Source organism: Mus caroli, unplaced genomic scaffold, assembly GCF_978045245.1.
Source record: "Mus caroli unplaced genomic scaffold, Mus_caroli_1 scaffold_14, whole genome shotgun sequence".
Taxonomy (NCBI): Eukaryota; Metazoa; Chordata; class Mammalia; order Rodentia; family Muridae; genus Mus; species Mus caroli.
Genome location: NW_028227269.1, coordinates 22,444,364 through 22,515,370, shown reverse-complemented (window position 1 = coordinate 22,515,370; position 71,007 = coordinate 22,444,364). Strand labels below are relative to the sequence as shown.

Sequence of the window (71,007 nt, the reverse complement as noted above, 5' to 3'; positions counted from 1 at the left end):
GCTTGGTTCCTGTCCTGACTTCCCTCGATGATGGATTATGGATGAGGAAGTGTAAGGCCAACAAACGGTTCCCTCCCCAACTTGCTTTTGGTCACGGTGCTTCATCCTAGCAATAGGAACCGCAACTGGGACAGGCAGTATTCATCTAACCCAGTGCTGGTTCTAGTAACCAAGAGCCCTTTTATCCACTGGCATCAGTGCCCTTTGCCCTCCAGAATATTCCCCAAACACCTATCTGATGGCATCCAACCCCCAGCTACGGGCCTGCCATTCTCTCTACGCCAGGAGGTCTCTGGGTCCTACTGGTGTCTGCATCCTTGGGGCCCAGCCTGGATGCTAGGCACTAGTGATGGAGAGAGTTAATCATCTAATCTGAGCAGGCACTCTGCCTCCGCTGTTCTCCACATCCACTAGGTACTCAGCAGGTCCCGCTGACCTCATTCGTCAGTGTTGCTGTCTCTTTCCTCCAAGGCTCTGGTCAAAGAAACAAAATAGAACGTCATTGTAAAGGTGCCTCATATTGGCCTGTCAGCCTCCAAGCAAAGAGGAAACACGTGCTCCCGGTCCCAGGCCTTAGGCTACACTCAGCTCAGAGGAAGCAGAGCCACTTAGGACCAGATGCGAGTACTTCCCTTCAGCCCCTTGAGCATCTCTCCAGCTGTACCCACATCAAGTAGCTCGTTCTGAGCTTTTTGTCAAAGGAAAAAATAAATGGATCCTTCTACCCGAGAGGCCAAACCTTTTAAGTTCAGACTCCATTTTAGAGAACCTGACTGGGGCTGGCAAGATGTCTCAGAAGAGCACTGACTGCTCTTCCAAAGGCCCTGAATTCAAATCTCACCAACCACATGGTGGCTCAAAACTACCCGTAATGAGATCCGATGCCCTCTTCTGGTGGGTCTGAAGTCAGCTACAGTGTACTTATAAAATAAATCTTTGGGCCAGAGCAAGCAGGGACTGAGAGAGCGGAGGTCCTAAGAAAATTCAACTCCCAACAACCACATGAAGGCTCACAACCATCTGTACAGCTACAATGTATTCACATACATAAATCTTTTTTAAAATTATTTAAAAAGAGAGAGAGAGGACCTGATCTAAATTTAAACTCAGGCAAACTAACAGGCCAATACCTAGCATTAGTTTCCAAGTTACTCCCCCACAAAACCTGAGCCTAGCTCCAGTCTCTAGACTAACCCCCAACAAGACCAGCATCTCTAGGTTATTTCCCCAACCAACCTGCGCTCCCAGGTTACAAGCCTGCCCTCTGCGTAACGACCACCAATGTAGAGGGAAGCAGAAATTAAGTTTACGATATGACTCCCAACATCAGCCAATTATGTTAAAGGCCATGGTACCTTTCCAATTACATGGTTAAGCACCATCCCCACCCCTACTTGTAGCTTTCTATAAAGCCTCATCCTGATATATATTTGGGATTCCCTACCACCAAAACCAACCTGTGTAGCTGGGGAGTCCAAGCTAGCTCAAATAAAAAGGCCCTACTGTGATTGCATCAGCTGTTTGCTTTTGGGGGGAATCACTAACATTTCCCTGGCACTATACCACCAGTGGCCTGGCTGGACACCCTGCCATCCTGGCTGTCTGTCAGAGCTGGGCAACAGAGGAAAGGGAAGGCACCACCTGCAGTATGCCACATGTCAGGGGACCGGCTCAACTGTCAGGAGATCAGCCTTTGGGGTGGCTTCCTCTTGGCTAAGCCCCTTTCCAGAAGCACGGGGACGGCAGCCATCCTGACTGGCCATGCCTCTGGAGGCTCCCAGACCCACCACCTGGACTCCATTCTCAGGATCTTGCATTCCAGCTGTAGAAGGAACTGTGGACAGGAAAACAAGTTTGTTCCTCCTTGATACAGTGCCCTACCCCATTCTTACCTCTCACATCCTCTCTCCTGGCCCTCCCCCTCCCCCAATTGATTTTTATCAATTCTTTGAGAATCTGTCGCCATCCTCTCTTAAAATAGGATCTCAGAGCCGGGCGTGGTGGTGCACGCCTTTAATCCCAGCACTCCGGAGGCAGAGGCAGACAGATTTCTGAGTTCAAGGCCAGCCTGGTCTACAGAGTGAGTTCCAGGACAGCCAGAGAGAAACCCTGTCTCGAAAAAACCAAAAAAAAAAAAAAAAAAAAAAGGATCTCAGGAAACCTGCTATGGAGACAGGGATGACATTGAACTTCTGAGCTTCCTGCCCCCTAAGATTACGAGTATGCACTACCACATCTGGCCTGGCAGCACCAGGGAATCAAATCAAACCCAGACTTTATGCAAGCACTTTATCAACTGATCCACAGCCTAGCATCCCCCCTTCTCTCTCCCAGCACCGTGGGGCCCCAAGACAGAAGGAAGGATGTAACTTATTCTTTGATCAACTAAAGCCCACCTCCCACTCCGTGGCCCTCAGTGGTGGTTCTCTCCATGGTCAGCAGTTAGGATGATTGCTGACCTCTGGAGCACACACTATGTGCAGCCTTTGTCAAGATGCATTTCTGCACACGTGTCATCTAGAAGCAACTACACAGCAACACGTGGTGGGTGCGCCTCAGATTAGAGGGAAGAACGGGTGTGTTTAATTTAGTAGACTCTATTACAGCCTTCAGCACAGTGCCTTGACCAAGGTAAAACTTCATGAGGTGGCTCTAAAGGAACAAGCCAGTGAAGGCTGCAGTGGGGCCTAGGGCTCACACTCTGTTCCTGTTTGTGGATCCAGTGTAACCCTAATAGGCTCATGCAATGAAGGTTTGGCTCCAGTTGGGGGTGCTAGTGAGAGGTTCCTGGTTCATGAGGGCAAAGGATTGAGCAACCTTCTGATACTGAATGGCCTGTTAGGAGCTAGGGTGTAACTGAAGGACGTAGGTCACCAGGGCATGCCTTTGAAGGGTACATCTTGTCTCCTGTACCCTTCCCCTGCTCTCTGCCTCCATGAGGTGAGCATCTCTGCCCCCTGTACCATGCCCTCAACACCATGATGTCCTGCCTCCATCATGGGTCCAGAAGCAATGGAACTCGCCCATCAGAGACTGAAACCCCCAAAAGACCGTCTTCTTTTGTTTTTGCCAGACATTTATTTTATCACGGTAACAAAGCTCACTGACGCTCTCCCAAATTCCCTCTCCCACACTCAGGCAAATATGGGATCTGAACAGTGCGGTGCGCTGTGCAGAGTCCACTAGAACCACGGCTGATCTCACCTTCTCCGTCCCATCCACCTCCCAGGAGACAGGAGCCCCTTACAGTCCAGACTTCCACTAGAGACCACCAGAGGGAGCTGTTGGCCTGCAGGATCAAAGGGACAGCATTGCCTGGGAGAGGTAGATGGCCAGTCCCCTCTCTGCAGTCTAAAGGACAGAGAAACTGGATCTGAAAAATAATGGGGGTTGAGGGGGTAGCTGTTACAGACTTGGAGTTCAAGGTAATGACATGGTATTCGTTATACAGAAGACACCAGAACTCATTTGCACATTTGTGTTTTAAAGGAAGCTTACTTGTTTTAAGATGGGTGGGGGTGAGGGGGTGGGGAGGGTCTTACTATGCAGACCAGGCTGACCTTAAACTTACAGAGATAGGCTTGCCTCTGGAGTGCACCACCAAACACAGCTCATAGTCAGCTTCAAAGGCAGCACTACTGGGACTTTCTCTCATAGATGTGGGTGTGAACAGAGAATGGATACGGGAATAAAGGAAAAGAAGTCCCTGACTCCCAAGTACTGGGATCACAAGCGTGTGCCACCACGCCTCATTTATGCAGTGCCACCAACTGAACTCAGGGCTCTGTGCATGCTAGGCAAGCCCTCTGCCAACTGCCACATTCCCAAGCTGCAAAGAGACACTTACCCTGCATCACTGGCAGTTTTGCTGAGTAGCAAAAACCACACCCGTCTGAGCAGATCGTGATGACACTTCCTGCCTTGCAACTGGCTGGGACCGGGATTAGAGGGCACCTTTCCTGAAGCCACCAGGCTGTGAGTCACTGAACCTCTCCTCAAGCCATCCTTCCTTCACCCGCTTCCTCCCCTGGCCACAGCACCCTATGCCTTTGGCCAGTACCTCTGCTAACTCCCATCAAGGATGGCCTGCACACTGCAGACTCCAAATGGCTTTGGCACTCTGATCAGCTTTGCTTACAAGTCCCATTGATGTGTTCAAAACTAGCAAGTAGGGATGGAGAGCAGGCTCCATGGTTAGGAATACTGGCTTCTCATCTATAAGACTCAGGTTCATTTCCCAGAACCCATGTGACAGATTACAACTGTAATTCCAGTTTCATAAGATCCAGTCCCTTCTTTGGACCTCTGTGGATACCAGCCATGCATGTATTGCATAGACACATATCCAGGCAAAACATTCATGCACATAAAATGAAACAGAGCTTAGTCTAGGAGGCAAGAGAATGGCTCTCCCTTGTGAGGTTGCAGGGTCCAGAGCAAGGCGAGGGGTGGCCATCCTGGACTCCTACAGTATGGAGGATTCACCCCCAGGGAAGCATAGAAGGGCTGTGCCACCTCCCTGCCATCAGTTGTAACGCCTTACCCACTCCTTTTCTCAGACAGGGGTCTCAGCCAAATTAATCTCTGACTGCGGTGCTTAGCATGCCAGAGACACAGGAGAACAGGTGTTCACAGAACTCCAGACTAACGTCCCTGAGATGCAGGTGTTAAATGGATGCCTATTCCCAAGTCATCACTGGACCACCCATGCCACTAGGTACTCAGTCTCCATATGTGAACTAGAGGCCAGGCTGGCAAATCAGATGGAAGGCAGAGCTCACTCCCAACTGCCCCCTGCTTCACCCAGCATCCTGAGACACGCAGCAACAAGAGCAAGACCCCTGTCAACCGCTGCATCCCCACTTTGTAGCTCAAGCTCAGTGGTGTTGCTTTTGACTGCAGGGACTTGGAGAGACCTGATTGCCCTATTGCCATAGCAACCAGAGCTTGCTGTCAAGGCAGCTACTATTCAGGCTTCCATTTGGATTCCAAAGCAGTGATGAATGATGGCTCCGACACCACCCAAGTTCAAATGAACCATCCCTGTAGTTGTCCCTGAGAAGGGGCTAGATGGAGAGCAGGTACAAACAACCGGAAGTAGACTATGATCATTTCAGGGGCTAGAAGACACTAGCTGCTTCAAGGAGCTGGCCTACTGACTTTGTAAGTTCACAGAAGCTCTCCATGCAGCAGTCTGCCAGCCAGTCAATGGTGGTGGCTTAGCCAGGATGTGGGGCTCAGCCAGAGCCAGGACCCTGGTCTCAGGCTAAGAAAGAGCATCAACAAAGCACAGACCTCCCAGTAAAACCACCTAAGATTCCAACAAAGATTAGCTCTAGACTGACAAGTCCCTGGGCTCTGTGAATCTCAGGGTACCTGAGATCACACAGGAATCACAGAACCTACTCCATGCCACAGAGCAGCCATTACATTACAGGGTGGCCAGAGCACCATAGCCCTCAACAAAGGACAGATCTAAAACATGTGCCATGTGACTTTAGGCAAGTCACCTGTCAGGACTCCTCCCAGTGCACACATTATCCAGGGCTCCAGGATTAGCTAGCTAAGCAGTAGACCGTACCATCACTTGATAAGTGTATACTGTACCTCTTGGAGGCAGTCAACCATGTAGATTCCAGAAAGTGGACTCGGATCATCAGGCTGGGCAGCAGGCACCTTCACCTGCTGAGCCCTGACCGCAGCCAGCCCCTGCACAGCCTATGGGCAAGCATTACAGGTCACCCATGTCTGTATCCCTCCAATTCATCCCACGTGGTTCACAAATGTTTCTAGAGCTGAGTGAAACAGAAGATACGGGAAAAACTGCTTGTTCAAATAGATTGTGTTTCTTGCCTACCGGTTTCATTCTGGTGTAAGCTTATTTTCATTTTAAGTTTTCAAGATGTATTTACATAAGTATTCCTAAGTGGATTAAAAGTATCTTTCAATGGATTTCTGGCTTTCTCCTATTCCTCTGCTCCTGTGGAAGGTACAGAACAAAGTGTGGATGGGCTCAGTACGGAATCATGAGAGCCTGAAGTCAGATCGTCAGCACCCCAGCAGAAAGCTGAGCATGGTGTTAAACATCTGAAATCCTATACATACGCACCTGTAATATCACCACTTGAAAGTTAGAGCCAGGAGGATCATAAGTTCAAGGCCACCCTCAGCTACATAGTGAGTTCAAGGCCAGTCTAGGCTACTCTGTCTCAACAAGCAAACACGCACACACAGTACTCCTATAAAACTTATCAATCAAGCAAACAACAACAAACAAAAAAACCCAAGCCCACTGGACTGTCAACTAAAGCAGGTACTGACAACATGAAAACAAATGACACAGGGCCATGTTTCAATAAAACTTTATTTACAAAACAGCAGGCCCCAATTTTGGCTTGCCAGCTGTAAACTGCTAACCCTTGAGCCCCAGTCCATGTTCAGGTTTAAAGGTTCCTGTCCTCAGCAGAACACACTCAGGTGGGCTGCTTCAACAAGCACCCACAGATTAGGTAGCTTACCCAACAATCACTTGGATCTGTCGCGGTTCTGAAGGCTGAGCTGCCTGCAGATCTGGACTGTGAGACCTGGTCATCACAGAGCCTTCCTGCGCAGACTGATCCACAGAAGAAAGCACACCCCTGGGCATCTTCCCTCATGCCCTCTGGCTCCCCTGCCATGCCCAATAACACCCCAAACCCAAAGGCCCCGTCTCTTCACATCATGCACTGATGGTAGGTCTCACTTTGAATTGGGGTGAACATAAACACCCAATCCATAAAATCCAAGAGTATTTACGATGAAGATATGCCCTTCAAAAGGTGATGCCAGAGTCAGCCGGTTGGCCCAGCAGATAGAAGTGCCTGCCACACAAGCCAGATGCCTTGAGTTCAATCCCTGGAACCCACATAAAGGGAGGGGGAGAGAACTGACTTCATAAAGTAATCTGACCTTTACAGGTATACCTTCTGCAACCACACACATAAATCATACACACAGTAATAATAATGTTACAAACAAAGGGTCTTTATATATAACCTTTATATATTATATAAATATAAAATAAAGGTTTTTATCTTTGTGATTATTTAAACATTGTATTTATAACATTAACATAGATATATCAAATTATAAATTAAAAAAACTGGGGCTGGAGAGATGGCTCAGTGGTTAAGAGTAATGATTGCTCTCCCGAAGGTCCTGAGTTCAAATCCCAGCAACCACATGGTAACTCACAACCATCTGTAATGAGATCTGACTCCCTCTTCTGGTGTGTCTGAAGACAGCTACAGTGTACTTACATATAATAATAAATAAATATTTGTGCTGGAGTGAGGGGGGCCTGAGCAAGCAGAGGTCCTGAGTTCAACTCCTGGCAACCACATGATGGCTCACAACCATCTGTACAACTACAGTGTACTCACATACATAAATCTTTTTTAAAAAAAAGTTTAAAAAAAAAAACTTGGACTAGGCATTAGGGTGCAGGCCTATAATCCCAGCACATGTTTAAGCTAAGACAGGCGGATTTCAAGTTCAAGGCCAACCTGGGCTATGTAGTAAAATCTTGCCTCACTTGCTGCACACCAAAAAATCCAAACTAGCTGTGCCAGACTGAGAAGTGAACAAAGTTACAGATCCAGAGGGCAGCTCTGAGCGGAAGTGAAGCCCAGGACTGTTTGGAGCAGGCTCGCCTCTCCTATATCCTCAGCCTCATAGCTGTTCTGCCGTTGATGCCCTTTGGTCCCTGCCATACACTCTTCTTAGCTGTGCGGGGCCCTGATGGAGAGAGATTTTGATTTCCTCTATAGCTGGAAAGGACAGGAGACTACAGGAGCCAGCATCAGAGAACATCCTGCTAACAGACAGTCGGCAAGAAATGGTCACTTCTAAGGAAATGGAGGGAGAAACAGTGCTTCTCTTATCGCTCAGAGAAATTGTGTTACTGTCACTATTATTAATTTTCACCAAAATATTATGACAATGTCTCAAATTTTCCTTTCTAAGAATGTTTTAGATTAAGCCTGTGTATAAAGCTTGCCCATGTTTCAAGTGCCCAGTGAGAGTGTGTGGGGTAGGGAGGAGCTCGCAACAGCAAAACCTCCGTTCCTCGGCGTCTCCATAAACCAGAGGGAGATAATATACCTTTAACAAGCCAGCCTCTGTAAAAGGGGGGCAGGCCAGCAGCCTCTTGGGAAGTGTCAGCTAGATGGAGCATCCTTGCTAGATGGAGCATCCTTGCTAGATGGAGCATCCTTGCTAGATGGAGCATCCTTGCGTGGTGGTTATTAGTATTTTTCCTATTGCTGTGATAAAATACCACGGCCAAGACAACCTAAGGAAGAAAGGTTGGATTTTAGCTCACAGCTCAAGATGATAGCCCGTCATGGTGGGGACTCAGCAGCAGGAGCAGGTCATATTGCATCCACAATTGATAAGCAGAGGTGAAGAATGCCCTGGTGCTCAGCCGGCATTCTCCACTGATTTCCCTACCCAGGGAGTGGCCCGAAACTGTACTGGTAGTTTAGCTAAACTGCTCTGTGCTCCTAAGAGCTATCTGGGTTGGGAATGAAAGACACACACACACACACACACACACACACACACACACACACACACACCACACACACAAGTTAATTTTAAATATGCCTTGACTGGCTCAGAGGATGGGCAGTTCTAACCCTCCCCAAGGCTAGCACACATCTCCCTTCTGTAATCCTGGTTTAACGCCCTCTAATTCTTTATTTTTGTTGCCCTGGCTCCTTCTGGGCGGCTCTCTAGTCTTTGCTGCCCAAGACGCTTCTGGGCAGCCGTTCAGGGGGCCACATTCCTTCTCACCTACATTTCAGATGATTTTCCCTCTGCAGCTCTAAATCTGAATGTAAATCTCCCTCCGAATCAGGGTGATTCTCCTTTCTCGCTCCCAGGCCCTAGCCCAGGCAAATCTAAAGGTCCCACCTCAGTCTACCTGCCCAGCCATTGGCTGTTGGCTCTTTATTGATCCATCAAAAGCCAGTTGTGGACAAGGACCTTCAACATTTGGACACACAGATTCCCAGTTTGGGGGGCTGGATTAATTCAAAGCATTAGAACCAATCCCAAACGTGTAACTAAGATGCGTCTTACTGAATCGCTTAAAGTAAGGGCCAAGAGCACTCATCTTCCAGGTGGTTCTGGGAGGTTGACAACACCTACCATCATACTACATCATGGTGGAGGAAAGGGGCATTGCCAGGGATAGGAGGTACTGTCAGCCTGGTGCTTGTATGGAGCTGATCAGCATTAATGAGTAACCTCAGAGGAGGCTGGGAGTTCAACATGACTTAATAGTTAATGAGTTACAAGTCAAAGCACCAAGACTCTTTTAATACTTAAGCCAGGCTTTAACTGGAGACCTCTACTCCTCCGAGCTGATTAGCAGAGCAGGCCATTGTCAGATCTCTAACAAGAAGCAGGAATCTTACGTCGCTGCAGCACTCTGAGGCTGCGTGGCTGGCTGTGTGTAGAAGGGAGCCTTCTGACAAGTCAGTTTCCACAGTTGCTTTCCACAGTATGGTGTTTGAGCATTGCACGGGACACTCCCATCATTGTCCCATGCCCTGAGCCAGTGGCATCACCAGGACTCACTTCCGGGATAAACATTACCTATTATGAATGGTCAAATTGACCTAGGCCTACTCTCTCCCTCACTGCCCCTTGGCTGCCCTCGATGACTTCCACAGTTGATCACTCTAGTGGTGCCTAGAGCCTGCACAGCATCCAAATCTCCCACTGCATGGTGGGTGATGGGAAGGTGAGCAATAGGTCTGCAAGAAGGGACAAAAAGGGAAGTGACAACCATGGAGGCGACCACATGTGGCTAGCACACATCCTATCCAGAGAGCCTTTCCTTCCTTCCTTCCTTCCTTCCTTCCTTCCTTCCTTCCTTCCTTCCTTCCTTCATCCCTCCCTCCCTCCCTTTCTCCTCCCTCCCTCCCTCTCTCTCTCTCTCTCTCTCTCTTTCCTTCTTTCCCTTTCTTTCTTCCTTTTTATGGTTAATGAATCAAATTTGTATATCAATAAAGTCACAGTTTATAAGACACCAATTCAATAATTTCAGAGCCAATTGATAATGATAAAAGCTCTATCCCAATTATTCTAACCTTATGATATCATAACTACCCGTGGCTGGTAAAAGGGGTACCATCCCTTTTTTCGCATCCACCACCATCTCTTTCTCCCAGAGAGCCTTTTCAATGGCTGAGTCCACACACCCAGGAGAGGGGATAGCCCTCCCACGTGAGGGACCAGATATTAGCTCATGGTCAAGCCTAGACTCCTGAGTCCAGCAGCCCAGCTTCTTGCCTGTTTCTCCAGCCAAATACTGCTCATGAGCAATTCCTGTCTATCCCCTCCCCTCCCACCCAAGCCCATTCTCTTCTTTCCCACTCTGCATCATACCACCCTGAGCTCTTAAGGGATGCTGTGCTCCCGGGAGCATCCTAGAGAGAGAATCTCACATCTATAGCAGCATAAAGTACATAAGTGTGAACAGGAGGGGCAGAGATGACACCCATGCCATACTTAAAGACCATCGACTGGTCCTCTGGCCCCATGTCTCCAGCTCCTACATATATGGAAGGCTTCGGCTCCTCTGTTCCTGTCATCTGGCTGCTCTCAGATATCAGCTTTCCACCTTTGAGGGTGTGCTGAGATGGGTCATTTGAGATGATCCTTCCCTATCCCTCACAACTCTGTTGTCTTCATTTCAATAGGGTCTCAAGTATCAAGCTAAGCAGATGCTTTACCAAACACCCCTGCCATACCCTGTGGCTTGAACTGGAAGTCCTGAGGATCTAAGCCTCTCACATAATTCAGTAGGCATTAAAAGAAGAAACCCAGGGGTGAGGACTGGGGATATATAGCTCAGCCTGGGAGAGGGCTTGCCTATGCTTCAAGCCCAAGGCTTGATCCCCAACACCACATGAATACAGCGTGGAGGTACATGCCTGTAGTCCCAGCACTTGGGGGGCAGAGGAAGGCCAGGGTCATCTTAGGGTACACAGTGAGTTCAAGGCCAGTCTAGACTGCATGAAATCTTGTCTCAAAAAAAAATTACACTGTCTCACTGCCTGCTGAATATAATACTTTCTGTTTATGATGCTGGGGATGGAACCAGACCTCACATGAGTTCTGACCCACATGTACTGTTTTGCTGTGTGTCTACTCTATTCATCATTCCCATGATGTATGCTTGTGATGTGCCGTCAGTAAGGGAAGCTCTGGGCAGGCAGCATATAGCTGAGGTCCTTGAGGGATGGGAACTTGAGCAGAACTTTGAAAGGTGGACAGGTTTGTTTTGTCCATTGCAAGGAAAGGACAAGGATAGGACCAGCTTATTCTTCAGATGCCAGACAGACTATTCACCCATCCACTGGTCCCTCCAGAATATATCATCAATGGTAGCTCTCTTCTAAAGCTATTGGATTTTGTTTTGCTGTGTGTGTGTGTGTGTGTGTGTGTGTGCACTCTAGGACCAAATGCAAGCCTTGAGCATACTAAGCAAGAAGCTATAAGTGAACTAGACCCCAAACCTGGTGGTTCTCCTGCCTCAGCCTCTCAAGTGCTGGGACCACAGGCACACCATCACACCCAATAAATCAGTTTATGGAAAGGATATACTGGGCTGGAAATTATGTTCTGTCCTAACAAGGTTCTCTGTTGCTATGATTAAACCCATGACCAAAAGCAAGTTGGAAGAGAGAAGGGTTTATCTTGCTTACACATGCCATCACTGAAAAATGTCAGGGCAGGAACTGGGAGGCAGGAGCTGAAGCAGAGACCGTGGAGGAACCCTGCTTATTGGTGTGCTTCCCATGGCTTGCTCAGTTTATTTTCTTATTGTTTTAGTTTAAATTTTATTGCTATGAAGAGATACCATCACCATGGCAACTCTTATAAAGGAAATACTTACTAGGGGCTGGCTTACAGTTTCAGAGGTTTAGTGCATCATCATCACTGTGGGGAGCATGGTGGTGCTGCAGGCAGACGTGGTGCTGGAGGAGCTGAGAGTTCTACATCTTGATCCAAAGGCAGCAGAAGGAGACTGTGCTCCACACTGTGTAGAGCTTGAGCATAAGAGACCTCAAGCCCTCCCCCACAGTGACACACTTCCTCCAAGGCCACACCCACTCCAACAAGGCCACACCTCCTAATAGTGCCACATTCAAACACATGTGTCTACGGAGGCCATACCTATTCAAACCACCACCTTTATACCTCCTAGGCCCACACGATTATTAATTAATAAAATGCCCACACAGAATTGCCTACAGGCAAATCTGATGGAGGTGTTTCCATAACTGAGGTTTCTTCTCAGACAAATCAATTTATGTCAAACTGACAATAAACTTACCAGTACAGGTTCTTGTTTTCAGAGTTAATCTGAAAGTGCTCAAGCTGAGCCTCACACACCATCCACCATCACCAGCAAACGCCCATAATCTCTCCATAGAAAGGTACCTGGATATGCGGGCAGCCCTTGAGGCCTGAGCCTTTAATCCCAGCACTCAAGAGGCAGAGGTAGTAGGATTTCTGTGAGTTTGACATTAGCCTAGTTTACATAATGAGTTCCAGGTGAGCCAGAGTCACAAAGTGAGACCCTGTCTCAAACAAAACAAAGTCTATGTGTGACTGTAAGGCTCCTGTCTGGAAGTTTAGCTTTTGTCTTCTATTTTTTGAGATTCTTGAGACTAACTCGCTCTGGGCAGACTCTTGTCTACCCTTAGAAAGGATCTTGGAGGCTGCCTGTGCGCTCAGTATTCGTGTGGGTTTTGTTTTTAGATGGTTGGTCTCCTGCAGTCCAGACTATCCTCTCAAACTTGCTAAGAAAGCATTTCCGGAGATGACCTGGACCTCCTAACCACCTGCCTCTGCTCCACGAGTGCTGGGATGACAGGCCCGCAGTGCGATGCCTCCCTCTATCTAGCCCTTCCAGACTCTCCTGGAAGCCAGGACTCCAAATGTGGCTGACATTATGTGTGAGCTCAGAGAGGACGCAGGCTTTGGCACGACTCCTGTGCAAGCACAGCCACAGAGACAAGTCAGGGGGAAAACAGTTGAAATCAAGAGTATCGAAAAAAATTTGGCTGCTCTGGAGAACACAGGAGCGCTGGCTATATTTAAACTCGGAGTCACGTGACTAGACTCTACTTAGGCAGGAGTAAAACGTGTTTTCTTTTAAATGATTAAACTGAGTTGAAGTTTGCTCAAGAAAAAATTCATTCTCTCTGACTTTTTTTCCCCTGGCTTGGAGAATTTCAAGATGAGATTTGTTTTCATAAAGAGAAAACTTCTGTCAGTAAGCTCTAACCTAGACACATCTGTGTGCTTGAAACACCCAAATGTCATCAAGTCATGTATTTGGCCCCATCCCCTATATCTGGATGATCAAGAAATCCCATTTTAAAAAGGAAGGGGAAGTGTAAACCCTTACTTTTCTCTAGTTCTCTTGGTAATACAAACACACCATGCAGATTTGGTCTCCTGTATATCCCACTTCTGTGGGCATACGTCTATTCCTGCGGTGATGAAAATAATAAAATTTTATGCCACCGTTGGAAGAATTTCACCTAAAATTCCACTTTCACATTGGGTTGGCCAGTACGGATGCGGTTATTGGCAGGCCAAAACAGAGAAAACCAAATTCGGGGTATTTAAATCACCCTGCCCTGGAAAGTTCTGGAAGGGAAGCAGGCAAAGAATTAGTCTATGGTAAGCCTCCAGAAATTGTCCCGTAAAAGCACAAATCTAGCCAAGCCAGGGTCGCCCCAGTCCTGTAGAAACCTCAGTGGTGACAGCTTTAGTAACCAGATCTATACCTGGAGAAAAGGAAGCCAGAGCCTGCGGTGAAGCGGCCAGAAGAACTCCAATCGGAGGTCAGAAAGATGGTGAAGAGGAAGGTCGTTTTTCGACCTCTAAATTCACCCTGTCACGCCCCGGGGTCGCAATCTTCCACAATCTAACCACCCCAAGCTTCTGCGCAGCCTTCCCTCCCAGGAAGTCACACGCCCACTCCAGAGTCTTCCCCCCTACCCTAGAGTCCCTGTCCAGGGACACGCCCCTTCAGTGTGCCCTGCCCAGGGCCTCTGGTACACGCCTCTCAACCCGCACTCCGGCTGGCCACCCTGAAGCTCTCCCCTCCCTTGGACATTCTCTCTCTCTCACACACACACTCGCACACACATCTCCAGCTCTCCTTTTCTGTCCCCCTCCCCCGCTTACTTTGTCTCTGCTCTCTCAGACCTATACCCGAAGCCCCAACGACCTCCTTTCCGACATGCTATTCTCCAACCCGGACTCCTGATCTTCCCCTTCCCTGGCATCTGGCTCTGCTGCAAGCATTCCTCTGTCTTTCACCCCCAGCTCTTTTCAGCCGGTGCCTTGCTCCCCTTGCTCCCAGCATGACTCCCACCCGTGCTCCATGGGCCTCTCCCAAACTTCTCCAATATGATTCTTTCGCCCTGATATCCTTTCCACCAGTCTACCCACTCTGCACCCTTTAAGGCTCCCTTCCATACAACACTAACCCTGTTACACCACCCTGCAGTATCACCCTACCCCAAACTTCCCACACCCCCGCCGCACCCTGAGAGTCTCCCAGGGAGTCACTCCCACCCTCTCTTCATCCCGCTTACTCCCCTTCCCCCCAGGATCACCTTCCTCATTTTCTCCCTGTCCCCCAGCGCTCCCCCTGCCCCACCCCATCCTTCATCTCCTCCAAGTCTTTCCCCATCCTCCCATTCTCCCCCTGAGGAGCGCCCCCCTCTCCCCTAGCAGCCTCTACCTCCTCCAGCCTCCCAGATCATCCTTGCTTCTCTGTCTCTTCCATCCCCGCGCCCCCCGTGACTCCTCCTGCTACCCCCGTTTCTCATAGCTCCCATCCCCCGTGACTCCCCCTCCCCCCCATCTCTCCATCGCACCCTCCGTGCCGTTCACTCCTCCAGAATCCCCCTTGCTATTCCCTCGCCCCATCTGGCCCGCCGTGCTCCCGCCCCAGTCCCGCCCGGCTCCCCGGCTGCGTGCTCCAGGCTGGGTGCGCGCCATGGGCAGCGGCAGCAGCCGGAGCAGCGGGATCCCGAGGCGGCGACGCAGCCCTGACAGGCGCCAGACAGGCCTGGGAGAGACAGCCTCGGAGGGCGGCACGGCTGACCAGGCCCCGACGGCCGTGGGGCAGGAGGAGAGCGGCCGCGACCCCCGCCCCGCGACGCCCCCCGGCGGCCGGGAGGAGACCCTGCGCCTGCTGGATCAGTTGCTGGCCGAGTCGGAGGCCTGGGGGCCCCAGGAGCCGACCCCACGAGGCCCCGCCCGGCTCGCACCCGCGGTGAGTATGGGGGCCAGGCCCTCCACCCATTCCTCTGCATCCCTAGTGTCCTCCCACCAAGGCCTCCGTCCCTACTTGGCGCCTCTGTCCCCAGTTCACCCAGAGTGCCCGACTCCCGCCCCAGTCCCTTATAGGGTTTTGTGACCCTTCCTTACCCCCACTCTTGTATATTCTAACTCTGCCTCCTGGGTGGGTGCCCGCTACTGCCTCTGTTAAAGGAGCAAATGCAAACAACAGTTGGCAGAAGCACCTAGAACTTTCTTCTGACTCAGGGCTTGCCTTCCTTTACCAGTGGGGCTGCACGGAGTCAGGTTGCAGCATCCTTACAGCCCAGGTGGGAATTGACCAGCAAGGGCCTCTGCTTTGGCCATCAGGGACTACGGTGGGAGGAGGCGATAAGTGGGTGGACCACCTGCCAACAGTGGTTGGAAAAACGCCCTGCAGCGTCGGACACATCCGGATCTTTGGCTGGCCAGGCAATTCCCATAGTACAAGCTATTTTTAAGATGCTCTTTTAGCTTCCTTATCCTCTCTTGCTGAACACTTGTAATAACACCCCCCGCTGTTCTAGAAAAACATGTCTTTACTGGGTTGGCACTGGTTTGCTGCTAAAAATCAGAGCTAAAAATCAGAACGGGTCTTAGCTGCTCCTGGCTGGAAGAGGAGGCCAAAGACAGAGGAGCCAGAGTTTTCTGCAGGCTGGCAGAGGTAGTTGGAATGCCTTCTTGGGCCCAGGTACCAGGCAAGCATCATGGAAAGGCCTCTGGGATGATGGGAAGCTCTGGGTACAGAACTCTCTCTGTCTAGTCCCTTCTTCCCATTGCCCAGTCGAAGTTTAAAACAGGACAAGTGAGCTGTGGTGAGGACTGAATTATATAATGGGATTCCTCTAAGACTACATCAGCCTACAGTTATGTAACACCAACACTGGATAAACAGTTGAGGGATCTGGGGGAGATTTTGACATAGCGAGGAAACAATTTTTCAGCGTCATTTTCAAGCACTTGGGAAACTTCCAAAGGTTCGGAAATAGATGGATTTTCCCTCTGTCTTTCGGAGTATCAGCCTGGAAGAATATAACAGAGACAGGAAGTCCCAGCCACAACTACATTCCCTAATAAGTGGGGCTTGCATTTGGTATCAGGGACAAAGACAGGTGTCCAGAGCGCTGGTCTGGGATCCAGGGGGAAGTGAGAAGTCTCAGCCTGAGGAGTCCCCAGGAGGGAGTGACAGACATGCTCCAAGGGCAGATAGATGAACTTGAGTCTGAAAAAGTCAGAGGACATGAGCAGAGGTGGAGAGGAGGTTCTGTGTGCCCATGATGGTGGGTACAGTTAGGTGAGCTGGGGTATGGGGTGAAAAGGTCTTCAACTATGTCTTGCTATGTCAGGGGTATAGGCTTTGTTGAGAATGAAGTGGGCATTTGAAGGCTAAAGAGGGTGAGATTTTTGTGTTGTGGAGGAGATTACTCAATGGCAGGAGAAGGGTGGATCAGACAGAAGAAAGTTAGGGGCACCATGATGCAGCAGGGTTACTCTGGATGTCCAACTGACCAAGTCCTTGATGCAAGGGATAGCGGGGAGAGAGAGGCGTGAGGAGGTAGTTCAAGAAATAAAGTGTGGTCAGTGGGTGGTGGCTCACACCTTTAATCCCAGACATGCAGGAAGCAGAGGCAGGTAGATCTCTGTAAGTCTGAGGCCAGCCTGGTCTACTGGGTGAGTTCCAGGACAGCCAGGGCTACACGGAAAAATCCTCTCTCAAGAAAAACAGAAAGGTGTGACGTCGGAACAGTGGTTACCCCCCTTTTTTTGAGGGGGGGGGCTCAGATGTGTTCCCTTACCGTGAATGTTTCTCAAACTAACAAATGAGTCCTAGAGTGCTCAGGTCCTAAGAGAGACAAAATCAGAAAGGGAGGCCCCTGCTTTTAAAAACACTGCCCATGCTGGAGCCTGGAGTCCAAGTTTCCGTGCTAGTGGGTAGCTTGCCCGCGTCTGTAACTGAGTCCCTCAGGGCTCTGTATTAGTAACTTACCACCGAGATAGGAAAGACTTGCAAGTTCAACAGTCATCCACGGAAAATGGCCTTGCTTCAGAATGTTTGAGAGAACATGTCCCTGCGCAAATAGGATCCTTTGATTGGGCATGAACACACGTTTCCTTTTCTTTTATTGGGAAAAAAAAATGAAAAATGTTCCCTTATATTCACAACCCTCTAGCCCTTAGGAGAAGGTGCTCCCCAACTTTTTCTTGTCACTTGAGAAAGGGTTTCTCTGTGTAGCCCTGGCTGTCCTGGAACTCACTCTGTAGATCAGGCTGGCCTTGAACTCAGAAATCCGCCTGCCTCTGCCGGTGCTGGGATTAAAGGCGTGCACCACCACTGCCCAGCATATTTAGACAATTTAAAAAAAGAAAAAACGATTTATTTATTTATTTTATGTATATGAGTGCACTGTAGCTGTCTTCAGACACTCCAGAAGAGGGCATTAGATCTCATTACAGATGGTTGTGAGCCACCATGTGATTGCTGGGAATTGAACTCAGGACCTCTGGAAGAACAGCCAGCACTCTTAACTGATAAGCTGTCTCTCCAGCTCCTATTTAGACAATTTTTTTTTTTTTTTTTTTTTTTTTTTTGGTTTTTCGAGACAGGGTTTCTCTGTGTAGCCCTGGCTGTCCTGGCACTCACTTTGTAGCCGAGGCTGGCCTCGAACTCAGAAATTCGCCTGCCTCTGCCTCCCAAGTGCTGGGATTAAAGGCGTACGCCACCACGCCCAGCTTAGACAATTTTTGAGGTTGGATTTGTCTGATGTTTTAGTTTTGCCAAAATGAGAGTTATAAGAAAAAAATTAAAGGTAGGGATAATCTTTCTAACTCTTATTTTTTTTATGTGTATTTGTATGTATGTGTGATTCTACTTTGAATTGTTCTACTGAAACATCTCATAAACAGATTTTCCCTGTAGGGCATTCTTACATATTTTAAGGGATGTGAGATAGTCTATCAAACCCCTGACCCTTAAGTCATGGGCCCAAGCCCCTCTCCTGCTACTGTTCTGGATTAAGTTTTAATCTCATGGCCACATGAAGCACTCAAGGCAGGAACCCTTCCCCAGAGTCACTAGAACTTGAACATGAATGCTATTAGCTGGGGTATTTGAAACTTCAGATTCTGCAGAGGGGGAAAGCTGAGTAAACCCAGGGATTGGAGTTGGTGTTCCTAAGAGCCATTTAGCAATCCTGGAGGACACAGTGGAGCCCCTGTCCATCAGTTGGCCTCTTCCTGGGTAAAATGAGCTCTACAATATTGATTCATCCGTGGAGGGTGAGGGCAGGGAGCGGAAGTGCTATTTCATCTTTTCAAATGTTTGTTACAGTGCCATGGTGGTGGCGGTGTGTGTGTGTGTGTGTGTGTGTGTGTGTGTGTGTGTGTGTGTGTGAGACTGGACTGTCTCAGCCCCAGAGTAGGCTGCACTGGTGATGTTGGTGGGTGCTTTTAGAGAAGGAGTCATCTTTCTATTCAGTGTTTTTAGTGCTGGGTAGTAACGTTACTTTCCTCCTCTGCCTTGTAAATCTCAATCAGTAGTGACCTAGGGAAACCATAGAGCATTGCTTCCACTGTGTGTGTGTGTGTGTGTGTGTGCGTGCGTGCATGTGTGTGTTCACTGTGTGTGTGCGTGCATGTGTGTGTGTCCACTGTGTGTATGTGTGTGTGCACACGTGCATGTGTGCATGTGTGCATGCATGTGTGTGTGAGTGTGTAGGATTTGTCACAAACCTGTGTAGAACAGTGGTACCTTCTAGGGCTGAATGATGTCTTGTTTACCACTTTTGCAAAGTTTCATATTTGCTGTACCAAGAGGGACTGGAGGGAGTCTTTCTGTTGCCACCAGGCGAGCAAGACTTTAGGGTTATAGTGGCTGGCACTGCTGTGGAACCTGAAGGGAAGAAGCAACAGAAAGTTGCTCACAGCTGCAAAGCAGACTCACCAGAGGGACTTAAGGATGCTGGACTCACAGCAAAAACAAAACAAAGAGCTTCCAGACAGTACCGTTCTGCCTGCAGACAAGGCTAGAGCAAAGGTCACACCTGTAAATAGCATGAAGAGGGATTCCCATGGCATATCAAGAAGAACAAAGCACATGGCTGACTCCAAGAACTCACACAATGCCGGGGAGTCCATGCTGTGACAAGGAGGCTCTGAGGAAGGAACAGGAAAGACAGCACTGAGGAGATGTCAAGGAGTGGAGAAACCCCAGCCAAAGGAAGTCTCATTGTGACAGATGGCAAAGGGGCCACTGCAAGGCCCAGCCCTTAATAAAAGAATGGTGCATTCCACTGGAAACCCGGAAGTGGAAAACCACTTCCATTTTCTTTCTAAGCGAGGCTGCAATGGTGCTGGCTTGTAATCCCAGCACTTAGGAGGCAGAAGCAGGTAGATTTTCATGAGTTTGAGGCCAGCTTGGTTGACATAGGGAGCTCCAGACCAGCCAGGGCTATATAATGGGACTTTGTCTCAAAAAGGTCAATTCTGAATAGAACCAATTTTAAAATGGAAAGAAAATAGAAAGGCAGATGTTCCCCTCTGACCTTAGGGGCAGGATCCTGGAGGACCGGAGCATCAGTAGGCTACCAGGAGTAAGATTTTTAAAAGCTAGAGGTGCAGTTCCTAGGGGTGGAAGGCACAGATGGGCCTTGTCCCGCCGTGGGGTTCCCAGCTCTGTTAAGGTCAGGGATGGAGGCTCATGTGAGTTGTTTGCTACCGGGGTCTGGTGGTGGTCATGAAGGTGAAGCCACAAGGAACACATCCCACAAGGCCACCGGCACTGACCATTGTGCTGGAAGAACAGTGCCCTCTGGTGGTGAAGAGTGGAGTCTGACTGGCAAAAATCCTGAAAACTGCTCTCTGGTAGGTTAGGTACTGGAGGACCCTTAATACTTTTCTGTCTGTGATGTGTTCAAGTTTGCAGAGATTTAAAAAATAAATTAATTAATTAAAAATTTTTTTAAATTTAAAAATCAATCAAACCAACCAACCAACCAACCAACTTGGGATTCAAAGATAATTCATAGAGAAGATAACATTGTACGGGAGTACATCAGACAGTGCGGGTGGACCTCTCCGTCACTGTGCGAAGAGAAAGAAGCCAGGAGGTAAGGAGCCCATACTGAAGCTTTCATTCCTCTGGAGACCTGTGCGCAGTGGCAGAGTGGATCAGGAGCTTCCTGGGGGAGGGGCAGGGAAGAAGGGAGCAGGGATGAGAGCATTGTGTGGGGGGGGGGCGGGGGGGGGGCTGTGAGCTGCTATGTCCATGGTTTAGTGCGTGTGGAATCATAGCTACACATGTTTATGAAGACTGTATGAAGCTGTGCTTCTTAACCACCCGATATACAGTGTACATATACTACGTTTGTGCACACGAACACACTGTGCACACAAAGCTGATCCACTAAGGGGAGAAAATTCCATAGAAGACACGGTATCTATTTTGGTGAGTAAAGTAGGCAGTATATTTCTAAAAGAGAAAGCCCTTGCAACGTTACATATAGGCACACATCTGTGTGTGTGTGTACACAGGTGCACACTTAAAAAATATATACACAAGTGCACACTTACAAACATATATGCACACACACACACACTTAGTTGAAAGAGTCCAGGGAGGCCTGAAGAGATGCCACCCTTCCTGCTCCTCAGGTTCTCTGTCTCTGCATGGCTGTGCTCCCTTTGTCTAAAGCCTTCCTGGGATGGTGAGGGGAGCTATGCCTTCTCCTGTCCCACGGGGCACACTCACAAGCACATGTGCACCCTGAGCTCAGCACAGTGCCCGTGGCCCTAGCTCACACTCTGTTGGTCCAGATGTGAGTGTGGGCAGCTGGTAGCAGGCCTCCAGTGGGCTGGAGCAGGAGGCTCAACGTCCCTGTCTCTGCCTTTTCCTCAAGCTCTTCCTTGGCTTTGGCAAGGCTGCATGTTCCAGGATGGAGCTGATGTATTTTCCACCTGTGGTGGTCAAGTTCAAGGCTAAAACAAATTGGTCGGAGAAAGTGCGGTGTGTCAAAACATAGGCTCAAAGAGAAACAGGTGAGAACTGGACAGATGGAACAAGGTGGGGCCATCAGGGAAACAGCCATAGCGTGGTTCTTCTGATCCCTAAAGAGCACAGTTCACATGGCAATACAGTTTTGTCATCCTGGCTGCCTCCAATGAGAGTAGTAACCCTGTTATCAACAAGCAGGTATTCCTATGAGCAGCAGGTCCAGGGGTTGATGCTGGATTCCATCTTGGATCTTGTCACCTGCCTGGTCAGAAACCATAACAAACCTTATAGTCCTAACAAGAGGAGAAGCAGCCAAGCAGATGGCAGCAAAGCTGGTGCCAATGGAAGCTGAATGGAAGAGATAGGTGTCCAAGTAAGAGGCCTTCATAAAAAATCAAACCAGCTGCAGCAGGACGGGCAGCTGAAACTTATGGAAAGCTGTAGGGAGGCAGAGAATGTGAGAAAGAAACGTCATGTACACCCGGAAGGATGGAAAATGTTGTCCAAAGAGATTGGTTCACAGCGTATTCACAAAAGCATTACCACCACAGCTCAAACAAGGCTGGAAGCAACACCGTGTCTATCTACAGGTACCTGGAGAAGCCACACAGGGACATCCATGGGACAGGATGGCTTTCATTCTTTAGATGTTCTGTCAGACGTTGCTCCATAGATGGATGAGCCTTAAAGACAGTGTGCCTGTCACCGAAGGACAAATCCATGGTCCTCAGACCAGGCAAATTCAAAGATGGGAAACACCAACCATGGTGGTTACCAAGGACTGGGAGAGGCCGTGGGGAGTTAGTGTTTAGTGAACTTTCAGTTCAGCAGGATGAAGAGCCATGTGGCCCGTTGGTGTGTAACAGTGTGAACGTGCTTAAGGGACCCAGGAGGGCACGCTTGGAAGTAACTGAACCAGAAAAAAATGTAGGCAGTGTGTATTTTTACCACAGGTAAAGTGTTTTGTTTTTCTGGGTGTTTTGTTTTCTCTGGTATTTGAGACAGAGTCTTATGTAGCCCAGGTTGGCCCCAAATTCCTTTTGCAGCTGAGAATGGCTTTGAACTCCTGATTCCCCTGCCTCAGCTTCCTGAGTGCTAGGATTACTGGTGTGTGACATTACTCTCAGATAGGCTTTAAAAATATTATTTACTAATGTGTGTGTGTGCGTGTGTGTGTGTGTGTGTATTTATATGCAGCACAGGCAAGCAGAAGCCTGTAGAAGCCAGAAGGCATTGGATCCCCTAGGGCTGGAGTTACAGGGAGTTCCAAGCTGACACAGGAGTATGGTAACCAAACCCAGGTACTCCATAGAAAGAGCAAACACTCTTTTGCCTTTTTCTTTTCTTTTCTTTTTTTTTTTTTTTTTAAGATTCATTCACTTCATGTATATGAGTACACTGTCACTGTCCCCAGACACCAGAGAGGGCATTGGATCACATCGCAGATGGCTGAAGGCCACCATGTGGTTGCTGGGAATTGAATTCAGGACCTTTGGAAGAGTAGTCAGTGCTCTCAATTGCTGATCTCTCTCTCCAGCCTATGTGAACACTCTTGATCTATACTGCAGTATTAGTTAGGGTTCTCTAGAGAAGCAGAACGTATAGAACGAATTTTTTTTTCTATATGTATAGAAGAGAGATCTATTAGCGTCACTTAAAGGCTATGATCCAACTAATCCAACAATGGTGGGCTACGAGTAGAAAGTTGAAGAATCTAGAAGTTTCTCAGTCTACAAGGCTAGATGTCTCAACTGGTCTTCAGTAGACACTAGAATTCCAAAGAAGTAGGCTCTAGTGCCAATGAAGGAATGGACTTGCTAGCCAGGGGAGAGCAAGAAAGCAAAAAACAAACAAACAAACAAAATGTTTCCATTTTTCTTTTGTTGTTGTTTTTCCATGTTCTTATATAGGCTTCCAGCAAAAGGTGTAGCCCAGATTAAATGTATATTTTCCCTGGTCTACATAGCTAGTTCTAGGACAGCTACACTTACACAAAGAAGCCTGTCTGTAAAAAACAAAAACAAACAAACAAACAAAATCCAAACAACAACAACAACAACAACAACAACAAGGTTTGTCTTCTTGCCTCAAGTTCTGGTTCAAAGGCAGCGTGTCTTCCTACCTGGAGGGTCTGGACTAGAAGTGGATTCGCACACTTTAAACCAAGCAGAACAATCTCACAGGTCTACCCTTTATTTCTGGATTGTAGTTCCTTCTGATGTAGTCAGGTTGACAACCAAGGATAGCCATCACAACTACTGAGCAATGTCTCCACCAACCTCTATCTAGATTTAAAAAAACAAAACAAAACAAAAACCTTAAAAATCTTCCCAGGAGGCTGGGGAGAAGGGTCAGTGGGTAGAGTGTCTGTATGCAAATATGAGGGCTTGAGTTCAGATCTCCGCACCCACGTGAAATCTGGATCTGGTGGTTTGCACCTATAACCTTGACTGTTCTGGGGATTGGGACAGGGTCCCTGAAGCCCACTCTGGCCAGCCAGTTAGCCAGTATTGGAGCTCTGGATATAGTGAGAGACTCTGGCTAAAAACCAAACCAAACCAACAGAAAAGTAGTCAGTGATAGAGGTAGACCTGTCCTATAAATGAATGTGCACATGTGTCACATATGCACACCCCCTACATGTGCACATGTACACACACACACACACACTTTACCCAGAAGGTAATGGTTGATAAACTGAACGTTTGAATTTTTTGTTTGTTTGTCTATTTTGATGGATTCTAGAATAGAATTACAAATTCGAAACTGCTTCCCCACATCCCTGGAGCACTCTGATCTCCCACATCCCTGGAGCACTCTGATCTCCCACATCCCTGGAGCACTCTGATCTCCCACATCCCTGGAGCACTCTGATCTCCCACATCCCTGGAGCACTCTGATCTCCCACATCCCTGGAGCACTCTGATCTCCCACATCCCTGGAGCACTCTGATCTCCCACATCCCTGGAGCACTCTGATCTCCCACATCCCTGGAGCACTCTGATCTCCCACATCCCTGGAGCACTCTGATCTCCCACATCCCTGGAGCACTCTAACTCTGGTCTCCAGGCTGCCACCGAGCAGAGCAGCCTGCTGCCGTCTCACCTACCTTTCTTGACTCTAGGTGACCAGTCTTTCCCTGAGCCTTTTGTCCTAGATAGGTTTTTAGGTTTCGTCGATGTTATTGTTTTAAACCATTATCTTTGCATCACTGTTGCTTCAAGCCGCTATAACAAAATGCTTTAGGCCAGGTTACCTATAAGCAACGTACATATTGCTCACAGTTCTTTTTAAAAAATTGTAGTTGTTTCAGTTGTTTAAATATATATATATATGTACATATACACATACACATATATACATATTATATGTGTAATATATATGTATATACATATATATTGTGTATGAGTACACTGTATATGTCTTCAGACACATCAGAAGTGGGCATCAGATCCCATTACAGATGGTTGTGAGCCACCGTGTGTCTGGGAATTGAACTCGGAACCTCTGGAAGAGCAGTCAATGCTCTTAACCACTGAACCATCTCTCCACTCCAGCATCCCACATGCTGGGATTATAGGTGTGTGCCCAGGGTAAACATGAACTTAGTGCATACTTGCTGAAGGGAAGGTATAGGGCTCTTGAGGCTGGGTGATATGATCCCTGGAGGTAGGGATAGGATGATCTCATGCTAGGCACATTGGGACACTGATGCCTCGAGGTGAGAGACAGAATGAACCCCTAAGTGGTGGCAGTTGGGAGGCAAGAGACCTGACCTCAGTGCTGCTCTTCCTTCCTTTCTTCTTTCTTTCTTTCTTTCTTTCTTTCTTTCTTTCTTTCTTTCTTTCTTTCTTTCTTTCTTTCTTTCTGTTCATTTTTTGAGTTTTATAAGTCTCTCCCACAGCCTCAGTTTTCTTGGATGCAAAATGGGTAACTGGGGCTCCAGAGTCCAAGGGAAGAGGATCCATCCTGATGTTTACAGACTCTGATTTAAACCCGGTGGCTGTTGTCTCTTCCATAAAGCCGGAGTGTTGATCCACTATACTGGTGACAAGTTTTTGATGCCTTTTCCTATCTTCCTGCTCAAGGTGTCCCCAGAGAAGAAGGTTAAAGGCAACCCTGAAGACAGCTGTGCCTCTGAGTAAGTATGGGGAAGAGCCTAAAGTGCTTCCCTCATAGCCGCTTAGAGCCTTCCAGTCCCCTGTCCTCCAGGCCAGTGAGGCTCTCAACATGGAGAGCTGTGCCCTCAAGGGACATGAAGTGTGGCTTCAGAGCCTAGTCAACACAGCAGCTCTGAGCTTCCTCCTAACCTGACCAAGCTTCCTGGTTTCCTGGCTCGCTCGTTTGCTCCCTCCCTCCCTCCCTCCCTCCCGAGCTGGGTTCACTGTGGCCACTCTGGACTATTCAGGTCTGTTCAGATACACTTGGGTGTCCCGCTGTATTCTGTGGGTTTATCTGTAAAGACTGTCCTTTGGACCCTGATATAGCTGTCTCTTGTGAGACTATGCCAGGGCCTAGCAAACACAGAAGTGGATGCTCACAGTCAGCTATTGGATGGATCACAGGGCCCCCAATGGAGGAGCTAGAGAAAATACCCAGGGAGCTGGGGGGGGGGGATCTGCAACTCTATAGGTGGAACAACATTATGAACCCCCCCATGTCTCATGTCTCTAGCTGCATATGTAGCAGAAGATGGCCTGGTCGGCCATCAGTGGAAAGAGAGGCCCATTGGTCGTGCAGACTTTATATGCCTCTCAGTACAGGGGAACGCCAGGGCCAAGAGGTGGGAGTGGGTGGGTGGGGGAGTGGGTGGGTGGGGGAGTGGGTGTAGGAGGGTGTGGGGGACTTTTGGGATAGCACTGGAAATGTAAATGAAATAAATACCCAATAATAAAAAAAATAAAAGGAATTTCATCAAGTGACACAGATAGTAAACGTGTTGATAAGATCTTCACTTACTTTTTTTTTAAAAAAAAAAGACTGTCCTTTGCTGTAAGGACATCATTGCAGCTCCAAAACCGTCATCAAGAAAATGCACTTAAAACTCCTTCAAGTTTCACATGTGGTGCTGCCAGGCTGGTGGCTCAGTCTTTAATCCCAGCACTTAGGACACAGAGGCAGAAGCAGAGGCAAGAGTTCCAGGCCTGCCTTATGTATATAGCAAGTTCCAGTCTAGCCAGGGCTGCCCAGGGAGACACTGTCTAAAACAAGCAAGCAAGCAAGCAAACAAATAAAACCAACAAAACTCACCCCAAACCCTGTAAGTAGAGTCCCAGGGCCCTGAACTCTTTGCCTTTAAAACTCCTGAGGGGCTGGCAACACAGTCTAGCGGGAGCTTGCCTGGTATGTGCAATGCCATAGGTTCACTGACCGGTACAGAGATAAAATGGGGGAGGCAGCAAGACAGCTCCATAGGTAAAGGGACTTGCCACCAAGTCTGACAGCATAATTTAGTCTCCAGAACCCACATGATGGAGAGAGAGAACCCAACATCTGCATGCTGTCCTTAACATCTATTGTGCTTAACTCTGGGTATCCCCCTGCGGGGATATCAGCATGCATGGTGGGAGAGGAATGGTGTGAGAGGCCTATAGCCACGTCACAGCCCCTTGGGTGCCAGCTGCTTCAGCCTCCACTGTTTCAGCTTTCACGACTATGAGTGCCACGGGCTGGCGGGGGTAAGCCTGGAAGGGCTTGTTCCTGTTGAGGATCTCCAGAATGGCAGGAAAGCCAACTTCCTGCACAGCTCCCTGGCTTGTTCTGATGGTCCTTTCTCTCTGACAGCAGTCAGTAGAGACTCCAGAGGAACCCTCAGGAAGGGTAGCCACTACCACTCTTCCAGGCTTGCAAGGCTGCAGTCAGCTCACAAGCAGTTACTCTGTTCAGTCCCTCCTAAGTCCTCATCTCCATATTAGACACAAGCAGCAGCTTAGCAATCCTCTGCTCTGTCTTGGGATGCAGTCCTTTCTACTTACTGCTGGAGACAGCAAGAGACACGACTAATCTAGACATACGGTTACTGTGCATCGAAGCCAGCTGAGATCTGCCATCCTCCAAAGCATTTAGATGTCCCCCCTTTGCTCTGCAGGTACAGTAGGAAAGGTGAACGCATTGGCAGCAGTCAGATCTCTGAAGGTCAAGCAGCTTTCCCAGGTCTCTCACTCTGTGTTTTGGGAGAAGTATACAGAGCCCTGGATATTGTTCTTGGAGGTTTAGCTAGGAACCTCAGATAGCCCTAGGCATCTGACTTGTCCTGCTTCAACCTCATCCAGGTCTTGGTGGATAAAATGGGAGGATGACGGTAGATATGAGTGAAGATGGTCATGTCTATGAGTAGGGTTCAGGTGTCTCCAGAGCAGAGGGTTTTGGTTTGGATGTCAGGATGGAGAAATGGGAGTTTGAAGGTGATATCCACCTCTGTCTGCATTTCTCATCCACAGAGCCCCGGGGAACAGCCCCAAGAGACCCGAGGGGCAGTCGGCCATCTCCTATGACTACTCCGAAGAGGAGCTCATGGCGAGCATTGAGCGGGAGTACTGCCGCTGAGCTGGACAAGCAGCCCTGGGCATCACTGGCCTTGCAGGTCTGTGAACTGGGCTACAGTCAAGGGCACCAGCTTGCCCTACCTGTGATCTAGTCAGAGGGGAACCACTTCTAAATGCAGCTATCTTCCCAAACTGAGTCACAGTCGGAGTCCTACAAATAGCCTGGCAGACCAAGAGTAGGTGCCAGGCCACACGTGTGTGTGTGTGTACCCCCTCTTACAATGAGGGGTAGCCTGGCTGTGTGGCTCCCCTGGATTCTGAGCTGTTTGTTCTACTTACTCATTTTCCAGGTGGGGAAGGGTCAACCCCTCTTGGCATTTGTGCCACAGGCTTCTAGAAGTTTCCACCAAGGTATGTTCTCAGTCTTCAGACTACGGTTTCTCCAGAGCGATGCAGTTTCCTCCGTGTATGTCAGTTTCCAAGTATCCGGATGGCAGGCAGATGATGAGTGTGTAGGTCTAGGTGGGTCCAGAGATTGTATTTCTGACAGCTTCAAGGTAATGGTAAGCTGCAAAGACTGAAGAGCTTCAGCGTGTACAAGGGACTCAGGGCCTGAGCCCCCTGGCTTCTCCCTTCCGTATGCTGGGGGCTCTTCCAAGCCACAGTGTAGCAGCCTCCCCTGCTTGGATGCAGCAGGAAGAGAGAGGGCTGGGAACCACAGACTTCTTTGGCATCCCGGTATTACATTAGCTTGCTACCACTTCCCTCTCTGGGCCTCTCAGTTTCTCTCTTGGGGAGAATCCTGGAGGTTCTTTGAGGTCTTTCAAGCTCTATTAGTTTGGCAGCTAGACAAACTGAGGGTTTGTGTCAGAAAAGGGGGTAGAGAATAGAGACACAACGGCATCTTTTGCTAAGGTCAAAACAGGTCTCGGTTTATGTTGCATCCCCGGACCAAGACAGTGGCCTTCAGCAGCATCTTCCCTCTCCTGAGAACAGCTGCCAGTCCATGAATCCTCAGAACACAACCTAGAGTATCTCAGGAACCAAGGAAGAATGGTCACTGGGACCGTCCCCACACCCTCAGTCCTTTGCTGTCACCTACAAATGATTCCATGAACTCGTGACTTGACAAGAGTACCTTTGAGTACTTGGCTGGGAGACTGCTACAGTTGGAGCCCAGAGCCATGGAGTGTCTACCAGTCGGCTGAGGGTCCAGTCAAAACCTCCCAGAGCTAGCAACTGTATCTTACTGGAGCCCAAAGGACTGCTTTTGCTATGAAAATGAAGCTGTTTCTATTTTGATAACACAAATATTAAAAATGCTTATTTTAAAAGAGGTTAAAAATGTTAATGTTTTTTTACCAAAGGACAAATTAGGCTTTGAACCTGATGTTGTAAATATTTACAGCTGTATGTGTCTGTTCCAATAGGGACTTTCATCTGATCAAGAGGAAGATGGGGGATAAAAAGAGAGGAGAAAGACGGTAGCTCTGCCTTTCCTGGGGAAACCCTTAATGAGATCAAGGTGCTAAGATAGGAAACTTACAACTCACAGTAGTTAACATTCACCAACATGAAGGTATGCATCTTCTCAAACCTAAGAAGCCACCGCCATTCCCAGATCAGCAAAGAACAGCAAAAAGAACAGCAAAAAACCAAAACCCCAAACCAAACAAAACCCTAAATTCCAGGAAAGGATCTACTGAGCAGTGGCTAGCCAAACCAAGTGTCTGACAACTGATGAGCTGTGATCCTGGGAAACTCAGGCTCCAGAGAGGCTGCAAGAGGTGGGGTTGGGTATCACTGCAGCCTACAGGAGCATCTCCTGAACTGCCCAGGTACCAGGTATCCACCTATGACCCAGCCTACAGGAGCATCTCCTGAAGTGCCCAGGTACCAGGTATCCACCTATAATCCAGCCTACAGGAGCATCTCCTGAACTGCCCAGGTACCAGGTATCCACCTATGACCCAGCCTACAGCAGCATCTCCTGTACTGCCCAAGTATCAGGTATCCACCTATGACCCAGCCTATAGGAGCATCTCCTGTACTACCCAGGTATCCACCTATGACCCAGCCTACAGGAGCATCTCCTGTACTGCCCAAGTATCAGGTATCCACCTATGACCCAGCCTATAGGAGCATCTCCTGTACTGCCCAGGTACCAGGTATCCACCTACGACCCCCATTGCACAGCTGCTTCATGGCTGGCTACCCATGTTGCTTTTCCTCTAACATGCTCAGCTTTCAGAAATCCTGGGTAGGCTTTCTGGACAGAGGAGCAGAGCCTTGAGAAGCTGCCAGGCCTCTGCTGTTCTTCCATGGGGTCTTGGCTCGGCCCTTCAAAAAGAAAACATTTTATTTCTGCCCAACTCTTGATAGGAGGCAGAATACCCCCATGGACCTGACACTCACCGTCATCTGGCCTGGATGCTGCGCACAGACACCGGGTCTGCAGGGTGCAGCCCAGGGAGGAGGGAAGCTCTGTCAGGGGGTTGGGTGGGGGCAGTGTCATCCATTCATGAATCCCAGAATCTACCAGGGGAGGAACTCCCAGACAGCAGTTCCAAGAAATGAAACGGCTTTGGGAAATTTGGAACATCGAAAAAAAAAAAAAAGTGCTAAAACTTTGTACCAGGCAGTTTGGACCAGCCCCTGCTGATGGAGAAGGCTCCTGCCAAGCTGCCCCCCATACTTCATGGACACAAGAGCAGAGGTCTGGGAGCTTCTCGAGGCTCTGGCCCCTCTGTCCAGAAAGCCTACCCAGGATTTCTGACCAGAAGGGCTCAGGTTTTCTCAAACACAGCTTTCACACATCTTGAGAAAGGTCAGCTGCAGAGCTAGTGGGCCCAGTGGTAGAAGGAAAGAACCAATTCCGACAGGTTGTCCTTCAACCCCCCCCCCCCCCCCATGCAGCCACACTGCATTTACTGACAGCCTCCGGGGCTGAGGGGCTCAGGAGTACTCGCCAGATAGGAATTGTTTTCCAACTTTAGTCTCTCAGTAGACAAATGGTGGGAGCTCTTTCACAGGAAGTGTTCCTAAATTTATTTCTTCCAGACTCAGGAAGAAATGTGTTTAGTAAGTCATTGGACACAGTTAGGAGGAAGGTGTCCTTGGGTGATTCTGAGCATTAAGAGCATAAATCACATATTTCTAAGAGTTTTATTGTAACAATATTTGTGTGTGTGCACAAGCATGTGTATGTGTATTATGTGGGTGTTCAGGCTGTGGTGCATGTGTGGAAGTCAGAGGACAATTTGCAGGAGTTAAGATTCTCTTTCTACCAAGCAAACTCCAGTCCCCAGGCTTGGTGACAGGTGCCTTAACCCACTGAGCCCTCCTGCTGGTCACATATTAGACCCTGAAGGTTAGTTCCCTCCTCTAGGAAGGGGGCTTTATAATTAGACCTTTTTTGGGGTGCAACTTAGACCTTAAAAGGCAGGAAGGAACTGTTTCATGGTATAAAGAAATCCTTCGTTTGCTGGATGATGGTGGCACACCTCTTTAATCTCAGCACTTGGGAGGCAGAGGCAGGCGGATCTTTGAGTTTGAAGCCAGCCTGGTCTACAGAGTGAGTTCCAGGACAACCAGGGCTGCACAGAAAAACCCTTTCCAGTGCTGACAGGGAGAAGTTGCCTACTCTAGACATGGGGTCCTGGGAAAGACAGAGAAGCAGTTGAACCCTCAGAAGTAGTTGGCCCACAGCTTACACCCCAAAGTTGCTGGTGGGTGATATATATTATATAGCACACATAGTCTTTAGACTACTTGCAGTCCAGATTACTGCAAAAGCAATTCCTCTTGTGGAACATCTATGACAGACAAGTGGGCATAGCCTATTGCAAGCTTAGTGCAACCAGGCCCTGGACAAATAAAACAAGAGAGGTGAAGTATATTATGTGTCCAAGAGGCAGAGATAGACAGGTAAGTCTCAGCCGCTCATTAGGAAGGTGGCTGTCTGGATTCATACCCATATGACCCCTCTTGTAGTCAGTCTCTGTCTACAAGAGCCCAGGAGCAACAGGGGAGACTCACCCTGCTACCCAGCACATAGTCTCTCAGGAGCAGTAGTAGCCATGTCTCCAGCCTCCCAAGGTTACTGTGGGGCCTGACTGATGCATACTCTGAATTGTAGAGGCCAGCCGGATGCAAGAGGTGGGGAGGGAGGACACTGAGGGAATCTTGTCCTGACCCTTGCTGTGGATGGCTGGTACCAGCAGAAATGGAAGTCAGTCTCCACTACTGTTAGGCGATAACTACATTGCTGCTGTTATTTTAATGTTCAAACTGCCTGAACTTGGCAGCAAAGATTCTTTTTTTTTTTTTTTTTTTTTTTGGTTTTTCGAGACAGGGTTTCTCTGTATAGCCCTGGCTGTCCTGGAACTCACTTTGGTAGACCAGGCTGGCCTTGGACTCAGAAATCCGCCCGCCTCTGCCTCCCAAGTGCTGGGATTAAAGGCGTGTGCCACCACGCCCGGCTGGCAGCAAAGATTCTTATCTTTGCCATTGTATTGCATTCTCTGAAACCAACTAGAACCGCCCAAAATAAGAGTTCAAGTTAGGCCAATACATGATGAATCTTCCAGAATCACACGAACACAGTTATACAACACATCACTCAAGTCTTGTCTGCGAACCAAGAGAATTTTATACGATTCAAAGAAAAAAAAAGGTACATTACACATATTCATTTAAATAAGTCAAAGTCTTTTACATAAAACAAAAGTTGTTAACATTTAAACTTTTATTACTAAAACTACTGAAAGGCTCAACAAAAAAATAAAAAATCAAATCAAGAACTTCTCAAGCGATAAAGTGCACTGGGGTCACCACCACGCCGTGGGGATTTGGGGAGGGCCCTCAAGGGAGCAGCCACTCCCGGGGCTCTGGGGCTCAGGAGTCCTTTTCAGATAGGAACTGTTTTCCAACTTAGTCTTTCAGTAGACAAATGTTGGGGGCTCTTTCAGAAAAGGGGTTTCTAAATCTAATTGGGAAATGGAACCCTAATGGCATTGCAACACACCAGTCATTTAGAAACAACACTGGTCAGATAAAGTCCTGTGATGAACAACCAAACACCCCAAGGCCTTCTGCTACCCACAGAAATGCCAGGACAAGGTACAGCACTCTGCATGTCACAATGAAAAAAGACATCCAAGTTGGATGCCATTTATCACTTACACGGTCGCCAGTGTAGATGCTGACTTAAAACAGGTGGACAGGACCAGGGTGCTATATACAGTTAGTTTTCCTGCACTCCATTATGTTGAAAGACAATAGCAAGACTGCTGTCTGGGCAGTTCCTAAACACATGTACATACAGAACTCGGCTACCACAGCAGCTTAACAGGGGTCAAGTAACATACAAGGTATGACCACGTAACGGTTATATAAGGCTCAAAAGACCTGAACACAAAAGCCTCATTTTATGTTTAATTATTTCAACCTTGCCATCATTTAATAAAGTTAAATGCCAATGATTAAAAGGCAAATACAAAACCTAATACATACCACACAAAAATAGTCTCAGGCTGCCCAAACAGCATAATATACCTGTTATCACACTTACTGTAGTGCCTGAGCTTCCCAGAATTTATCTAAAACCATTATGTTTTTGTGATCACCTGGATGCAGAACACACGCTCACGAGGCGTAAAAGCAGTGCCTGAAATCTGTTTTCAGGAAAGCTACAATATACCCATTCCAAGTCTTCTTGTTTGAGCAAACGAATTTCCTTCACACACAATGATTGGAAAAGCAGTTGAGTGACAGCCACTGCCATTTAATGATACGTTTCTCAGTGTTTTGTCCATAGTCAGAGAGGCATCCGAACTCCAGAGCCGAATGTGCACAAAGGCCTTGCCTTGCTTTGTGGAAGCTGCACTCTGGTGGAGAGTTTAACCAACCAGTATAGACATTTCCTTTTCCCTGTGGTCATTCAATCCAGCACGCAGTACAAAACCACAACAGAAGCCAACAGGTAACATACAAAGTTTCTGCGTCTACATTCTTAGTGTTGGTGCTTAATACAGACAAGACATGGGGTCATTTGCTCTTAGCAGACAGATGCCCAGGAGTCACCAGTCCACATTCGCCCCTGCTCAGCTGGCCAGCAGCCCAGGCAGACCTGGGCACACCTTGCACAGGGACACCAGACTCACATGATTAGTTTTACCTAAGCACAATTTTAGTTCTGTGGGCTATAGGATCGATTGCTAGAATTTCCCCTGAAACTGATACAAAGAAGCTAACTACAAAGTTTATTTTTCCCCTTTAAGAGTTCTTTATTCAACCAGTTCTGATCTAAAATATTGACTATAAAAGGCTGGTAACAAACTTGTTATTTTTGCTTCTATCTGACTAACTACCAGGCTTACTCTTAAGCAGGGTTATTACAAAACTTTGTTATAAAACATGGAAAAGAAGGCTGTAAAATTTTCTATCCACAAACCAGTGATTTGAGCACAATATAAATATTTTTATAAAAAGTATAAAAATTAGTACCCTGTCACATTTCTACAAAACATGAATAGAAAGGTATAAAAAAAAAATCCAGACTTTGTAAACTTTATTGCAGAAATATTTGTTTGAATGCTGGTGGTTTAGAGCAAATTTTCTTCCATTTCCTTACAGACAGACAGACAGACAGACAGAGAGAGAGAGAGAAAGAGAGAGAGACACAGAGAGACAGAGAAACAGAGACACACACACAGACAAAGACAGTCAGAGTTCTAAAACTACAAAAGATATCAAACAGGGTCCCAACCAGAAAAGTAAAATTAATATACTTCCATCAGAACCAGCTCCCCACGTCAACAGCCCAGAGAGCACATTTATTTTTGGAGAGGAACACACGGGTTCCATTCCTGAAGAGGCTTTTGAAGAAGCCCACAGGTGACGGATGCCACAGAAGGATGCCTCAGCCAGAGGCCGGCAAGGGTTCAAGGATGCTCCCGGGGCTCTCTGCCAAAGTGATTCTGTTCAGCTTGCCCACCTCTGCCTGCCAGCCTGGGATCTTCTTGGTTGTCATGTGGCGACGAGCGTGCTTTGTCAGGTGGTCACTCCGCATGAAGCGCCGGTCACACACAGGACACACAAACTTCTTCTCTCCCGTGTGAGTCCTGCGGTGGCGAGACAGTTCATCTGACCTTGCGAACTTCTTGTCACAGCCGTCCCAGCTGCAGGTAAAAGGCTTCTCCCCTGGTGGAAGGACACAGTGAAGTAAATGTGCACGCTCAGCACCTTACTGAGAAGTCCACCAGTGCTGCCCACAGGTCTGTTCATCAGACAGCAGAAGAATAACACCTGCTGTGTAGCCCTGGGCTGCTCAGAACTCAGCAAGGCCTCCACAATGCATTTCTTTCTACCCCATGATGCAATCTGCCAAAGCCCACAGGTATCAAACTAGGATAATCTTAATCTCTCAACAAATTGACATGTACAGATGTATGTTGCTTCACGGAGACTCATTATGTATTTACTTATGTGATGGAGTTATAGGCATGCACTACCATCCCTTGCTTTTAAGAAGCATTAAAAAAAAAAAAAAAAAGACTAATCAACTGTTATACTTGGGAAAGACTTCTTTCGAGACAAGGTCTCACTGTGTAGCCCTGGCTGTCCTGGAATTCCCTACATAGACCAGACCTTAACCTCATAGAGATCTGTCTCTGCCTCCCAAGTGCTGGGATTAAAGGTGTATACCAACATCCTGGATATTTTTCTCTTTGGTAGGGTCTTGCTTAGTATAGGCCAGGCTTGAGAACTTGACTCTGGAAAATGCTTTCTTTCTGAGACAGGGTTTTATGAAGGCCAGGACAGCCTCCGACACTCATGTGGCAGGAAGGACACCCAACTTCTGATTCTCCTAGCTCTACCTCTTAAGTGTGCACCACCTTCCTCAATTTTACATGCTAGGGAGGGACTTTGTGAATGCTAGGTAGGTACTCTACCAACTGGCTACCATTCTCAGATGTGGCAGAAAATCCTTTAAGGAAATAATTCTTTCTCTCAGGACAAACTGCACATACCCTAAAAAGTCCTTCCAAGGGGCTTTAAGATTTCTTAGAATCATTGGTTTCTGTCCCCACTTCTTATCTCACTGACAAACAGGCTGCATCAGTTACTTTCCACGGTGCTGACAAAAGCAAGTTAAGGAAGTGTTCATTCTGGCTCAGTTTGAGAGCATAGATCCACCATGGCAGGAGAGCATGGTGGGCGGAGCTTGAAGCAGCTGGTCACACTGTGTCCACAGTCCAGAAGCAGAGAGAAATGAAATCTGGTGCTCAGCTTTCTTTTCTCCTCTTTATCCAATCCAGAATCCTAGTTAATGTGGGTCTTCCCACTTCAGGTAACCTAACTAAACCTTCTCCCCTCAAGGCCCAACCAAGGTTCTACATTCTGTCAAGCTGACAGTCAATATTAAACGCCACACAGGTCCGAGTTTGAGCTCACTTTCTTGTCAGAAGCTTTAAGTGCCTCCTGACGCTCTAGAGCCAAGTATCATCCTCCTGGAGTTACAGAGGCAATGAAGCCTTTAGCAGATAAATAGTACACCCCCCTCTTCAACAACCTCCTGTTCCAACCAGCACGGGACCAGGCCCTTCTCTGTATCCATGGCAATCATAGACTACATGCATGAGGGATGATTTGCTAGATAGCTATGCACTGCTCTGTGATCTGTCTCCATGATTTCCTATAGCAGGTAGCCAATACTAGCTCTGAAGAGACACCAATTCTGATAGATCTCAGAGTTGAACTAACAGAAAATCCAGCAGCGAGAGGCTTCATAGTCTGGATTTCAAAATCTTCCATGGAAGCAAAGATGGCTGATGTGGTTGGATTATGACCCCAAACTCCACACCTTGGAAATGTAATTCTGAAGTCATACATCACTGATTCTTAAGAGGTAGTAGGATCATTGATCACTGCCTGGTCCTGACTAACAGAGTCCCAGTAGTGGCCTTGTTATAAAAGCAAGCTCTCAGGCACACTAGATGGTAGTCTCTGCCACACTGGGAAGATCTTACAGATAACTGAGTGAAACACGCTGTTCATGCTCACCGCTCCAGAGCCTGGAGCCTGGTGGAGTATTCTTTACCACTGTCTTAGATCCCGTGAGAACATCCAAAAGCAGACGCAGACAGCTGCCCTTCCTACCCCTGCTCCCCTGAGGTCAGTAGCATACACAATGTCCAGGAGTTGCACAGAGAATGCCAGCCCCTTGGCACACGATTTACAAAATTCCTTGTATTCAGCCAAAATGGTGTACCCATTCACCTGACTTTCTTCATTTAAATAATTGTTCTGGTTAAAAGAAATACTTGAAACACAATCTGAAGTAAGCCCACCTGAAGCTTCCGTGCTTTGGAAGACTCCACGGAGAGCTGGTGAATGGAAAAGCAGTGGTCTCGTCAGAGCCTCACACTTGTTTAAACTGAACTGAACTCTGAGAAGCATGGAAGGAACTGGCTTTCTCTCAGGTTTTGCGGGTCTGACAGGAGGGAAACTGAGTGAACATGGAAACCCAGTCACCTCTCCCAATATACAATCTTTGCTCTGATGTAAAGTTCATCTAGACAGACCAAGCAAAAAATGGGGGTTCACCATGCCAAAGAGCCCATGTGAACATTGCAGGTTGCTGCTTCATCACACACAGCTACCAGAACAACCTTGATAAAGGTGGATGACCACCATTTACAAGGTGTGACACCAGGCATTCGTATCCAGTTTAGATAGATAAGTAACGATAAAACAAGGGGGGTGGGCGTCACGATTTAGCATGCTCGCTGCTCTTGCATCACACATACAGCAGACCCCAGGACTTACAGTGGCAACTCACAATCACATGTAACTCCAGCTCCAGGGGTCAAATCTACAGGCCGCTGCGCTCACATGCACATACTCACACACAGAAACATAATGGGTGTGGTGGCATACCCCTTTAATCTCAGTACTCAGGAGGCAGAGGTAGGTGGATTTCAAGGCTAGCCTAGTGTATATAGAGCAAGTTCCAGGATGGCCAGGACTACAGAGAAAAAAACCCACTGTTTAAAAACCCCAAACCAAAATAGTAGTAGTAGTAGTAGTGATAATGATAATTTAAAAATCCTAAAATTGTAAAAACAAAGCAGAAGTGAAGCAACAAAGGAAGTGGTGGTGAGACACAATAACTCCCTAGGGTCAAAGAGGATGGATATCAACATACACTCAACTGATGTGGGGCAGGCCCTGAAAGGATCAATAGGCAGAGATGGGAGAGGGCTGAGGCTGATGTGTGGAAACAGACAGATGAGAACAAAAGAGCCTGTGTTTGCTCTGACAAGGAGACAAGTCCAGGGCAGCTGTAAGGTCCGAACCTAAAGCCAACCTCGGCTCCAGCATATGAAGGGACAATTCTTTCTGGAATGTCTGCATACCAGACTGTACACCGTTCTGAAGTGGAGTCTGCCACAGCCCGAGTACACTGTGCTAATTAGAAGCCAGCCTGCATCAACCTATTTTGAAATAAAAAACTGCAGCAGGAACTCTCTCCAGGCCATTCCTGTACTCGATCCAGACATCCTAATGGGGTGATGTTTCAGGGTTGAGTGTAGGAAGCTTTACTGCAGACGTCTGTACACATGCTCACATGTAAATATGTGATTCTCTAAAGTCAGCTTTAACAAGAAGACTAGACTATGTAACCACCGGACCACAAAAAAATGCCAAACACATCAACTCACAGAGCACCTAAGAAACACTCGCTCTACTCTACCAAGTGATTCCTGCCAGGTGGCGCCCAGTGTCCCTGCTGGACAGCATGGCTGGCAGTCACCAGCTCACGGAGCTGTAAAACATCGACTAATGAGAATGTGCAATGTAGTTCTCAAACCACCCCTTTTCAAGTGCATATGGCTAGTGGCTATCCTAATGGCCAGAGAATGTTAAAAAAAAATAAACTCAGGAGTTTATAACTTGTGTGACTTCTTAACCTAAAACTCTACAGTTTCAACTGTACAGTTAAAACACTCTATAGTATGAACTTTGAGGGTCTGAACACACCTCCAGTCACACGGATGTTTTTACTAACGCCTACTGTAGTAGGGTGAAGAGTATCCTAAAGCCATCACACGTCCCCATTCTCTCCTCCCTCCGGCAGGTACCTGCCTCTCTTAAAGGGGTCTCAGGGATCTTTCCTCCCTTGAGCTGTGTTCCCATCACACCAGGCACCCCACTGTAGAAAGAATATTTTATGTCTGTATGGATGTGGTACCTGTCAATAATCCCCTGGCCTATGGCTTAGGTAGGAAATAGGAGGTAGGACTTCTGGGAAGAATTCTGGGATAGAGCCAGGCAGGAGATTCACCTGGGAAGATCTACTATATTCTCCTGCCATTAGGGAAGCCACTAGCCACATGCACTTGAAATGAGCTGGTTTCACTGAGAACTGAACTATATACATCCTCATTAGTTGAGGTAGACATGGTACCTGAGCCATGGGGCAGGAGACCAGCCATGTGGCAGAATGTAGGTTAAAATAATTGGGTTATCTAAGTTATGATCTAGTCAGAGTAGAGCTCAGCTATATGGCCAAGGTATTTGTAAATATAATTTGAGTCTGAGTCTTATTTCTGGGAGCAGGGGCTGAGAGGAAGAACCGGACTTAACTTCTACCCCTACCACTTACCTGTGTGAGTGCGAAGATGAGCTTTAAGGTGGGAACTTTTGAAGTAGGTCTTCCGGCATCCTGGGAAGTTGCAAACATAGTTCCTCCTTCGGGAAAAGTCTACCTGAGGGGCACAGTTCTGGCTGGAGGCAAGGAACACTGGTGCAGGGGCAAGGGGCAACAGCTTGGTATTTCCAATGGCCATGACACTGGATGGACAGGCAGCAGGCTGGGGGAAGGTGTTCTGTGGCAAGACCAGCATCACAGTTCCCTGAGGCACAGGTGGGCCCATGAACACAGGCTGAGACATTGAAGCAGCTTGGGGTAGAATGGGTTTGATAGTCCCTGCAGGCAACTGGGTAGGAGGTTTCAAAAAAGCTGAGAACAAGCCATTCTGTCCAGCCACAGGGACCATCTGGCAAAGGACAGGGGGACTGGAGACAGGGACAGAAATCAGAGGGGTGGTTTTCCTTGACAAGTCACTTTCAGGATTCTTTGGTAAGCAGGTCTGAACAGCAGCGGGCCATCCTGTTTGTTGGCCTTTGTCAGTGGGGAACGAACCACCGGACTTGTGCAAGCAAGGCTGACAGGAAACCAAGTTAGTGACGAGTAAGCCATTTGCCAAGCGTGTGTCCTGCAAGGCTTCAAGGTGGTCCAGCAAACGCTCCTGTCCTTCTCCGCTGTCGGATGCTCGTTGCTCTTGAGTGGGGCCAGTTGGGAAGCACAAAGGAGCAGGACTCTCCCCAGTGTGACGGATTACACTGGTCATCACAGCCCTGCAGGAGGACCCTGAGGCTGGCTCCAGTGGTTCCCTCTTGCTCAGTGTTCTGGGGCCCCCAGTAGGGGATGGGGGGAGGGCAGTGACCATGCATCCTTTGGAGTTAACTACTTGGGAAGGAACAGGGGTCCCTGTTGACGGCTCCGTGAGCTCTGGGCTCTGAGGAGGAGTTATACACTTTTTAAAAGAAAAAGGGAAAGAAAGAACAGCACCACATCAAAGGTTGTTTTGGTCAAAAGAGCAGCAAGGAAATTATCTGACGGCACTGCTCCCGCTGCCTGTGAGGGGACTGCGCTGACTGACCCAAGGGATCGCTGGGGATTCTGCTGTTCCCACTTCTCCCAATACGGACTGTCCCTACTCAACCATGCATATGTCTTGTTGGAAGGAAGGGTGGTGTCAACCCTCGGTCATGTGTAGCTACTGAAATAAGCAATTTAACTACAAGGACTGCAGAAAGAAAACAGATTCTTACTTTAAAATAAAAGTGCTCATGACGTTTCAGTCCTTAAATCAAGAAAGCACTGGTTCTCCTGAGCCAAACCTCTCTGTGCTGGCTCCCAGCAGTTTCTTGGCCACCTCACAAAAGCCCAAGCCTGAAAACCTGAGGGGCTACTATGAGCCAGCCTGGACTTCCTCCAGTGGTCACTGCCACCAACTCCTCCAGTTCCTCCTCCCATATGCTTCTCCAGCAAGTCCCTAGCCTGGGCAGTCAGCTCTCAGCTGCACTACTGCTAGCATTCGATCTGACTTCTCCAACCTGGAAGCACTTTCACTGGTGCTGTAAGTTAAAACCTAAAAATAAAATACTGGTTTACCAACTTCAAGTTACACTAGTTGGCTGTCACAGGAAGGCAGAGGTGACATGTCTCCACTAAGCTAAAGACTGTCTGATGTCAGAGCACATGTGTTCTCGTTTCCCACAAATCCTCATCCTAGTCTGGGACCACTCAAGACCACACCTTAAGACTCCTAGAAAGCAAGCATAATACACCTTTCTGCAACCACCTACAGGCTTTGTCCCTGAGCACCTGTCAGCAAGTTATGACCTACCACTGAACAGAAAGCACATTTAAGAGAGGAATTTTCACACTTTGGCATCCACATAAAAGGAGTACAGGCAGCCTCTTGGCCAGCATCATTTGTTAATCTCCTTCCAAGTTCTCCAGCACATTTTACCTACGCTATTCCAGGCAGTTCACAAAAATGCTTCTCTTCCCCACCTCCTCTTACCAGAGTTGAAAAAGAATGGAAGTCCTTTGGTAGATCAGGTGTAGCCGTGTCCATAAGCACAGCAGTGGTGACATCACCAGAGTCAGAGACAGGCGTGAGGGGTCTCATCTGAGACCTTTGACCCCAAGAGCTCATGCAGACAAGAGCTTCCACAGCTTCGATGTCCGTCTGCTCCAGGACGCTGCACGTGGACCTTTCGCTGTCATGCCGCTTCCTCTCCAGGATCGACTCACAAATGTCCACGATGTCAGCCTAAAGGCAGCACAACACAGTGGCCTCTTAGTTCAGGAGAATAAAGGGACGGTAACCCTGACAGGCGTGTGGGTCTACCATAGACATGTGCCGCACCCTTAACAAAGCAATGGTCTCTGTCTTGGAATAAAAAAAACCCAAACGGGACTCTCAACACAACTTTGTTTTCAAGCTCTGAAGACTGGGGTTGGTTGAGAAACAGTTTCCACAAAAAAAACAAAGAAACAAACAAACAAAAAAACCCCCTGATTCTTAAAAAGGTTTCAAGGCGGGGCGATTGCTCAATAGTTTAATGCCTGACTACCTCATGTGTGCCCCTGAATTCATTCCCCACAGCTATAAAATAAACAGGTTACTGACTTCTTCTCTTGGCTAAAGGATGAAGATTAACGCTAGAGGTACACACCAGAATGGCTAGTAGGAAGGTGTTGTAGGAAAGGGAAACAGACCAAGCAGCAGATGAAACCAAGCAGCCAGTTAGCTGGTGGGTAAGGTCATCTAGCTCAAAAGGACCAGAGTGGTGTCCCTAAGAAAGGAAGCACTACCCCAAGCTTAATTTCCCAGTGGCTGGACCTAGGTTCCACAGCAGCACAGTCCTCCGTGACTGCCTGCTTCCTCAGCAGACTCAGAAACATTAAATCACTTGTTATGAGAACTAGGGAGGAGGTCAGGTGAGAGGAGCAGCATGAGAAAGCTCAACCATAATCCAGGAAAGGTGTCTCCTCCTGTATACCATGTCACCTTTACACGCAGGAGTGGGGAGGAAGGGACTGGAACCCATCCTGTCCAAAAGAGAAACTTAAGCCTATGGACACATATTTCCATACATATTTTCTGAGCTTCAAAACTTCCTGTCTGTCCAGATTCCCCTTCAGTGAACAGGCAAAGATATGACCATAGGGGCCAGACAACCTCCTGGAAGGGTATTTTGATTTTGAGCCTTCAAGTGGAATCAATGTCCAGCCCCATACTAGGAAAGGATGCGAACGTAGGTTCCCTTGAGTCCATGTAATACTGTGTTCTCACCAGGAACCTGCTCTGTACCACTTCTCTGCCCCCCTACATTTCTGTCAGGTCCCGTTGCTCCGCATCCTACACCTTCTGACAGAGGTCCCTGCCATGACTTCACTCAGTCCCTGGGCCCAAGCCTGCAAAGTCCCATTTTACCACACCCCTTCTCACTTAGACTCCACCCTTCGCCCAGCTCTACCCTTACCAGCCCATTAAGCTTGGCTGACACACCTCTTCGAACCACACTCTTGCACACTCGCCTATCAAGACACACTATTGCCTTGCTCCTCATTCCTTCCTAACCCCATCCAGGCACTCTGGCCACACCCTCCAGAGACACCTTTACTTTGGCTCCACCCACAGCCCCTCCCACTACAGGCCTACCAGAAGCTCTCACCACACTCCCTCCCTTCCGCTTAGCCTTTGCCCCGCCCCTAGATAAACTCTCACTAAGCACTCTTACATCGGCCCCGCCCCACAGTCCTACCAGAGGTTCTCACCAAGCTCTCTAGCTTCGGTTCCGCCCTCTTACACTACTACCAGGTGCTTTCACCATGTCCTTCGCCTTGGTCCCATCTAGTTCCCCAATATCTCCTCCAAGCACGCTTGCCCACGCCCTAGCTTTGGCCCCGCCCCCACACTACTAGCCGCTCTCGCCACGCCCCCATGCTGCGCCCCTGCTTTGACTCCGCCCCCAAGTTCCCGCCAGCCGCGCCCACATACAACAGCAGTCCTCCTCTGGATTCGGGTGACGTCATGGCTGGAAATAGCCGCGCCGGGCGGGGCCGCAGCGGACAAGAGACAAAGCTGAAGGCAGGCTGCCGCGCTAACACACCCCCCTCCCCACCCTGACCCGGCCGAGCCTCCCGGTCCCTGCCCCGACCAGAGCAAATCCGCAGCTCCCACCGCAGCGAGAAGTCACCATCCCTCCCGCGTCCCCCGTCTCGTCCCGCGCTCAGCCCCGTCACTTACCGCGCGCCCGTCGCCCGGGCCGGTGGAGCCCGGCGAGTGCATGGTGCCGAACGGCCTGCAGGCAGCAATGCTGCGAGGCAGGAGCTCTGCGTGCGGCGGAGGCTGCACGTGTGCGGCGGGCAGCCGTGTCCCGAGCGTCTGTTCCCGGCGCGCACCTCCGCCCTCCTTGCCGCGCGGCTCTGCCTCCGCGCGGCCCGGGAGGCGCGGGAGGGGCGGGGCGCCGCGGAGGGAGCGGCCCTGGGCGGGGCGCGCGGGCAAACCAAAATACACCGCTCCCTGCTGGGGGCATGGCCTCTGCCGCCAGCCAATCGGCGCCAGGCCGGCAAGAAGCGGGCCAATGGGCGCCGCGGGGGGGCGCGTGATCGGAGCCTGGCTGCGGCGTGATCCGGCGGGGCGGGCGGCGGCACGTGTTTTGGTCCGGGCTAGAGGCGGGGCGTGAGGCCTGGAAAGTAGGGGAAAGGTCCCGGCGGCGGCGCGGCGGCAGTCGACCGCAGTAAGGTCCTCTTCTGCGCAGGGGCTGCTCGCAGAGGTCGCGCGCTGGCCCCACGCCGTGGACGGATCTGGTAGGCGGGACCCACAGGGACGGCCTCACCCTGTCTCTAATTTCTTTTAAGCTGTCGCTGGCTCTTAGGACCGCATCTCTGCCCAGGAAGAGGCTTGAAAGCTGCTTGGGTTTAGGGACGACATCCGCTTTTTCCTGCATGGCGCCAGATCAAATGCTCTTCCTATTCTAATCTGCCGTCTGCTACAAAAGAACTACAGCCGTGTAGTCAGCCACCCGACATGTACCTCATGAAGCCTGCGCGTCCTCCCCAGTGGCCATACAAAGGACACCCACTTGGGGTGTCCTCAGGCCTACGTGAGACCTGACCCAAATCCTGAGTATCCGTTTTTTCCCCTTGGGCCTTTAGGTGCGGTTATTCATGTACACTCATCACAAGTCTTGGAGAGCAGAGGTCATGCATGCAGTATGTCGTGCCCCCATCCAACCTACAGTGCAGCAATAGGGCACCCCTCTACTAACCCCCTGATGCCTCACTGCAGAGCCTTGAAACTAGTGGAGGTCTGGGAGAATAATAGTTGATATGAGCAGACAGGAACTGGACATTATGCTACCTATTTTTATCAGACAGGTGAGCAGGCGGAGAGGCAGGCAGGCAGAGAGCCCTGCCCTTAAGCTGGTAAGGCCTAAGGGTTATAGTTGCAACCCTGATTCCTCACAGTTTCACACTGGCTTGACAATGGAATTAAGTGAACCAAAGAAAGGGAGTTTGTTGAAAGTAACAGTAGGAGTGTTTAAAGGTGAATTCACATGTCTAACTACTGGGGCATTTAACACACATGGAGTTAGTCTTCTACTCGGGCCTGTTTAAATTGCTTTTGCCTCATTCCCACACTGAATTTCTGACTCCCTGTGTTCACCCTTACCTATAATGCCTCTATAATGCCCATCCAACGTCCCCACTGTCTCCTGTTCTCTCCCACACATGGTTTTATGGAGTATGTGTTGGAGAATAATTTCCAGAGTAATATGTTAATAGTATTTGGAGAGGGAGCCTTTGGAGGGTGATTGGGATAAAGGAAGGGTTATGGGGTCTTAAAATTAGAGAGACCAGCTAGCTTGCTCACTCTGCCTGGCCACATGACACTCTATTGTGTCATAATCCAGCAGGAAGACCCCCCCCTCACACACACACACACACACACACACACGTCAGAGGGTGAGCAGAATTAGTCTCCCTGGATTGCAGAGCTCTGAGCAGAATGGACTTTTTACATAGGAAGTGGAGGTGTGTGGCTCAGTTGGTAAAAAGCTTTCGTCAAGAAGACCCGAGGTCCACCCTTAGAACCGACATAAAAAGCTAGGCATGGTGGTACGCACCTGTAATCCCAGCACTGGGGAAGTCCAGACAGGCAGAAAACACTGGGCTTCACTGTTCAGTCAGCCTGGTCAAGTCAAGGTCCCTACACCCAATCCCAATGAGACACTCTGTCTTAAACAAATCCAACAAAACCAGGGTAGGTGGCTCCTAAGAAATGACACCAGAGCTGGGCGGTGGTGGCTCATGCCTTTAATCCCAGCACTTAGGAGGCAGAGGCAGGCGAATTTCTGAGTTCGAGGCCAGCATGGTCTACAGAGTGAGTTCCAGGACAGCCTGGTCTACAGAGTGAGTTCCAGGACAGCCAGGGCTACACAGAGAAACCATGTCTTGAACCCTCCCCCCCTCAAAAAAAAAAATGACATTGGAGGTTAACATCCAGTCTCCACAAGGACACACACACACACTGTATATAAACTTCCTGGTCTCGGAAGTGTTGTTATAACACAAAACTAAGACAAGCAGCCAGGGCTCCTCTGGGTCACCTGTCCCATCAACTGCTGTCTCCAGGGCTCAGCATTTGCTGTGACATTACTGGCACGTCTCCCTTGGACAGCCTCTCCCAGCATACCTGTGGACTCAGACTGACCTCACGCCCTCACTGCTGTCTCTGCCTTACCTCCTCATGCACTCTGCATGCTCTGCAGTGTTTCTGTGTCTTTGCGTACTGTCTGTCTCTTCTGGGATGGGGAGCATGGCTGATCTATCCACATCAGCTCACAATAACTGTTGACTGAATGCATCACACCAGCCCTATCAACCCTGCTGGCTTCTGTCTGGAGCACCTCTCAGGTACCTCTCTCTCTCATCCAGCATTCTTGGGAGTGAACTTGTATTTACCCTAATTTGATGTCCTCACTCCAGCAGGGTGCCCCTGGACATTCTGCCTCTTGATCTAGTAACATGGTTCACCTTCAGCTCCTCCCTTTCCTGTGTTTGTTCTTTCACCAATGACATCACCGTTTCTTCTAAAATACTGCTCCAACTGTCCCCATCACTCACTCCTCCCCTTGCTCAGGCTGCTATACAGACAGACCTGAATGATTGTTACCTTTTCCCAGCAAAACTTCCTACCTCCAGGCTGGCATCTGCCTCTCATCGCCGGAAGGATTTTCCAAAAGTGGACAATATACAGTCCCATACTCAAAACCTCTGGACATTCAAACTTACCCAGGACTCTTCTGGCCCTGACTCCAGTGCACAGGAACCCCCATCTTTCCCCACTGCTTCCCAATTGCTCCCACCCCTGTTTCCATCCAGACCCCTAGGTCCTACCCTTGCTTTCCAGATGCTACTTCTGCCTGGAGAGAAGCAGTAGCCTGCTGGCTCTGAGTCTGCAGTATGGCCCCTGGCAACTGCTCAGTACAAAGCCATGTGCTTGGGCTTTGGACCTAAGACACCTCTTTGGCAGTGTGAGGTTACCCAAGTCGTGTTGTCTGCCTGCTTCATTCTTACAGGGTAGAAGGCAATGGCTCTCCTGAGACCTGGAAATTCTCTCACTCTGCACTGTGTTTCCTGGACAGCAGGGATGCTTGGGAGCATGGTTCTTAAGTCACAAGGCTCCAAGTCTACCCATATCCAGTCCGTCTTCCAGACAGCCAAGCCGGCTTCTGTTGCTGCCAAGCTCCTGACCTTACTCATATTCAAGAGGATATTGATCTTTTTATAAGCTAAACAACTTCATAAGACCCCCATGATCCAATGCTCAGAGACAGTGTAGTCCAGCAGGTAGGACTGGACATAGCTATAGAGAAGAGCTTTAGAGAGAGCAGTGTGCCTTAGGCCAGAAAGCCCAACCCCTGTATGTGCTTGCAGTCTATATGTGTGCATGTTGTCCTGCAGAGAGGATTGCATTCTATGAACCTTCTGAGCCTGCTGACCTCACATTATGTCTTGGAGGTTATTGCACATTGGTCCATAAAAATCAACCCTGTTCCTGGTAATGGTTAAATAACAGGCCATTATGGATGTGTTATGAATTGTTTAACACTTATGGTTGAATAATCAGGACATCTAGATCGCTTGCCACTTCCCAGTATATCCTGCTGGTCGACTGTTTGCCCACATATAAAGAGAGCTACAGGATCGGTTATCAGCATAATTGCTAGTATTAACAGCTTTGTGGGGCTCTGTCTTCCCTCTTCGCTTTCTCTCCCCTCTCAACTGTCCCTCTCTGTGGATTTTACTGGAGCATAGCATGGTTACAAGAAAGCACAAATGATAGGCACAGCTCAGTGAGTCTTGACTGTACCACCAACAGCCAGAAAAAGAAACACTTATTCCTAGAAGCCAGAAGCCCCTGAGTTTCCTCAGATCACCATTTCATCCTCCCTCACCCCCCATGACCAGCATAATTCTTATTATGGCCTCTATGAGCATTGATTACTTGTTTGTGTGTGTGTGTGTGTGTGTGTGTGTGTGTGTGTGTGTGTTTGAAACCTTTACAAAGAGAATTTACAGCATGTGAAATTCAGGGTCTGGCTTTCTTTGCTTGATATGCTGTTACATAGAGTTGGGTTTTATATGTGTATGTATGTGTAGTTGTTTGTAGTTGTTTGTGGATGTGCATGCATTAGTGTGCATGCATTGGAGACTGGATGTCAAGCTGGAGTGTTGTACCTCAGGAGCCATCTGCCTTGTCTTTTTTTTTTTTTAGGTATTTTCCTCATTTACATTTCCAGTGCTATCCCAAAAGTCCCCCATACCCTCCCACCCACCCACTCCCACTTTTTGGCCCTGGCGTTCCCCTGTACTGGGGCATATAAAGTTTGCAAGTCCAATGAGCCTCTCTTTCCAATGATGGCCGACTAGGTCATCTTTCAATACATATGCAGCTAGAGTCAAGAGCTCCGGGGTACTGGTTAGTTCATAATGTTGTTCCACCTATAGGGTTGCAGATCCCTTTAGCTCCTTGGGTACTTTCTCTAGCTCCTCCATTGGGGGCCCTGTGATCCATCCAATAGCTGACTGTGAGCATCCACTTCTGTGTTTGCTAGGCCCCTGCCTTGTCTTTTGAGACAAGTTCTCTCACTGGGACCTGGGGCTGGACAATTAGACTAGATTGGCTGGCCACAAGTCCCTAGGAACTGCCTTTTCCTTAGTGCTGGGACTACAAGTGTGTGCCAGTTTTTTATTGGGCAGCAAAACTGTTTTGACTGAGCTATCTTCCCAGGCCCGGTGTTTATTTTCTTCTAGAAATCCTTATTGCTGTAGTGCAGACCTTAGGATTGTTTCCAGTCTGATGTTATTAGGAATAAAACTGCTATAATAGTCCTGACACATGTGCATGCAGTTTTCTTTTCTCCTCTTTTCTTTTCTCCTCTTTTCTTTTCTTTTCTCTTCTCTTCTTTTCTTTTCTTCTCCTCTCTTCTTTTCTTTTTGAGACAGGGCTTTGCTATATAATCTGAGCTGGTTTTAAATTCATGGCAATCTCCCTGCCCTAGCCTCAAACTTAACCAAGCTTCTTTGACTCTTTGGAGACAGACTGTATTGAGATTACAAGTGTGCACAACCATAAATTACTTTATGGTTACCTATACCCAGCTATTTAATGGGTTTCTACCCACACACTTACTAAGTTAACAGGAAAAAAACAGAATCCAGAAAGCCCACGGAATTTCTTTGATGTCCACCCCCAACTTTCCCCCCATATTTTTGAAAAGCCACCTTGATTTTCAGTGACTGTTGAGGGAGGTTTGAGCTGATAGAGAAGAAACTTGAGCACATGTATATGCTGTAGGGAAGGAGTCTGGGAAGCAAAGGAAATGATGTAGCCGTGACCAGCCCTTGGTGGGATGGGAGCAGCTGGTAATAGGGAGCTGGTCCTGGGCAGGAGGAAGGGCTGTTTCATGGGGGGGACTGTGGGACTACGGATGCTGTAAGGAAAGGAGGCAGCTGGAGCCACAGGCCGGTGGGACAGAGAGACTAGGGTGTTCCTCAGGGCTCCACCATCCGAATTATCTATGAAGAACAGCCATCTGCTGCGGGCAGGTGTCCTGATAAGATCCACATTTGATTAGATGAGAAAGGGTGGAAACCAACCACAGACAGGGAAAGGTAGCGAGACTGGCTGTCCCTCCACTGAGAACCCAGTGTGAGGATATTCAGACAACCAAGCTGGACACAATGGGTTTGACATAACAAACTCGGTTCTTCTGGATCCTGGTGTTACCAGTGCTGGGTCGTCTTAACAGGTCTCCTCTTTGAGTGAGTTCTGATCTGAGAACTGGAGTTTGATTAACCTTGGGTTTCTTTCTTTGTTGTTTGTTTGGCTTGGCTTTTTTCAGAAGTCTCACTGTGTAGTCCTGGCTGTCCTGGAACTCACTATGTAGACTAGGTTGACCTTGAACTCCTCACACAGATCTTCTGGTCTCTGCCACCCAAGTTCTGGGATTAAAGGGATGTGTGACTGCATCCGGCCTTTGCCTTGGTTTCTAATTAACTTTGAACTATGGTCAAGTTGTTAGTGTTCATGATTTTGGCGTGAACAGGCAAAAACAAGAACAGAGTCCCATACTATGGGACTTTCAGTTTTTAATTTTTTTTCAAATTATGCTTGGTTTGAACAGGTCCCTCAAAGTTCACGTGTTGGAAGCTTGATCTTTGGAGGTATTAAAAGGTGGGACTGAGCCGGGCGTGGTGGCGCACGCCTTTAATCTCAGTACTCGGGAGGCAGAGGCAGGCGGATTTCTGAGTTCGAGGCCAGCCTGGTCTACAAAGTGAGTTCCAGGACAGCCAGGGCTATACAGAGAAACCCTGTCTCGGAAAAAAAAAAAAAAAAAAAAAAAAAAAAGGTGGGACCGTTACAAGTGGTTCAGTAACGAGAGCGCTACCCCTTCAGGAATGGGTTAAGGCTGTGAGTTTTTGTACAATGGTAGACTTGATCCCATCTTGCTCCCTTTGCTGCTCTCTCTTTGCCCTTCTGTCATGGGTGACAGGGCAAGGCCATTCTCAGATACTGACCCCTCTACATTAGACCACGCAGATTCTAAGATCCCAAGCCAGCAAATACTGTAGGCTCATTATAAACTACCTCACCTGTGGTATTGTGGCACAGTGGCAAAAAATGCGCTAAAACATAAAATGTGTTAGGAATTATCACTTATTCTGAGAGTAGATCTTTCCATTTTTCCCTACTAAAATGCCTTATCTTCTGGGGCAAGATGGAAGTCACAGATGGTATGTGACATCCAGACCTGGGAAGGGAAAGATTAGCCACCCTGACAGCTCCCAAGTCTGTTCTGAAATCTTGTGGTCAGACAAAAGGAACCTGGGATTCTTTGGCTTAGGTGCTCAGAGACCCGTTCCGTTATGATCCAGGGGTTTACCAGGACTCGTCTCTAGTCAACCATAAACTTGGAGGAACTGGGGCTGGCAGCTGAGAGGTCACCTGTGAGTCACCCAGTGACTCCTCTCCAGATCTTAGTCCAGCCAGCCCAGGCTGCTACGGCTCATGACTATTCCTTTGGCCAGAATCCAGCCATGAAACCAACATGGGACAAAGTTATTGGCATTGTTCTCCCTGCCCTTGCCTGCTCAGCTGAGGAGAGCTAGAGAGGGGAGGGGCTGTTGGGACAGGCCTGAGCCTACACAATCTTCCTGCTAGACTGTTTCTTTTTGGGTGGAGCTCACCAGACCAGAAGCAGCAGAAAGACTAGAACACAGAGAGAACAGATTACACGGCTGGCTTTCTGGTTGGCTGAACACCTTGTCAGTGGTGACTGCTTGGGGTGAGTGTTTCCTGCTAACAGCCCCAGGCTCCTGGCTCCTCCCCCTGGAGGCCCTGGCGATGGATGATAGAGGTTCATAGAGGTAGTTAAGACATTTACTATCCAGGTCAGCCCACTTATTTCACTTATTTGCAAATGGGGAACTTGAGGTCTCCAGGATGCCTTGTTTGATGTATCTGATGGTACAAAGGAGGTTCAGGCCACAGAAATGCATCAAACAGCAGAAGTAGGCCACTGTTGTGCGAATGCTGGTGTGATGTCCCCCCATCCCCTAGGCCCACCATCCCCACCCCCCTAATTCCCGTTTCGGCTGCATACTACACTTGAAGAAAATGAGGTACAGAGGAATAAAACACCACCACTGGGCTGGAGAGATGGCACAGAGGTTAAGAGCACTGAATGCTCTTCCAGAGGTCCTGAGTTAAATTCCCAGCAACCACATGGTGCCTCACAACCATCTGTCATGGGATTTAGTGTCCTCATCTGGTGTCTCTGAAGACAGTTACAGAGTACCCATAAATACAATAAACAAATCTTAAAAAAAACCAAAAACCAAAAAACAAAAATGAAAAACCACCATCACCACCACCATCAAAGGCTGGTGAGTGATGGTCCTGGGAACCACTTCCCTGCCCAATCAGAGCTTTCTTCCCCATCCTTTCCAGCTGCTGACTTCTGCCCTGCAGCTCCTGCTAGCCAGAGGACTCACTCCCAGGGACCTACTGTGCAGTTCAGGCTGTAGGTGACTACATCCTGACTATAACCTCTGCCTACTTGCTTCTTTCTGTGTGTCTCCAGGCTGGGTGCCTTCCCTGTGAGATTTGTCTTTGGTTTAGTCCGGGGTTGGGAAGAGAGACAGAGAGAGAGAGCTGGAGAACTGGGGGGGGGGAGAGTGGGGGTGAGGAGAGAGAGAGAGAGAGAGAGAGAGAGAGAGAGAGAGAGAGAGAGAGAGAAGCAGGTTGAATCTGTTTGACAGGTACTTGGACAGAGTCCACACGACCTCAACTTTCATACTTTGTCACCAAAAACCAAAGATAGAGCCAGTATCATACTCTCCTGGAGCTTCTCTGAGGGACCATGTATATGGTGGGCAGGAGAGACCAACCCACAAACAAGACACGGCATCCACCAAGGGCAGCAGAGGGGACCTGATTAGTCGTCCCCAGAGAGGCTGCTCAGAGGTTTCTCTATGGTGCTCATTTGATCTGGGTGTCAAGGGACAGGTAGGGCCACCCAGGGAATGGAGGTGAATTTTTGATACTATTAACGTGCCTCCCTGTCAGTGGCATTTCCATCTCTTAGCAAGAGACTTCCTCACACAGTGTGAGCTCAATGTATTCAATGATTCAATGTGAGCCAGGAAGAGACCTATGACCCTGTGCAGAGAAGACATGGTAGAATGCAAGTTGTAGGTCCACTCTGAACCTTAGTAGGTCTGGAATAGAGCCTGAGACCCTGCATCTCACCATTTCCAAAGCTGTTGAGGCCCTGGGCCAGGAGTCATCATGGAGACTGCTGATTTTGCAGAGAGAGGAAGGGAGATCTAGCAGCTGGAAGTGGCTGGTCCCTGTTGCCTAGTAACTGCAAGTCCAACAGCTAGATACCTCTCCACCCATACCACCCTGCCACCTCTTAGACATAATTCTCCAAGGCTGTTGTCCACCCAACAGATAAAAGACTTGAAAAGCTGTGTAGCCTTGGCAGCTGCATAAGCCACCTCCTGACCCAGAAGGGCCACCATCCAAGTGTTTCGTGGCTGCCTGGCCTGTCTGCCCAGGCAACAGGCTGCAATTAGGTGTGCTGCCAAACAGGCTTCCCTAATGACCCAGTGCAGTGCTGGCACCGGCCCAGACAGGGCAGCAGGGCGGGCGGGGAAGGGAGCTCCAGGCATTCACTGGCAGCACAGAAGCATCGCGCAGGCTGCCTTTGTGTGTGTCCCTGAGGAGACCTGAGTGGAAATCTGTTAGGATGCCTGACTCTATTCCCACATCCTGGAAAGTGCTAGGTCTCTGCTTAAGCACTGTGGTCCCTGGGTACCACACAGCTTTCAGAAGTGATGGCTAAAAGCTGGCCATCCTCCTGGTTCAGCATTAAATGATTTTTAATCGCTTACAGTCCATTCTCAGTCCAAGGCAGAGTACCCCCGATTCAGAGCTCACTGCAGGCAGGCAGGCACCACTTCACTGGAACCAGGTGACTCCTTGTCAACCACAGTGATCCAAGGCAGAGTACCCCCGATTCAGAGCTCACTGCAGGCAGGCAGGCACCACTTCACTGGAACCAGGTGACTCCTTGTCAACCACAGTGATCCAAGGCAGAGTACCCCCGATTCAGAGCTCACTGCAGGCAGGCAGGCACCACTTCACTGGAACCAGGTGACTCCTTGTCAACCACAGTGACGATTGCATCCCGTGACTAGAAGCCTCTCCCCCTTTCCCATGAGGGTCCTTACCCCCAGCATGGGTTGTAGCTCATTCTTCCCCCCTCCACTATGAGGAGGTTAGTTTATTTTGATGACCATGTCCCACCTGTCTTTCTCCATCCCATACTAGGATTGTTACCTCCAAATGTATGAAGAGACTTATGTGACACTCACATACATGTATGTGACACTCACTACATGCTGCTTCCCTTGGTACCTAATAGTTAAGCTGTCTGTTTCTTTATGTCCAGCTAGTTCCCATCGGAAGCCCAGATGTTTAGCCAGCCACTGGAAGCAGGAGCAAGACAGAGATGGCTCAGTTCTCCCATGACCTTGCTTGACTTCCCTATGGCTGTTTCTTCACCTGTCAAATAGAGATGAATCTACTTGCTGGAATGTCATAAGATTAAATGAAATCAAGCTTAGATAAAGATGTGTCCAAGTTGTCTGCCATGTAATGACTAGTAGTTGGGAAGCAACATCATCCCTGGGACAAGGAGGGACACTGCTGAGATCTTGACATGTGGGATGGCACACAGAGTCATCAGCCTGCTCTGTCCCCGGGTGCTGTACTGTGGACTCAGTCAACCTCAGGTGGAAAATATAAACAAAAAAGGAGGTTGGGATTAGGGAGATGGCTCAACTGTTAAGAGCACTGGCTGCTCACCCACAGGGTAGCTCACAACCGTCTGTAACTCTAGTTCCAAGGAGTATGACACTGTCTTCTGGCCTCCGTGGGCACTACATATATGTGGTGCACAGACATACATGTAGTCAAAACACCCATATGTGTATATATATTTTAAAATGGAGGTGATAAAGACCTTGTACAGGTCTTTTCTTGACATTATTTCCTAAGCAGTACAGTATAGCGATTAATGACAGAGCCCCTTCATTGCATTAGGGATAGTACATCATCTGGACGGTGTATTTATTTTTTTAAAGAGTTTACTTGTGTTTATGGTTCTAGAGGTCTATAGACCGTACGAGCAGTTACAGACCATAACAGCAGTACAGCATGATGACTGGCGCAGGAAACCAGAGCGGAGACCTCATATCTTAATTGAACCATTAAGCAGAGAGATTGAACTGGGAATGGCACAAGGCTTGCTTCTTTCTTTCTTTCTTTCTTTCTTTCTTTCTTTCTTTCTTTCTTTCTTTCTTTTTTCTTTCTTTTTTCTTTCTAAGTACACCATTACTGTCTTCAGACACACCCAAAGAGGGTGTCAAATCACATTACATATGGTTGTGAGCCACCATGTGGTTGCTGGGATTTGAACTCAAGACCTCTGGAAGAGCAGTCAGTGCTCGCTGAGCCATCTCTCCAGCCCTGGACAGTGTATTTTAAGTTGACGGTTGGTGCACAGCTTATGTGCACGTTACTGTAAGGGCTGGGGATGTAACTCAGTGTTTGAAAGGTTGCTATTACAAGACCATAGGTTTGATACCTAGCAGGAGGGTGGGGAGCAAATATGTCATTTTACATCAGGGATATGATGTAAAACTTTGGTTTTGATTTCCTCAGAGTATCAGAACCAGTCCTCCACAATGAGTTAACTTAGCCCCTTGTAGGCAAGAGATTCAGTGACGGTTGTGAAGGGGAGATTAGGGACGTGCACATAGATAGGGAAGTGGGAGAGAAGGCCAGTGTGACACTTAGTGATGACCTTGTCAGGGAGAGGACCTTCTGTCCTCTTTCTTGGGAGTATATTTCAGACCCATGGACAGGGAGGCAGAAACCTAGCAGATGCCATTTTTCTCAGTGATGGGGGCTACACTCAGTGACATCCTGTACCAACATGGCAAAGTGATGTGCAGAATCTTACTCTGCAAGAACTATCACACAACGTCGAGAGGAGGGACGATACAAAAAGCTTCATCCGGGCTCTCCCAAAGGGCTATATAGCTATGAAACCCTAAAAGGACTGAAGAGGTCTCTCAAATGGGAGGTGGCCTGCTAAAAGACACAGTAGGGTCCTGCACTGGCTCTGGAAATGGGAGGAGCAAAAGTGGAGAATTGGTGACATCTGTGCTGGCTCGACTGCACTGTGATGAATGTGCGTGGTTTCATAAGATGTCAACTTTGGGGCAGGGCTGTGTGGGAGAACGAGGGACTGCACTGTGCTTGCAGCCTTGCAGTGAATCTACAATGGCTGCTAAATTAAAAGGCTCTGTTGTTGCTTTTGTTTGTTTTTAAAATGATTTGTAGTGCTCTGGGAATGTAGTTTAGTGCAGAGTGGTCAAGGCCCTGTACTAATGATATTTACAACAATAATGCATTGTAAGAGATGAACCAGAACAAATTCTCCAGGTAGCAGTGTGTGTGTATGTGTGGGTGAGTACACACCCATATGTAATTTGTGCATGTGTGAATGTGAAATGTAAGAACAGAGCCTTCATGATAGGTTGGTTTCAAGGAATAGGCATGAGAGAACTCATGGGTGTGGCAGGATCTGGGTGCTTAAAGGGACACTGTAAGTCTCACAGGCAACCAGGGCCTTGCACGGGAAAGACTCAGGAAGACTGTATTGGGAAGTGTCTTAGGGTTTCCATTGCTGTGAAGAGACACCATGACCAAGGCAACTCTTATTAGAACAATATTTAATTAGGGCTGGCTTACAGGTTTTGAGGTTCAGTCTATTATCATCATGGCGCAAAGCATGGCAGTATCCAGCCAGGCATGGCACAGGAGGCGGTGAGAGGTCTTCTACATCTTCATCTGAAGGCCACTAGGAGAAGACTGACTTCCAGGAAGCTAGCATGAGGGTGATATTCTTCTTCCAACAAAGCCACACCTATTCCAATAAGGCCACACCTCCTAATAGTGCCACTCCCTGGGTCAAGCATATTCAAACCACAGGAAGCATGGATTCCCAGTTAAGGAAACTGCCTGCCTGCTTTACTTTCAGAGCCATAAGGCACATTGCAGGCATACCTTCATATCCGAAGGTTCTAGATGCTATGTAGATTCAGCCAACCACAGATAAAAACATTTAGTAACATAAAAAGGTATGATGAATACGCACAGAGATTTTTTCTCTTGTCATTTATTCCCTAAACAATATGTTAGCAATTATTCACATAGAATTCGTCCTGGTTAGGGTTGCTACTGCTATGATGAAACACCATGACCAACAGCAAGTCGGGGAGGAAAGGGTTTTTTGGCTTACACTTCACATCACAGTCCATCACTGAATGGAGTCAGGACAGAAACCCAAACAAGGCAGGAACCTGGAGACAGGAACTGATGCAGAGGCTATGGAGGGGTGCTGCTTACTCCTCATGGCTTGCTCAGTCTGCTTTCTTATGGAATCCAGGACCACCAGCACCACCCACCATCAATCACTAATTAAGAAAATGCCCTGCAGCCAGAGGCATTTTCTCAATTGAGGTTTCCTCCTTTCAGATGACTCTAGCTTTTGTCAAGTTGACATAAAACTGGCCAGCACAGAATTCATGATCCATTAGGAATATAAACCATCTAGAGACTATCTGAAGCACATGGAAGTCTGTGTATGGTTCTATGCCAACATTATGCCATTCTGATGTGAGAAACGTGAGCATCCATGGGCTTTGGTTTACTGAGAGTTCTGGAGCCACTGCCCCATGGATAACAAAGAGACAACAACCTCCCAGCAGGCTTGGGAAGGCTCTCAACATCTGCAAAGCTGGCTCTCAGATCTGCCACTAGCTGTGCCTCAGAAGTCCTGAGGCTGTCACTCAGCCAGTGTACTCTCCAGTCTGGTACTTAGACCGGCTCAGCAAATAAGGGGAGCACACTGCACTTGAGCTTTCTGAGTTGACAGCCCAAAGGCTGGCCAAGGGCCCAGGAGAGGGAGTCTCCTCCATTCCTCTTCTTCGGGATGAACCCTGTCTTAGCTTGACAGCAGCAACAAAGACCCTTGGTGTGCTCCAGCATTGGGAGGAAGCATGGAAGTCACTCAGGAGTTAACCATGGTCAGAGTGGAGGCCTCAGCAGGAAATACCTTCACCCGCTGCACTTGATCCCCCATATTAGGAGGGAGCACTAGGATCAGGCTGGCTCTGATCCCAATGAGAACCTCTGATCCCAGCTGTCTGCTCTGTAGCCAGCCCACAGACCTCCAGAGTATGTAAGTGACAAGACTAGTATGGCTGGACTGTGATGCTGAGCCCCACCCTGAGGGGATCACTATCTTCAAAGGTTGGAAGAAGGAGAGCAGGAGTGGTCCAGCTAACCCATGAGGCACTGGGTTCCTGGGGCTGGCACAGGACCCAGGTCTTCTCAGATAGTTTCAGAGCAATCAATGGCTGAGAGCAGGTAACTTAACACCAAATGTTGACTTCTCCATGAACTCCCCGGGTTATGGGAGGAGCTTTGGAGCTACACATGACTGGACTGTTAGCATGTGTCTTCACCATTGTCAGCACCCCAAGCCTTTGGGGTGATCGTGGGGCGGGGGGGCAGCAGACTAGAAGGACATGTCTCTAATATACCTAAAAAGGCACTGGGGATGAGCCCTGGAATAAGGGCAGCAGGATTGGACAAAGGCATAAAGAGGATGGGCAGGGCCGGAGGAAGTCCTAGGGCCGGTAGGCAGCAGGACCAAGTATAGGGTAAGCTGTTCCTGCCCCTGGAGCCATCAGGTAGAAACACACTGAGGCTCTTTGGTTCCCCCAGGCCAGGCCTACACTAGCAGTGCAGAGTGCCCCAGAGTGGGGTGAATGGGGAGCCATGTGGCCAGTGATGTCTCTGGCCAGCTGACTTTCTTCAGAGTGGAACCATCTGAGGAAGAGGGGGTAGAAGAGGAGAGGTAAGGTACTTGCCCGAGTCCTATCACTGCCAGTAGAGAAAGGGGTAGGAAGCCCTGGCCTCTGCCTCCTGCCCGTCCTTGCCTAGCAAGTGAGTGGGCTACACTATCATGTACTGTCAACGGGATTGAGGAAAGGAGTTTGGGTCTCCCATGTAGATACTTTAATTAGCATTTGCAATTCCAGCATTTAGAGAGCAGATGCAGGAGGATTATCACAAATTCCAGGATAGCCTGGCTAAAAATAATAACAATAACCCGGGTATAATGGCACATTTCTTTAATATAAGCACTCAAGAGGCAGAGGCAGGAGGATCACTGCATGCTCAAGACTTGCTTACATGCTGACTGCTCGACAGAGAGTGCCAGACCTGCAAAGCTACAGAGCGAGACTCTGTTTCAACATCCACTCTCCATCCCCACCCACTCCCAAACCCTCAAATCCTTCAAGTATTTTTAAAGTTGACACAATTGAAAATGAAATTGAGTCACTGAATAAAATAATTTAAATGATTACAGAGAATAAAAGCAGTTTGTCCTCTTAATAGAAAACAAAAATATACAAAACTACATTAAAAGAAGGATTCTCCTCTCTCTACGCTCTACTCTAGCTGCTGACTCTCTCACTTCTTGAATGGAGCCTCCCTTTTCTGTCCCAAGAGTCTCAGTCAGTCTAAGGTCCTGCCAAAAGCCACCATGAATAGGGCTGTGTGATGGTTTGTATATTCTCAGCTCAGGGAGTGGCACGATTAGAAGGTGTGGCCCTGTTGAAGTAGATGTGTCACTGAGGGTATGGGCTATAAGACCCTTGTCCTAGCTGCCTGGAAGCCAGTATTCCACTAACAGCCTTCAGATGAAGATGTAGAACTCTCAGTTCCTCCTGCACCATGCCTGTCTGGATGCTGCCATGTTCCCACTTTAAAGATAATGGACTGAACCTCTGAACTGGTAAGCCAGCCCCAATTAAATGATGTCCTTATAAGAGTTGCCTTGGTCATGGTGTCTCTTCACAGCAATGAAGCCCTAACTTAAGACAGGCTGAGAGCAGCATGTGGGGCTTGGGGAGCCCCAGTTGGACTTCAGGTTGAGCTTCTTGCATGGTAAGAACAGCAGCTGACTGGCTGTTCTGAGGAAGACCTGAGTTCCTGAGTCTTTCAAGACCCCACCCTCACAGTCCCCCATTCCCACAGTCTCTGCTCCTGAAGTCACAGCATAGGGACCAGGGCTTCACCTCACGAGTGGCACAGACACCAGGTCCTTGTGTTCCCCTGGGACAGACCACAGGTGCCAGGTGTTTTCTACTTGCAAAAAACACATAGGCACATGCAAACATAGGCTCACATACACGTGCACATCTATTTATGTGGTTTTGTTCAGAAGTTTCTTAATCATACTCTTATGTGTATGGATCCTTCAGGCCACTCTGCATCCCCAGGGCTCTTGTCCAGGCCCAAGCTCATTGCTCCCTTGCTTTATAGACTCCCTACTCCTTATAGACATTGTGAATCCTGTTTGCTCAGACCCTTCTCTAGCTAAGTAATTTTCAGAATCGAGATGGTATCTTCACTAATACTGCCCTTACAGGCTGCCAAAGTATCCATGGACTATTTTATTATTTTAATTTTTTGCTTAGCTGTACCTTTGTGCTGAAAATAGCTTGTGAGGAACCAGAGGGAGCCGCTTAGTGTTTTCGGCCCTATAAGAAGGAGCCAGCTGGTTGACATGGGTGGATGTGTCAGTCATTTGGGCACACAGGGACCTGTGGAGACCGTGACAGTGGTGGGAGACAGAATCATACAGGAACCCTGCTACAGGAAATGGTACCGCTCAGTTAACACTCTGGGTGGGTCACCTCAGCTAGGTCTCAGGTTACCTTCCAGAGCATACTGCCTCCAGTCAGGCCCTAGAGCTCCTTTGGGACTTGACCACACTTTCCCATTTAGCTATGTCAAAGCACAGGTTGGAGGCCATTCAAGTTCCCAGCTGCCTGGCTTCCTGGCTCTGGTTTACAAAGTACTGTCTTGGGAAGGAAGGGAGGGACCAGGGTATCTTGGCTGGTGCTTTCCCCTGGGTGGAGACAGGTGGGACTCTTGATTACATAGGACATCACTCTGAGGGCTTTGCTTCTTCCTGGGAAAACCCCTCCTAGTCTAATGGGTGGGCCTGGCCACTACTCCCCCCCCCCCAAGAGGGACACACCCAGGGTGCTTACCCCAGCAATAGTGTGTTGGAAGAGGTGGCCTGCAGAGTCAGGCTCCTTTTCTAGAGTGGCAGAAATGGGGATAGAACAGCTTCAGGCAGCTTCTCTACTTTCTAAAAAGTTTTGAGGGGACTCCAAACAGCCTAGTGGTCCTGACTAAACATGGCCTTGGTATGAGCTTTTATCCCTAAGATTTCCCCATTTGTGTATCGTCCCATTTAGACAGTGTGGAAGAGTTAAATGACCCTGACTGCAGATAGTGGCCAAGGTCCTCAGCTATTCATTTCAGTAATGTCCAGAAGGCCTGAGGGGGGCCTAGGGTCCCACAGACGGACAGCTCTGGCTGCCTTCCCAGAGGGCACTGTCCAGGGTGGAGACAGAGAATACAGTGATCAGACAGTGAGCTGAACAGAGAGAGGTGTCTGAGGCAGACAGGAGACCACTCCATACTACTGGTCCCTAGGGTTAGAACCCCATTTTCTAGCCAGGTCTGAGTTGAACATTACAGGAGGAAAAGAAGACAAAGGGGTCTGCTTGCATGTGAGGAGCCTTGGGGGAGTAGGAAGGAACAGAGGGCCACGAGCAACCTGGGGGACACACCTGTGACCCCTATGCGTGGGAGGAAGAAGCTAGGGCAATGGTTCTAAACCTGTGGATCTCGACCCCAAAGGGGGCACATTATCAGATGTTTATATTACAATTATGAAGTAGCAACAAAAATCATTTTATGGTTGGGGGGGGGGGGTTGCCACAACGTGAGGAACTGTATTAAAGGGTTGCAGCATTGGGAAGGCTGAGAACCACTGGGTTAGGGGATCAGGAGTTCAGGAAGTTTGAGGCTAGCCTGGGTTACATGAAACTCCATCTTAAAAAGACAGGAAGTGGGAGTGAGGATCGGAAGTCCAGAGCATGAAGGACTTAAAGGAGGGGCCCCTCGACTGCCCAGCAGGTGAAGGTGGGGTCAAGGCCCATTTATCACATTGTCTGTGTCACTTTGCAGCCAGTCCCTTGCTCTTCCAGTTCATGGCTTTCCCACCCATTGATCTGCCTTTTGCCATTACAGAAGTTCGCAGGGACACAGACACACAGTCTACATACTCTCCTGTGTAGTTTTGGGTTTTGTTCAGCACACTGGCTTTTCAAAGCGGTTCCACCATGTTGCTTCTCAGTAGCAATGGCATCTCTGTGGCTCTGTCTCTCACCTTTCTGCCTCTTACAGTTCTGCCTCCTTATTACTGTCCTGGTGGGGAGAGGACGCTTCTCACTGGGACATGAATTTGCATTTCCCTGGTGTCTAACTGTGCTGACCTCACCAATAAATCGGTGACATGATTGACAGTCGGTTTTGTCATGTATATTTTTAAACTATGGGGTTGTTTGAAAGAAGATTTTAATGTCTAATGTCACAGGAGTCCACTTGTGTTAAGAAGGTTGACACATTTGTTGTCTCACACACACACACACACACACACACACACACACACACACACCCTTCCAAACAGTGAGGTCTACAAGGCGAACTGGGACACCACATTCATCTCAGTTTTGTTCAGATGCTCACAAGAGCCTGTGTGTGGCATTTATAGTATGTCACTGTATCGTCCCCTTCATCCTAACACCCTCTGAGGATGTCGCCAAGGAAACAAGAGGCTTGTGAGAAGCCCCAACCCAGGCTTGTGCTGTTCTGAATACAAAGGCAGGCTGAGATCAGAGCCACAAAAGGAAATAAACAAACCAACAAAACCTCCAGAGTAAAGCAGCAATCCAGAGGCAGGGCATGAAGGTAGGGAGGAGCTTGGAGACACTGAAAGGGCAAGAGAAGCCCCTCACTCTGGAATCCAGTTGAAGCCTTTGTCAGTAGACGTAGAATTCCTGCACAACTCAGCTGCTTCATGCCCGTCTCCCTTCCCAGTTGCAAACCTGCTATTTTCTAGGAACCTTGCCAGAAATCCCCATTTCATAGAAAGGACCTCTGTGCTTGTGCAACCCTAGTGGGTCCTGGCTTTATGTTATCAGATTATAATTCCATCTAAGCCATCTGCAGAATCACCTCGCATATCTCTCTGGTAGAAAGAGAAAGGGGAAAGGCTATCTTAGCAACCTTTGACATGTAGCCTGTCTTGAAGGAGCCCATTCTCGTGCCTTGCTTTTCCCTACTCTCTAGGAAGCACAAAATCCACCCATGTGTGCCTTTCTTTTTGAGTGACTTTCTTCCTCTTAACCCTCAAAATATCTTCAACAAAATCATCAACCCCCCTCTACCATAAACCAGCTAGTCCTGAGATTCTTTTCTGTGTCAAAGTCACAAACCCAGGGCTGGCTCATTGCTTAAAAGCACCGGCTGCTCTTCCATAAGATCCAGGTTTTAGTCCCAGTACCCACAGGGTGCCTCACAACTGCCCGTTCCAGTTCCAGACAACCTGATGCCCTCTTCTGGCCTCTGCATGCATTAGACACACACGGTACACAGATGTGCAGGCAAAACACCCATGCATGTAAAATAAAATAAAATAAAGATTTAAAAATCCCCAATAGTCCACAAATACCAGAGTTAGGCAAGGTCCCTAAAAGTCCAAGAGAATTCTTCAGGCTGAGGAGGCAGACATGCTGTCCCCTCAACCCTGAACATCTTACTGTGAGGAAGGCAGAAGCAGAAGATCCCAAGTTTGAGGCCTGTGCAACTTGTTGAGTTCCTGTGTCAAACTAAAAAGTAAATACAGAGCAAGGGATGTAGGTCAGGGGTAGACCCCTATCTGTCACACCCCAGCCCTGGGCAAGGGATGTAGGTCAGGGGTAGACCCCCATCTGTCACACCCCAGCCCTGGGCTCAATTCCTAGCACTTAAGTAAATACACACAAACTTCATTCAAATTCAGCATTGGTGTGTGTGTGTGTGTGTGTGTGTGTGTGTGTGTGTGTGTTCAAGTATGAATGATAGGTGCGGTCTTGGGGGGCTATCTGTGGAACAGCTTACTGTGGGAGGAAAGAGAAAGCAGGTATCAATTGTGTGGGGGTATTACAGCCTGTAGAAGCAGGTCTCTCAGAGTTGTGTGTGCCCATCCCGGGGTGTATCCTATAATAAAGATTTCTCTTGAACTCCCTCACATCAACTAGCTGGGTGCCCACAGTGGCCTTACAAGGAAACTGCTGACTCTGGTTATAGATGAGACATTGTTCCTGTCCCATGGGGACACTTGTTTAAACTCCAGTGGCATGGCCACCTGGTGGTGTAGTGGTGAATTAGTCAAATTGCTTTGGCTCCTAGTGCTCCTGGCAGAGAGCTCTCTGGTTTCTCAAATGAAAGACAGACAGACAGACACACAGACAGACAGACAGACAGACAGACAGACAGACACACACACACACACACACACACACACACACACACACACACACACCAGTTAATTTTTATATGCCTTGGCTAGCTCAATGGTTGGGCACTTGTAAATTTCCCCGTGGCTAGCAAGCACTCCATCTAGTATTCCTGAATTAACATCTTTTAAAATCTATATTTCATCTCTGTTACCTCAGACCAAATAGGAGACGTGGTCCCTAGGGCACTCTCCCAGATTCTCTCATGCCGGTGAGCCTTTAAGTTTCTGCTCCCCCATCTTGGTGATTCTCTTCTTTTTTTTTCTGTTCCTTGCCTGCCCAATCTAAAAGTCCTGCCTCCATCTTTCTGCCCAGCCATGGGCTGTCCAACAATTCTTTGCTATAGAAGCCAGCTGGGGTCAGGGACCCTCAGGTTTGGAAGCAGCTTTGGAAGCCGAATTAAGAACCAACTCCCAACATGGTGGTGTCCTGAGAGGTTGAGGAAGGTCTACACCCTGGTCTATGTATCCCTCAGCTGGTCTGATTTTGAGTCACTGGCTCTCTGAAGGGGGTGACCACACTCCTGGGGATCCTTGTGGATGACAAGTCCTCAAGAAGGTTTCCTTCCAGCCTTCCCTTCCACAGCCTAGTCTGGGTCTCTCATCCTCACAGGGAGGTTAGCTTGGGACAGATATCAGTCTAGGATGGGGGTTCCTGCAAGTGTGAGCCTGAAACTCATATTCTGGCTTAGCCATTCCTACCATAGCGGGCATGACTATGGAGAACAGACCCTGTGTCGAGCTAGTACGCTGAGCTAGGTGAATGTCACCTAAACTCAAGTATCTCATCCCACGGGCTGGGGCCCAGACTGAATAAAAAGCAAGCTGAGTGCTGGCGTTCATCTCTCCCTCCCTCCTGACCTAAGAGGCAATGTGACCAGCCATGCCATCCTCTTGATGGCATACCTTCCCCTTCACTTTAGACTATTGTCTTATTTAAGGTCACTATTATTATGATGAAACACCAAGACTAAAAGCAAGTTGGGGAGAAAGGGTTTATTTGACTTACACTTCCAAATCCATCACTGAAGGAAGTCAGGATAGAAACCCAAACAGGGCAGGAACCTGGAGGTAGGAGATACTTACTGGCTTGTTCCTTATGGTTTGTTCAGTATACTTTCTTATAGAACCTAGGACTACTAGTGCAGGGATGGCCCCACCCACAATAGACTGGGCCCTCCCACATCAATCCCTATTTAAGAAAACGCCTGCCCCCAATGGAGGAGCTAGAGAAAGTACCCAAGGAGCTAAAGGGATCTGCAACCCTATAGGTGGAACAACATTATGAACTAATCAGTACCCCCCAGAGCTCATGTCTCTAGCTGCATATGTAGCAGAAGATGGCCTAGTCAGCCATCATTGGGAAGAGAGGCCCCTTGGTCTTACAAACTTTATATGCCTCAGTACAGGGGAACGCTAGGGCCAAGAAGTGGGAGTGGGTGGGTAGGGGAGTGGGGGAGGGAGGGTCTGGGGGACTTTTGGGATAGCATTTGAAATGTAAATGAAGAAAATACCTAATTAAAAAAAATTTAAAAAAAAAGAAAAAGAAAATGCCCTACAGGCTTGCACGCAGTCTGACCTTATAGGAACATTTTCTCAATTGAGGCCCTCCTCCCCAGTGACTCTAGGTTGTGTCAAGGTGACATAAAACTAGCCAGGATCCACATCCTGCTCACCACCTAACTCTAAGCCTCAGACCACCCTGCCTCCTTACCCTATCAACAGCCCCGGATGCTAATTACACTCTGAGAGGAGGAGCAGGGGTCTCTCACCTGCAGGCTCAGCTCTCTTGCATATAAATTCTTTGCCTTTAACAACGTGTATTGCTTTGGTGATTGGTTTATTCAGTTTGGCTAGATCACAGATGGGATGGTCTTAGGTTGGTTTTTCTTTTGACCCAATGTTCATTTTGGCCCCTGACATCAGGCACCTCTTCTAGACATCTCTACTGCAAAGTGAGTTTTTTGTTTGTTTGTTTGGTTTTTTTTTTTATAGTGAAAATGAAATTGTAAGTATTTAGTGGGGAGGTACTTTGAAATTGCAGAAATTTCTCATCACAAATCTAATTTGTATATTGATTAGCCTCATGTTCTATTTATTCTATGATTTATATATTAGAATAACTTATTTATTGAAAATTGGGGGGGGGGCAGGAGAGATGGCTCAGTGGTGAAGAGCAATGACTGCTCTCCCAGAGGTCCTGAGTTCAATTCCCAGCAACCACATAGTGGCTCACAACCATCTGTAATGGGATATGATGCCCTCTTCTGGTGTGTCTGAAGATAGCATAGTGATATCATACATTAAATAAATAGATCTTTTTTTTTTAATTAGGTTGATTTATTTAACTATTTTTTTGTTGTTGTTCTGGTTTGGTTTTTTGAGACAGGTTCCCATATATCCCAAGTTGGCCTCAGACCAGCGATGTAGCTAAGACTGACTTTGAATATCTAATTCGTTTTGTCTCTACCTCCTAAGTGCTGACACTTCAGGCATGTGCTACCGTGCAGTTCTGGGATCAAACTCAGAGCCTCACGCATGTTGGGCTGTCATTCTACCAACCGAGCCCTAATGGTTGGCTTTTAACACAGGGTCTCATATAGCCCAGGCTGGCCTTGATTTCACTACCTGGGAAAGTCAACCTTGAACTAATTTATTGCTCTTTCCTGTGTCCACCTTCAAGCTGCTGGGATTACAGGCACCAGTTCCATCTTCATACGAATCCTTGAGGTTGAATCTCTGTGTCACTGTCAAACTGCAGAAACTGTAGCTCACAAGTAGGGTGGCATCTCCCCAGCCACATGGCTAGCAGCAAGGGGCAGATTTCAGGCAGCCTGGCCCCATGTGTTTTTGGATTTACAGGATACCTCTACCAATGCATCCCCTTTGCATTGCTCTGAGCCCTTGAGCTTTGAAGCCTCCTCTTGGGTGTAATAAGGTCTTAGATCAGAAGCCTTCTAAGGTAATCTCTCAAGCTGGTCCTCAAACCCCCCTCCTAGGCTGGACGGTAGTGGGGCATCTCAGGAGGGACAGCTGCTGGTGGACTAACACTGAAGGAAGCCCAGGAGCCTCAGCCTGGAAAGACCCAGGCGCCCTGGAGCTGGAGGTCAGGAAGCCCTGTGGGGAGCCCCTGAGATAGCATTTCCTGGGTTGCTTGCTGAGAACTGCCTCTGAGCAACGGGGTGATGGGGAGGGGGTGACTGTGTCTGACTGGGGTTCTCTTACCCTGTTGTCAGCACATCCTCATCATATCATTGTGCCACCCCTATGCCGTTATCCTGTTATGACATCTCCATGGTACCACTAGGCTCTCACACAATAGATCTGCAGACTCTGGTTGGGGTGGAGAGTTAGTTTCCTTCTACTTCCCTCTCCATCTCTTCCCATGTCTGTGTATCTGTGTGTCTGTCCATTCATGTATACACATGAGTGGAGACTAGAGGTTGAAGTTATCTTCCTTAATTCTTCTCTAACCCATTTACATTTTTAATGATTTTATTTATTATTTTTAGTTTATTATGATTCTCAGTGTGTGTGTGTGTGCATGGTATGGTGCACATGTGGAGGTCAGAGGAATATTTTAACACTTTGTTCTCTCCTGCCACCTTTGCAGAGTTCTGTGGTTGAGCTCAGGTAGCTAGGCTTGTGCAGCAAGGACCTTTCCCCACTGAGTCATCTCTCCAGTTGTCTTGTTGTTGTTTTGAGGTAGGGTCTCTCACTGCACCTGGAGCTCATCAATTTAGCTAGACTGTCTGGTCAGTGCATGCTAGGGACCCTCCTACTCCAACCTCCTAGTCCTGGGATTACAGATGTGCACACTGCAGCCATTTTTTCCATGGGTGCTGGGGATCCCAATCTAGGCCCTCCTGGTCGTGAAGCAAATGCTTTACTAACAGAGTCATCTCCTAGCCATGTATGGACTGGTTTCTACCGATGACCTTCTTTAAAAAAAAAAAAAGAAAAAAAAGAAAGAAATGACGTATTTCTGTCCCCACCAGAAGCCCTTTCTGATGAAGGCACGAGTAGGGGACAGTTGCTTTGGTGCCTAAGCAGAGACTAGAGTCTAGAGACTCAGGTGGGTCCTGAAGTGAGGACAGAACCACAAATACAGTGTCATTAGCCTGAGGCCCTGGCTAGTAACATCTGGACAGAGCTTTTCTCTCACCTCAAGACTGCCTAGGGGTAGAAAGCAGCTGTGTTAGGGTAGAGCTTAGAGCGGAGGGCTTCTGAGGTCCCTTGCAGGTAGGACGTGTACCTGGCTCAGACACTGCCCAGCCTTGCAGGTCACTCTTGCCCTGCAAGTGGACCTTGCCTGCTGTGCTCTGCTCTCGAGTACAGCCTGCCAGCAGGAATAGGCGGGGGTGGGGTGGGGTGGGGGGCTCTGTGCCAGGAACATGTGATATCTGCAAACTTCAGAGGCCTGGAGTCATCTGGAGACCAGAGCTGGAAGTAGGAGAAAGGTTGTGTGTCTTCCAGCTGTGCACCGAGGCCAGTATGGATAAGGGCAGCCACTAGCCAGTTGGCCCAGACACTTACAGGCTAGCTCCTGGCCTGGCTGTCAGCTACTGGGAAAGGTGTAGCTAGCCCTGGCAGGTTAGCTGGTCTCTGGACCGACAGGCAGGTTGGCCCATGTGTGGTGGAGGGCCCCTCCTTCTCCCTGCCTGGATGGGGCTCCTCCAGGCTGACTGTGCTAGTGGGGAACATGTTGAGGTTGCTGCTGTGTTCTGGGAGGCAGAACAGAGGATCTGGCTGCCTGAACAGGGTTCCGATGGGTGTGCAGCCTCCCAGAACTTCAGCTAAGCTCCAGTCAGTACTCCTTACCTGGAGGCAGAGGTTCTCAGAGATGCAGATAGAAGATACAAACACTTCCTCTATCCCTCAGGGCCCAGCTGGGACTGTCAAAACAGGCTGTGGCCAGGGGCCTGCGGTGGTATGTCCATATGCTAAGTTGGAAACAGGTCACTGGGTGACCACCTTATGACCTAGTTATAAGGTACTCTAGTTACCTTTAGTTGTCCACTTAGCACAGCCCAGAGTTGTTTGAGAAGAGAATCTTAAGCCAACTGTTTGGTCTTTGTGCATGTCTGTGACATACTAATGCAAGAGAGCCCAGCCCACTCAGGGTGGTCCTGGGCTGTATTTTAGCTAAGCATGAGCCTGTGGGTGAGCCAGCAACAGTATTAATGCACTGGTTCTGTCAAGCTCTGGCTTGAGTGTCTACCTTGACTTCCCTCAGAGATGGACTGTGACCTGGCAGATGAAACGAAGCCTTTCCACTTCCAAGTGGCTTTTGGTCAGAGTGCTTTTGTTTGTTTGTTTGTTGCTGTTTAATCACAGCAACAGAAAGGAAAGTAGACCAGGAGGCCTCCTGTCCTCTCGTATCACCTCTGCCCCACCAGGCCAAGGTGCCCTCATCTCAGGGGCCATGATGGCAAGCCCTCAGTGACTGGTTGTTCCCACGTTGGCTGAGTTTCCTGAGGTTGACCAATACGTAAGCCAGGCTCTTCCAAAGTTCTTTTTGGAATCTAAAAGGGAAAGCCCAGCCCTCTTACGATGCCATGGCATAGAAGATTCTGGTACAAGGATGAATGGGGTCTTGGGAGAGCATTGGGTTGGACCTGGGCCCTAGTTCTGAGGTCTCAGATGAGTGGACATGGAGTAGGTAGTGCTAGCCAATGAGAAGGAAAGGGGGTATACGGTAGAAGATACTGGCTGGGCCAACTTTTCCATGGAAAAGATCCAGAGGCAGGTAAGGGTTAGGACTTGGGAGGGGACCTTTTAGCTAGGATTGTGGACTCTGGATGAGGGAGGCTGGAGTTATGAGTACTGTGGTGGGGTAGAGAGCGGGAGTCAGTTGTTGGTAGGCAGTAGACCCAACTTTCAAACACCTTAACTTGCTGGAGATAGTGGTACACACCTTTAAGTCCAGCATAGCGAGGCAGAGATAGGCGGATCTCTGTCGAGTTTGAGATCAGTCTACTCTACATTGATTTCCAGGAGGCCCAGGGTTATATAATGAGACTCTATCTCAAGCAAAATAAAACAAAACCAAGAATTAGCAAAAGGTAGTCTACCTCAAGTTACATAATTAGGTACTAAAACTGCTCTTATTAAGCGATGCCATTTGGCTAACTTTAGTGAGCTTCATCTTCTCCTGAAACTATGCATCCATTCAGGAGGAACTGTCCCTGGCAGCTATAGGTCTTTCTGTAACAGCAGATTGGTTGCATTTCCTAGGATTTTATACAAATGGGACTATTCAATGCGTTCCCTTGTGGGTCTGACTTAACTCTTGAGGTCCACCTGAGACTTCGTGGTATCAGTGCTTTGTTCCTCTGCTTATGGCTGTGTAGTAATTTGTTGTCGTCTTCAGTTCCCAAGGGCCCAGCTGGCTACAGAGTGGGAAGGATGGGGTGCAGTTTAGCTTGGGAGAAGAGTTATCATCTGACCTGTTGGTGTTTCTCTGGAAACCCCATTTGCAAGGCTGCTTTTACTTGACCCAACTTGAAGCTCACCTGGTATTCCCCAGGAAGCTTTGGTTAAAAAAGTATGTCAAAGTGGCCTTATTTTCATGGTTATGTGACAGCACACTCTAGATTAACCAAGAAGCTTAAAATGGGGAGGGGGCACTGGGGAGATGGTTTCGTGAGTAAAAGCACTTGTCCTGCAAGCTTGAAGACCAGAGTTCAGATACCCAACACCCATGTAACTGCTGGGTGGGTGTAGGAACCCACTGTAATCCCAGGGCTTAAGAGGAAGAGATGGGGGATCCATGGCACATGCTGTCTAGCTACTACTCCTGCAACCAGAAAGCTCTAGATTCAAGTGAGAGGCTTTGCTCCA

The 71,007-nt window shown here is 48.5% G+C and overlaps 2 protein-coding genes across 3 annotated transcripts; one reads left to right on the top strand and one right to left on the bottom strand.

Moving 5' to 3' along the window:
* The first annotated feature begins 14,144 nt into the window (after positions 1-14,144).
* On the top strand, positions 14,145-29,601 carry Cys1 (cystin 1). Of its 2 annotated transcripts, XM_021179356.3 has the most exons (4): positions 14,145-15,358; positions 25,480-25,532; positions 27,832-27,974; positions 28,227-29,601. In XM_021179356.3, exons 1-3 carry the CDS (start codon positions 15,080-15,082, stop codon positions 27,935-27,937), a joined length of 438 nt encoding a protein of 145 aa, XP_021035015.1. In that variant the 5' UTR covers positions 14,145-15,079; the 3' UTR covers positions 27,938-27,974; positions 28,227-29,601. The 2 variants fall into 2 exon arrangements, with proteins under 2 accessions (XP_021035015.1, XP_029340805.1); XM_029484945.2 differs by having other exon boundaries at positions 27,832-29,601.
* A 2,875-nt stretch (positions 29,602-32,476) lies between these two features.
* Positions 32,477-43,972, bottom strand: Klf11 (KLF transcription factor 11). Its single transcript, XM_021178917.2, has 4 exons — positions 43,773-43,972; positions 41,538-41,789; positions 39,548-40,481; positions 32,477-35,079 (listed from the first exon to the last, which is right to left on the bottom strand). Exons 1-4 carry the CDS (start codon positions 43,812-43,814, stop codon positions 34,799-34,801), a joined length of 1,509 nt encoding a protein of 502 aa, XP_021034576.1. The 5' UTR covers positions 43,815-43,972; the 3' UTR covers positions 32,477-34,798.
* Between the last annotated feature and the right edge of the window lie 27,035 nt (positions 43,973-71,007).

Coding starts and splice junctions, on each gene's coding strand:
- Klf11 (XM_021178917.2), bottom strand. CDS start 43,814: ATGCACTCGCCGGGCTCCACCGGCCCGGGCGACGGGCGCGCG. Junction 41,790..43,772: donor GCCCGGGCGACGGGCGCGCG/GTAAGTGACGGG, acceptor TGCTGCCTTTAG/GCTGACATCGTGGACATTTG. Junction 40,482..41,537: donor TCCATTCTTTTTCAACTCTG/GTAAGAGGAGGT, acceptor TCTTTTAAAAAG/TGTATAACTCCTCCTCAGAG.
- Cys1 (XM_021179356.3), top strand. CDS start 15,080: ATGGGCAGCGGCAGCAGCCGGAGCAGCGGGATCCCGAGGCGGCGACGC. Junction 15,359..25,479: donor CCGCCCGGCTCGCACCCGCG/GTGAGTATGGGG, acceptor TTCCTGCTCAAG/GTGTCCCCAGAGAAGAAGGT. Junction 25,533..27,831: donor GAAGACAGCTGTGCCTCTGA/GTAAGTATGGGG, acceptor TCTCATCCACAG/AGCCCCGGGGAACAGCCCCA.